This window comes from Pistacia vera, unplaced genomic scaffold (genome assembly GCF_008641045.1).
Source record: "Pistacia vera cultivar Batoury unplaced genomic scaffold, PisVer_v2 Contig269, whole genome shotgun sequence".
In the NCBI taxonomy this organism is placed as follows: domain Eukaryota; kingdom Viridiplantae; phylum Streptophyta; class Magnoliopsida; order Sapindales; family Anacardiaceae; genus Pistacia; species Pistacia vera.
The window spans coordinates 454275-526363 of record NW_022196078.1 but is presented as its reverse complement, the minus strand read 5'-3'; the positions used below and the strand labels follow the sequence as shown (position 1 = coordinate 526363).

General features: G+C 34.6%; 5 pseudogenes; 3 read left to right on the top strand and 2 right to left on the bottom strand.

Moving 5' to 3' along the window:
• Window positions 1–640: 640 nt before the first annotated feature.
• On the bottom strand, window positions 641–1623 carry LOC116133362 (annotated as a pseudogene).
• A 19890-nt stretch (window positions 1624–21513) lies between these two features.
• On the top strand, window positions 21514–22262 carry LOC116133361 (annotated as a pseudogene).
• Window positions 22263–35341: 13079 nt separating this feature from the next.
• LOC116133360 lies at window positions 35342–37068 on the top strand (annotated as a pseudogene).
• Window positions 37069–46574: 9506 nt separating this feature from the next.
• LOC116133359 lies at window positions 46575–52100 on the top strand (annotated as a pseudogene).
• An 8769-nt stretch (window positions 52101–60869) lies between these two features.
• LOC116133358 lies at window positions 60870–67771 on the bottom strand (annotated as a pseudogene).
• Between the last annotated feature and the right edge of the window lie 4318 nt (window positions 67772–72089).

The window sequence follows — 72089 nt, the reverse complement described above, 5'->3', positions numbered from 1 at the left end:
CATTAGAATTAGCCAAAATCATCTAAGAATTGGAAACCCTAGTTTTACAGTAACCGACAATAAACAAGAAATTAGGTGCCAGAGTGAGAGAGGTTTTTTAAGAGGAGACTAAAGTTCAAATGGTTGACGGGAGAATTTCCTCATAAGAATCGAGTACAATATTAACTTTGTGTGGGAAAATAGTTTTTTGAAACTTTTTGGGTGGAAAGTGTCATTAACGCAGACCTTGCTGGGAAAAAGTCGTTTACACATCTTTGAATTCTGGTGAACTTCTGAAGCGGCTCTTGTCATTTCATACATTCCACCATCTTAACAACTTAATGTTGACTACCAGAGGATAATTTCTCATTTTAAAATCAGTTGGAAGTCATTTTCAAGTGCAGACATTTGTATTCTTAACAAAAACTGGTCAAAAGACTTCAACTTAACCAAATGTAAAACAAAGTCGACAAAGTTATTTGGCGTTCGTTTTTGCATGTAACATAGTTTAAGTTCACACTGGAAATTAAATAAGATAATAGTCAGAGCCCACTACGTTGAAGGGAAAGGATTAAAAGTACATCAAACTAATTCAGAATTTGAATCAATTATTAGAACAGAACTGTACTCACATGAAACTAACTAATTTAGCAAAAGCATCCTAAAAGAGCTTGCTTGCAAATTCTTCAGTGGCCTCATATACCATTACTTGAAGAAGATGCTGCAAGAATCCTGAGTTCTGATAAACTCCTTCCCAATTGTAGAGCAACCTTCATTTCTAACAATTCTCCATTTTCTCTTCTCTCAGCATCCCTCTCACCAATAGTTGACTCTATTGTCTCTTCCATAAGCTTAAGAAACCGGCATTGCAGTTACATCTCAAACACCATCCCAACTTGCCCACCGTGCTCAAATGTGTTTATGACACTAGCCATGGCTCCACCAATACTCCTAGCATCACACCCAGTGAACCAAGAGGGCTGCTTTTGCCCACAAAGGGTACCAATGCTGCAGGCCTGTCAACAAAGGACCCGGAAATCGCCAAATTTTGTTCAGTTTCAAAGCTTTGTTACCCAACCTTAAGTAATCATCCAGATCTTTCCTCTTCAAAACCTCAACAATGTTTCTCATTTCTTCTTCCACTTTGAACTCCAACCATTCCCATTTTCTTCCTTCGAGCCATTGCTTTCGCTTTGTTGAGGCCACCACACTGCAGGCTTCCACTGGAAGGGAACTTTTCGATCATTTTGCCTAGTAAAGGAAGAGGGAATGCCTTGTCCAGCGCCAAAACTTTCTCCAAGGCTTCATTCACATCAACAACAGTTGGGTTGCCGAGGGCCACGACTGTTTGAAGTTCTCCGTGAGCTGCTTGAACAATCTAGCCGCATTTCTTTGTTCTTCGAGCGAGATGTTGAATAGTGTTCATCATCCACCACATGCCAGTGGCGCTCCATAAAGATGGTAGAAGAGAGCTTGAGAGCCAAAAATCCTGATCCATTTACACCACTTGTGGCTGCAATTCCTGTCATTAAAGAAGCGGTGAGAGTGTTGCATTAATGGATGATAAAGCAGCTGGTTCCAGTTGTTCCTCTGCTCTCCAATATTCTTATGCATCTCAACTCTGTCAGCTATAGCCTCCGTCATTCTCAGCTTAGAAATCACTCCTGAATCGGGAGCATCCCTCTATCTTGTAGAATTTTTTGTAAAACTGATATTGGGCTGGACTCTTTCTCCAATGAGTATAGTTGGAAGTTTTGGAAGAAAGATGGTTCAAACTCAACCTAAATTCGGGGCACTCATTGTGGCTCTAACGTCTATTCTTCTATGAGAAAAAATGGTGCTTGAAGCTTGAGCGGTCGCCATTTTATCACAATAGTCTCTTTCTAATTTTCTGGTTTTTGGTTCAGGGATTTGTAGTGATTGTTTTGAGGGTTTTGATAAGAGAGCGTGACTGAATTTGGGTTTGAGATATGAATGTTGAGTTGTTGATATTTATACAAACAAGCTGGTGTGTGGTTGACAAGCGAAGCGATAGAAGAGGTAGTTGAAAATTGACAGTTCATGCTAAAACTTGGACCTCTTCAATGTTTCTGCATGAATATTAATTTTCTCAACCAACTTTTTCAAGTCTTGGGGTTTCCTACGTTTTGACTTTCAACAGCCATTCTCGAGTAAACATTGAAACAGCCAACACAATAGTGGGGACGAACCTGCTTTGTCTTGGCTCTACTTCAACGGCCATTGCTCATTTCGGCTAAAAACTTAAATAAATAATTGTTTTGTTCACATCAATTTTATTTAACAATTTGTGGTTTACTCAATTTCTCATGTGGAATACTTTCCATGTACTATATTTATATTTTCTAGATAATGCCTGTATATGCTACCAGTTAAGCATTTGTTTAATGTATTTTAATGTTCCAAGAGATCTCTCAAGTCTTCGTGTCAATCTCAAAAACTCCTGAGATGATCACTAGTTTATGCTTTTGTTTTTACTAAAAAATATATGCCATTTTTTAAGGATATATTTGAGAGTATCCTTTATGTTATCAGAAGTGTAGTCAACAACTGGAATCAGAAAATGTTTTCTGCAAAATAATCTTAAAAACTCTAAATCATCTTAAAGGGGAAATAGATAGAGATCTTTGTTAGCGACTCGTGAGCTCAGCATCTCTTATTTTGAAGATCACTATCTAATCTGTCATAGCAAGTTTAAACATTTTTTCAAGACATTAATTATACATTACTTTCACAGCCAACTGGATATGACAATTAAAGAGTAATGCATGTCAATTTATATATAAAATTGTATATATACTATGTGTACATCACAAGTCAGAATAGTAAGGAATACTACTACTAGGTTACTCTTGACTTCGATTCATCTTAATTGCTAATAGGGGTGATTAATAGAACTTTTACCCGATTGGTAGTTCCAAGGTTTCCTGGGATTACCCGGCTGATAGTTCCAAGATCCCGAGAGAATAGTTGAATGCGTTCAAGTTAGAACTCTTCTCAACTGGTAGTTTCAGGGTCCTGAGAAATTAATTGAGGTGCTGTGTAAACTGGGCTGGACACCCCAGTCATTAAAAAAGGAAAAAAAAAAAAAAAAAAAATAACAAGGAATACATGTCTCCAATTATTTGAACTAACTGCTAAAGCAAATTTGGTGGTTTGCTTCGATTCCTGTGTGTTTAAACTACAAGTTTATTCTTTAAATAGGATTTTTAAATAAACTTCTTTTCTAGGCGTGCGTTTTCTAGGTTCTCAATAGCTTAGGGATACTTAGGAAATACCTAACTGGGGAGGGGTTTTACAGGGTAGTTGAAGGGTAATAATAGATAATAATGAACAATTAATGTGTGTTTTCATTGAAAATTGAAATAGTATTTTTTTTTTTTTAAGGTAAACCTAGTAATTGTCTTTTTTGCAACTCAAACACAAGGATCATTCAGTATATCTGACCTTAATGGCTAAAGGGCTAAATGATAAACGAATATTTTGATAATTTTATTAGTAGATTTCATAGAATTGAATTAATTAGGTGGTGGCAAGTGGTCTCCCACTATATAAACAAGAGTAGAATATTCAGATTTTTTAATATTTTGATGGGTCATATATAAGTCAATTATCATCTAGCACAAGCTAGTACCAACTAGATGTTTAATTATTTATTCATTTATAATTATTATTATTAGATCAATCTCCATGGGTCCATTTGGTTTATTATTTCATATCCTATTCCCACTTCTATTCTCAAAATAACAGTTTGTTTCATTATTTAGGAAATATTATTATAATTTATTCAATTACATTTAGACCCCTCCACCCCCAGAAAAAAGTTTAAAAATTAACAAAAACACCCCCACCCACCCATAGTTGCCAGATTCCGGCAACCAGCATCGGTGGTAGCTAGAATCTATCACAACGACGTACAAACGACCGGAACTGGTTGGTAATTCACCGATCTGGCCTTTTCCGACTAGATCCACAGTGGATTTGGCCGTCGCTAACTGCCAAATCTGGCCTTTTGCGACCGTCGACAGCCAGATCTGGTCGAAAAATGCAAGATTGGTGCACGACCAGCTATATCCAACCGGTATGTGTCGTAATGTCAGATTTCGACCAAATTCTGGTGGTGGTAGCCGGAATCTGGCACTGTGGGTAGGTGGAGGTTTTTTTTGTCATTTTACAGAATTTTTATATATTATGGTGTTTAGTTAAATTAGCAAACCCATGAGGTTTTTTTTCTTAATTTTTTATTTTTACTTCGTAATAATCACCCTACTCAACTACCCAATACTATTTCCAAAATCCTATTTAAAATAACAAACCAAACGGACCCATGACATTCCCACAACACAACCAAAGCCATGATCCATCATCAACGCCTGTTGCTAAGCTTAAAAGCATTTCTCCTTTTCCCTTCTAAGTCATGTTTGTATGAGTTTGGCTACTATAATTAGATATAGTGCGGGGTCTTGTGCTTTCTCATCACATGAATTTATCTCAATTAAAACATGATTGGGAAATTGGGTCTCACACAACACAAGTAACCATCTACTTAATTGAAATGATCTTTTGTTAGGAATGTGAGGTGGTTTTATGTAGAGCAATATGTTTCGAAGATAGTTAAGGAATATACTTTCTGTGTTACGAGTTGGACGATTGTTAACTACCCAAAAAACTAACTTATTAGGTGATAATACTTATTCGTCTTTATACGTTTAAGATCCACCTATGTCTATCCGATGTAGAATGTAATACTTTTCATCTTTATTTTGTATTGAAAATTATTATCCTCTTACTTGTTTGCCCTTTTCTCTAATTGGTCTTGCTAACTGAGATTAACAAGAAGGGGTTTCTTGGCTATTTCTGACACACATCAAGGGGTTTTATAAGCTTCTGAGTTCGAGTCCCCTCAAGCACTAATAAGGGTGACCACTGGAGCTCTTACCTGACCAACAATTCTAAGGTCCCAAAAGATTAGCTGAGGTGCGCGCAGTAAAGGGGTTATCTGTCTATTTGTGAAACATATTGAAGCCCTAAAGTTTTATCAAACTCTAGGGAAGGTTTGGTGAAAATTATCCTTCTATTTTTCAAGTGAGAAATTGGGCTTAATTTAAGGTGAGCAAGTTCTAGGATGGGTTCAACCTCTTTGTAACCCTCCATACTTATGAATAAATTATAGTTGAAAGAAAGAATGGTATGAACAAAACAAAGGGAAAGACAGTAAACCCACCACGATTTTTACATCTATATGCCAACTATTAGGTAGTACCACTTCTATAACTACCGTTACGAAGGACTCGATCGATATGTTCAAGAATAGTCACTTTCATTTCTTTTTTTCCCTCGCAATCAAGTAACTCTGTTAACATTCTGACAAAGGAAGACAGCAACCTAAATTTGACTCGGACAAAATGAAAGATCAGGCCAACTTAAAACCCCACAATATGCTTTTGTTTGATCACATTTGATATAACTTGGATCAAACCCAAGTATATTTTTGACTAGGAATGAATAAAATATGGCACCTTAACATGTTTTATTGGTCTAAAAGATTCACCTTAACTTGTTTGTATATCTTTGAAAGAGTAAACGACTTTTTCCCACCTAAGGTTTGCCTTGATAACAATTTCCCATCTGAAAAGTTTCAAAATATCACTTTCCCACCCAAACTTTGTATTCCGTTAATATCCAAAATACACTTCACTTTCTCAACTGGTGTTTGGCGAGTTATCAAGAACCAGAATAAGAGGGGTTTTGTATAGTGGAGGCCCGTGGATTGAATAGTGGTGATCAATTGAATATTCGTCATTAGAATTAGCCGAAAATCATCTAAGAATTGGAAACCCTAGTTTTACAGTAACCGACAATAAACAAGAAATTAGGTGCCAGAGTGAGAGAGGTTTTTTAGAGAGGAGACTAAAGGTTCAAATGGTAGTGACGGGGAGAATTTTCCTCATAAGAATCGAGTACAAAATATTAACTTTGTGTGGGAAAATAGTTTTTTGAAACTTTTTGGGTGGAAAGTGTCATTAACGCAGACCTTGCGTGGGAAAAAGTCGTTTACACATCTTTGAAATTCTGTGTGAACTTCTGAAGCGGCTCTTGTCATTTCATACATTCCACCATCTTAACAACATTAATGTTGACTACCAGAGGATAATTTCTCATTTTAAAATCAGTAATGGAAGTCATTTTCAAGTGCAGACATTTGTATTCTTAACAAAAAAAAACTGGATCAAAAGACTTCAACTTAACCAAATGTAAAATCAAAGTCGACAAAAGTTATTTGGCGTTCGTTTTTGCATGTAACATAGTTTAAGTTCACACGTGAGAATTAAATAAGATAATAGTCATGAGCCCTACTACGTTGAAGGGAAAGGATTAAAAAGTAACATCAAACTAATTCAGAATTTGAATCAATTAATTATGAACAGAAATGTACATCACATGAAACTAACTAATTTAGCAAAAGCATCCATTAAAAGAGCTTGCTTGCAAATTCTTCAGTGGCCTCAGTACCATTACTTGAAGAAGATGCTGCAAGAATCCTGAGTTCTGATAAACTCCTTCCCAATTGTAGAGCAACCTTCATTTNATCGAAATCAATCATGAAATGAAAACAAATATAATCTGAAGCACAATACTACCAAATGTCCTATAATCGGGCTCATCCAACTAGTCGAGAGCTGATGAGGAGAGTCGTGGAGTCAATCCCGATCTCGCCTATGCCGTAACAGACAACCGGGAGCTTAGCCGCTCATGGTGGTGATGACGGAGGCCGAAACGGTGGAAACGGAGCTAACCATGGCGGAGAGGAGGTAACCGATAGCGATATGATGTGAAGAAGGGGCGAAAACAACCAACGGACAATCTGGAATACGAATAGCCGCTGTTCGTCGGAAAACGTTAATTTTCCGGCGGGTCTCTGGAAAACGGTGGCAGAAATGGGATCCGAAAGTACCGATGGAAAGCTCTGGTGATGGGGAGTTCAGATCAGGTCCTAGAGAGGTGAGAAGTCGCCAGAAATGAGCAGGATCTGGCCTGAAAGATGAAGAGTCGCAGCGGCTAAATCACGGATTTCGGCGGTTTTCGCGATGGCTAAAGCTAGGAAAGTGTAGATCCGGCTGTGGGGAAGGGAGATCGACCCTTGGAGAGCCGAATCGTCGCCGAAAAATGGCCAAAACTGGCCGGGAAGACGAAACGACGCGGTGGAGGGAAGATGAAACATCGCGGCAGCTTCCATGATTCGCGATGGTGGTCCGGGACGATGGGATGATGGTGACCGGTGCACAAGGAAGCCGAAGAGTCATCGGAGGTGAAAGACGAAGGGTCGCCAGAAAACTTTATGGATGGCAGCCTCCCCTGTTCACGCGATCTGCACTTTTCATTTATAGAACACTTTGTAAGATTATTTAGTCCCTGCATAATTAAAAAGTGACAAAATCAGCCCCTTAAAACATGACATTTTACCCCCTAAACAGCATAAATGAGACAAAATCACCCTTAATCCATAAACCACAACATAATATCAACTCATATACTTTCCAAAATCATTCCAAACACGTTAAATTCATAAGAAAAATATTAAGAAGCGATTTTCGTGAATAAATTCATAAATTCTTTAATTGTCTCAATATACTTCAATTTAATCACAAATGAGGTATTTTTATCACCAAAATAGAGTCACTTTCATGACTCTAACACCCGATCACTTAACCATTGCTGTTTTTCCATCAGGGCACAGAGGCTGTTGAAGGCATAATCCTAGACTTTCCCGCATACGGAGAGTTAAAATTGAATGCTAAATCCTTTTCATGGATGAACAATCTAAGATTACTCAAAATCGAAGGTGTAAGCCTTTGCCGACACCTTGAATATCTTTCAGATGAGCTACGTCTTCTCAACTGGCATGGCTACCCCTTGAGATCTTTGCCATCCAATTTTCAACACAACAAACTTTTCGAACTTAACATGTGTTACAGCCACATTAAACAACTTTGGAAAGGAGTAAAGGTAACATTCTCAACTGCATATGTACATCTCTGTTTCGTTGTCTAAAATGTAAGTCAACTTTTCCTGTTTGTTGAAAATGATCTTTTCAAAGTTTTTCTTTTCCTTCTATCAGCATTTGAACCAGTTGAAAATAATTATCCTCAGTCACTCAACATACTTAACTAAGACCCCAGACTTCATTGGTGCCCCAAATCTCGAGAGACTGATTCTTGATGGTTGTACGAGTTTATCTTTTGTTCACCCATCCATTGGACTGCTCAAAAAGCTTATATTATTGAATTTGAAAGACTGCGAACAGCTTAGGAGTCTGAGAGCTAAAATTGAATGGGAATCTCTTGAAGTTCTTATCCTTTCTGGCTGCTCAAAACTCAGCACTGTTCGAGAGATCATTTCCAATACGAAGCATCTCGCAACGCTTAAAGTTCTTGATCTCAATGGCTGCTCAAAACTAGACAAACTGCCGGAGGACTTGGGCCATCTCGCACGTTTGGAAAATCTTGATTTGGGTGCAACTGCTATAAGCCAACTGCCATCTTCTATTGTGCTATTGAAAAACCTCGAACAATTATCTTTTCATGGATGCAAAGGAGAAGCTCGAAAGTCCTGGAGTTCTCTCGCCAGCTGGTTCCCATTGTTCTCTAGAGCAAATCCAGAGTCCGTGGGCTTGAGGTTACCTTCTTCTTTATCAGGTTTATTCTTTTTAAGACACTTGGATCTAGGTGATTGCAATCTCCAGGAAGGTGCAATTCCCTCTGATATTGGCTCCTTACCATTATTACTAAAATTAAATCTGAGCTGGAACAATTTTGTTAGTTTACCACCAAGCATCAGTCAACTCCCTAAGCTTGAAACTCTTTCTATAGACGATTGCCATCGACTTCAAGCCTTGCCAGAGCTTCCAGCAAGTACAAATGGATTATATGCTCGGACTTGCCCATCCTTGGAAATAATATCATCAAGTCCGTCATATATATTCAAATCATCATCACGAATGTTTTATTTTAATAATTGCTTCAAACTGGCTGGAAGTAGAAGAACCAATGGTGTGACAGTCACCTTTTTTAAAAATCTGCTTCATTCGCTGTTAAAAAGTCAAGTTCAGGTAGGGTTATATAAATTAGTTTATTTGTTCGTGTCTTCAGTTTTAGTTTTAATATCTTTAATTATAACCATTAGTTTAATTAATTGTAAAATCAATTAGTAAATGGTAGCTTATTTCCTATACATGATGACATTGACTATGAGTAGGACAATTTGATTGAACAATTTTCATCTTATGATTAATTTATTATTTGATCATAATTGTAACTGTGCCTCTGAAAATAATATTCTGGCTGGCTCATTGCTCTCTCATAGCTTCTGATAAAGCCTCTTCTTTATTCGCAGGGACTTAAATGTGGAATTACACGTTCTGATTTCGAAATTATTTTTCCTGGATCTCAAGTTCCAGACTGGTTCATTCATCAGAGTGAAGGGTCATCAATAAGTATTTCTCAACCAATGCCAACATGTAGCGGACTGGCACTTTGTGCTGCTTTTTCATTACATCATCCAAAGGGTTTCTATCAAGAGCAATGGATGAATCTTCATTGTGATGTAAAAGTGAATGACACTCCTACACATGCTGTTTTGAAAACACTCCTGGACAAACAAAGGACACATACTGTCTCCATGTCAGTCCCTCTACAAACCTTGGCTGGGACAGATCACCTGTGGTTGTTCTACATTTCTAGAAGTTATCTCACCAAAAACGATTTTTTTTATCTAAGTTTGGTTTCTTTCAGGGATGAATCCCATGAAGGGTTTACTATCAAGGTAAAAGAATGTGGGCTCCGTCCAGTATATGATTCTGATATTGAAGAATTCATCAGAGCATCTAATAATCTTAGCAGCAATACTAGTCCTGAGGTTTTGGATCCTGATAGATTAGCAGTAACAAGTACTATCATCAGCGAAGCTGTGATTACTGCTCTGATCAGCAGCCGTATCCAAAAAGATTGAAGTGATACTGTTTGAGTGCTTAAACCTAATGAACAAATAACTCTTGGATTAAACTCTTCACTCCTTTCTGCTGGCCTTTTCTCTAACTTTGACTTGCTATGGTTTTTGTAAGTGCTTGTTCAATATCATTTCTTGTATTTGTTTTTTAGAAAATGAATCCGGAAAATCAAAATATATATTTTTTTTTATGTATTTTAAGCTCACATTGAAATCATTTACAATAAACTAATAAAAATATTAAACAACTAACAACTGTCTTTTGTTCTCAGGAAAAAGATCCCTGACAACAGTAGAATTGAGGGCTTGTTCATTTACTGTTTATTTCTTCCAGCCTGTCGAATTCATTATTACACCATGCTAATTTTACAACAACTTGTTCAATTCTGCTTACTATTGACATTGATTTTACTCTATAACACTCTTAAAGCGATGGCTTTTATCGTTTATATATTGTTTTGTGCAAATTTGTGAGAGATTAGGAGTTTTCAGTTTCAGATTAAGGCTATATAAATTAGGGAAAATATTCAGTTGATCGTCCCTAATTCATCTCTTATGTGAAGTGAAGTTTTGATCATAAACTATGGTAACAAAGCAAAGCAGCTGTGAATGTAAGTCTTTAATCTTCTGCATTTCTCAGTTTAACTAGCTTACAAGTTCTTGATTTGACATCGCTATTGTGCTCATAATAATCTGTTTAATTAGTTTCTCTTCTTGAATGTATATCTAGTATAAAGAAAAGATTTAGCAAAACAGCATGATTTGATCATTGACACGACCCGTCCCAAATTTCCTCATCCCGTAGGATCCGGGCGCTCTCACAAGACTCGGATACCCGAGACGTGTCATGTAGAAAAACTGTGAAACCTGTTAGAAGACCTACTTTTCCTGAATAACATCATAGTATTTTCATTTCCAACATCTCAAAAAAAAAGACATGTATCCTTCTTCGTTTTACAAAAGAAAAGAGTTAAGGAAAATTTGTGGTATCAGATTTTCCACTTATACAACACATTCCAAAACATAAACAAAAGGAAATACATGATAGGAAACATGAGTTTTCTTTTGAAACGAAAGTCCAAAAATGCACTACCACATAAATGTAAAACCCACATGAAACGATGTTGATGCGTGGCACAACCTTGAGCGGTGACTCACTGCTCGACCCGATCTCCCTGTAAACCTGAGGGGGGGAGGAAAACATTTTTTTGAAGAGGGGTGAGCTGAAATACTCAGTGAGTGGGGAAAAATGGGAAGTTTGCAAAACATTCGTCAAATAAAAGTTATGGCGTGCAATGGTCCTTATGAAATACTGAAAACAACATGATATGGTGGTAGCTAATCATCCTGTATGCATGCATAACTCATTTCCAATCGTTCTAAGTATTATAATATGATCAATTAAACTGACAACAATTTCTGAATCCTAGCTCATCACTAAATATTGAAAACTCTTTTATGAGAACTCAAAGAATAGCTGTAAATGCTCATGCTTCTAAAGACAATGTTTTCTATAAATCATGCTACAAACATCAACTGTTTCATATAGCTAATGCAAACTATCCATCATATACTGAAAACTGAAACTATTAACTGATACTGAAAACTGCAGGCTGGTATCTGAAAACTTTAAACCGATATCCTGTTTCAAAACAGTAAACTGATACTGTAGCTTTTACTGTTACTGAAAACTATAAGCTAATATCTTATTTCGAAAACTGGGGCTAATACTGAAGGCTCTCTTAATATTTTGAAAACTCATATTGAGATTATCGCTCATAACTGATACTCAAAACTGAATGTGATTTTGAACATTCTAAAACTGATTATGATATTAATAACAGAAAACCCTCACCGCAACTAGTACCTTGGGGGAAAAATCTCGATACCTGGTGCGCATCCCACACACAGGCAGAGCTGGGAAAAACATCTCAATACCCGGCAAGATCTATCATCGCGCGGGCAGAGCCTGAAGAAAACCATCTCAATACCTGGCGGACAAGCTCAACGCCCAGGCAGAGCACTAAATATCTCAATACGCATGCGCAGAGCCTGAAGACCAAATATCTCAATACCCAGCGGAATCCTGCATCGCGTGGGCAGAGCCTGAAAACTGGGGGATGGGTACTTCGTAGGGTGGTTTTAGCACCATAACATACTCATGCATAATCTCATGTAACATGTAAGTCAATAGCATATTTCGTATGTGCTTATAAATCATACATATATGACATAATATTCAAAAGTCACATATAGGGGTGAAACTGCAATTTTCTAAATATGTTTTAGAAACTAACGGTTTAACTCAGATTGAAAATTAATTCAACATCACATGATCTTAGCATATATCTGATACAAATCATAAGCAAACATAAACTTTTAAAAGTCAAAACTCATATAACACATTATAATTATAATTAAATCCAAGAGCAAAAATAATAATAACAACAACAACAACAACAACAACAATAACAATAATAATAATAATAATAATAATAATAATAATATTTCATATAAGGATAAATCATGCCAACATATGAGATTTCATGGAAAATAGGGGGGTAAAATGCAAGTTTTTAAAACATACTTTCAAAAACTGACGAAAAGCACCCCATTTCCCCTTTTTACCGAGAAGATTTTTGTACCACATCCTGTATATATATAAAACCTCACATGCATAACTCAACACACCATCCAATTAATCAGATCTGTAAGTTTCCAATTTCAACAACACATTAATTCTATATAATATAACACAAGTGCTAACCATTATCCACCCAAATTGACATGTGGTTTTTCAGAGAACACCTATTTCTTTCTTTTGTTAACTGGCATGCACTTAAAGCCATCATATAAGCAGAATACATGAAAACTTAAGAGTATAGGTTGCACGGGTACTTTCAAAGTAAAAAGGAATTTCGGACATTTCAAGTTGTTCCCTCAAACTAAACTTCGTTCAACAACTCAAACTATCTCCACCCATGAAACCAAAAATTCCAGCACTCAACCACAGTCAAACAATTCTCCATAAGGCTCAACGAAGCATGGAAAAAGCAATATTTAGTAAACTTTGCAATTAACTCAGAACTTACATCAAACAATAAAATGGAAAACACAACTTACACATGCAGACATGAATTTAAGCATTTGGATGCAATGTATCTCCATGCATGTAAAATCTTTCATATCATAGAAGCAAAACTCAACAAATCACACATGCACGCTTGAAATATGGAGAAACGGGTTTGATTTTTGCCACTCACAAAAATTTCCAGATTTCATCAAGACATGGTGCTAGAATCGAAACTGGACATGCAGCACTTTAAAGTCAGCTCAGCCGACACATGCAAGACAGATTTAACAAGATATCACACCAAAATTTGGATCAAAACACTATAATAGAAATCAACACTTTACATGCAAACAAGAATTGAGTTTTTAAAAGAGTTTTTTTGGCTGGTCCACTCACTATTCTAGCTCAGCCGAAGCTCCCTGCACTCTCCTCCACTCTTCTCTTCTGATCCTAGCATCAGGAACAACAATGGCGAGTTTTTCTATTGGATTGAATAAGAAATGAGAGATCTACTTCCCAAGCTGCATGCACAAATAACCAGAACTTGGGTTACAGCCAGTCTGCTCTTCTTTTCTCCTCCCACTATTTTTCATTTCATCTCCTCCATTTCTCTCTTACTCTACCATTTTTAGCCGAACCCATTCTTCTCTCTTCTCCTTTTTCTTCTCTTCTTCTTATTTCTTTTTATCCTCTCTTCTATCTTTTCTCTCTTTCTCCTTTCCTTTCTTTCTTCTCTTCTTTCTCTTATCTCTTCTTCTTCTCCCTCTCTCTTCTTCTCTATTTTTTTCTTCCTCTGCTCTCGTTTTCTTCTTCATCCTTTTTCTTCATTTGGGCCCAAAATCAGCCCCTTTTCTTTCTTTTTTATAATTTTAATCTTTCTAAATTTATGCTTCTGCCCCTAGATTACAGGTAATCCCGCTAAACCCCTACCACATCAGCATTTCTTTCAAATAAACCCCCAGATTTTGCCCCTTGTGCCATGCAAACCCAGTAGCTTCCTTATCTTGCAATTTCATTCCCAATAAAACTTTTAAAAACTAACAGAAATCCCCTTCCATAAAAATGAAACCACACAGAATATGTAATATGTATTAGGATTAAAAACGGGGTTTCACAATCATTATTGAGAAAAATTAATCTGAAAAAGAGAAAAAATAATCCATTTTTTATTTATGTGATTTTCGGACTGGAAAAGCACTAATTGATTATATATATGAAAATTTTCAAATGCGGACTGATAATGGTAATTTTGTAATGGGTCACCAGTATTTGTTCCACACTTGGGAGAGATTATTAATAAAATTATTAAGATTTAAAAGAACTGGTAATTAAAATAGTAAAAGACTTTGGTTTGTAGTAACAAAATAAGATTATTATTATTTTGTTATGACCGAGGTGTTCGGACTAATTTACGCGTACCTCAACTACTCTCTAGTGTCTATTGAGTACCTTACAAACCCAATGTTTCAAGATATCAAGGTTCGAACCTAAGAAGTCAAACAGTTAAGTCAACCCCTTAGGGTTAAGATTTTATTATTCGTGTTGTGGATTTACGGTTAAAAGAATATGAATGACATTTTCTTTTGTTCTTTTTTACCACAGCTTAGTGCACCTTTCTCTTAATGCAAACACAGTTTTTTTTTTTTTTTTTTTTTTTTTAATGTTTTTGATAAAAAGTTTCTTGTTTCCTAGCTCAAAAAAATAAAAAAATAAAGATTAGAACATACCTTTGGAGACATTGCATGTATGACAATTTCATATAATTAAAGTCATGGTTGTACCAGTATATATATATAACACCTCCTTGTCCGTTGAATTTTAGGTCATAACCAATTCGGAAACAATGACTTTAAATGCCAATAACATTACATCCCTATGCTTCGATTATATTCCAATTACTCGGAGCTTTTGGAAACTTAAAGCTCTTGAATTGTTTAACTTAGATGACAAATCGGTTGCATTTCAATTTACTTTCCTTCAAAGATTATACCATATGGAAACACTCCGTCTATTTGGTAATACTTTAAAAAGTCTATTCCCATATGAAGGACATCTATGGAAACAAGATTTCCAAGTGGACACATTTCTTTAAAATCTCCAAACTTTGGAAGTACGGAGTTGTCACTATTTGACAAATTTAATGTCATCCTCAACAACATCCTTCAAATTTTGGAAGTAATCCCGTGCAATGTATTAGCATCTAGCGTACATATTTTCATGCTTAGCAATAAGAACTCTTGTCCATCTCACAACAATCACAATAAGAGAATGTAACTAAGGTAATAGCAAATGAGGTAGACCGAACAAAAGAAGAGATTGTTTTCAATGAATTAAAAATTTTGTAGCTTCGTCGATTATTAAGTCTCAGATGCTTTTGCTCGACCAATTATGATTTCAAATTCCCATGCTTCGAACAAGTAAATTATAAGGCAATGCCCACAATTGAAGATCTTTTCTGAGAGAGGTCTAAGCACACCAAAATTATATAGGGTGCAACCATCACATAACATTGAATATTTTTGGAATGAGGAACGCAATTCCCCTATTGAACATATATTTACAAATATGGTATTTACTCATTCACAAAATCATTTTATTTCCTTTCACACAATTGCTATATATATCACTATATATTTTTTAATAGATAATGTTGCTAATATAAACTATGAGTATCATTATGCATGCTATTATATTGTATTTGTAATGGAGTAAGAATACAACAAAAATGTCACGATTGCAAGAGCCATTATCTTCCTACACTAGGATTTGCGGCGGAGCTAGAAAATTATTTTTAGGGTTCAAAGTGTAATGTTTAATGAATGAGGGAGACCAAAGTCAAAGAATTTTATTTAGGAGATTACATTTAGAGTAATGCTATATTTACACCACTCTTTTACGTCATTTTCATTATATCATAATATGACATATGTCACAATTACACAAATTCTATTATAATATTAAAATTTTAAAATAATTAAAAATTTGTGTGGTTGTGGCATATACCACATCATGATCTAATGAATATGATGTAAAAGAGTGGTATAAACATAGTATTACTCTTACATTTAAGGGGGGATGTGAAGTTCTCAAACGTCTATTCATGCAAGAACCCATGATCTCTCCAGGACTATTGCTAGTTGTAGGATATTTTTTACTAAGCTGATTTCAAAGAATTATTTTGTGAAATGAAAATGAGGAATGAGATTTTGTATTCCATAGTCTAAGAACTCATTCAATATCATATTAAGAACAGACAAATATTTTTTGAACTTGGGTACGCTTTTAATTTTTTTTCCAGAATATTTTTATGAATTTTGCTTATTTAATTTTATTATGAATTTAATATAATTTTATGATTTTTTTTGTTTGTATTTTTAAGATTTTTTTTTTTTATTTATTTCAGGTTTTCTTTTGAATTTTTTAAATTTCAATTTTTAGGATAATACTGGGTGTGTTTGTTTTAGTATTTTGGATATGATTTTTGATATTTTTAGAGTTGGGTGGGAATAACAAGTTAGGATTTGAAAATTAACAAAAACATCCCTCTAGGTTTGCTAATTTACTAAACACCCCAATATATAAAAATATTGTAAAATGACAAAAACACCCCCACCCACAGTTGCCAGATTCCGGCCACCACCGTCGGAATCTGGCATTACGACGCACCACCGGTTGGATCTGGCCATTCGTGTGCCGGTATGACCTTTTTCAGTCAAATTCATCACGGATCTGGCCAGAAAAGGCCAGATCTAAGACCATTTTTGGTCGTTAGTGACGACCAAAGATATAGCCGTCATTGACGACCAACTACGACCAGATCTTTAGCCGTGGATCTGGTCAAAAGATGATAGATCGGCACACTACCTACAGATCCAGTCAGTAGTGTGCTATTATACTAGATTATAATCACTTTTCGGCAGTGGTGGCTGAAATCTGACAATGTGGATAGATGGAGGTGTTTTTGTTAATTTTTAAACTTTCTTCTGAGAGTGTTTACTTAAATTAATAAACTTAAGGGATTTAAAAATAGTTAAAGAAAATATAATAGTGTTTGAGGATAATGAAACAAACAGTTATTTTGAGAATAGGATTAGAAATAAAATAAGAAATAATGAAAAAAATGGACCAGTACTGTTTTTTAAGAATCAATATCACTTAAAAGGTAGTTTCAATTGAAAAAATTAATGCCAGTGGAACCTATGGGCCCTAAGTTTGGCCCAAACCTTAGGATTTACATATAATTTACCGATTAAATTGGACTTGTTCCATTCATTATCCCTGTAGTTTTCAAATGAATAATACTTTGGGTACTAATGAATGGGTACTAATTTGTGTACTAACTAAAGCATAGTACTCGTACTATACGCATAGTAAGGATACTATGCCTTAATTAATACACAGATTAGTACCCATAGCATTACTCTTTTCAAATTGCAGCCAGTCCCTGTGTTATCTGAAGTATCCAACAGTCTCTCCAACCATTGCTTTTTTCCGTTAAAACTAAAAAAATTTGTTCTTTTTTGACTTATTATTAGGATTTTTTTTTAACATTTTAGAAAACCTTTTTAAAAAAAAAAAAAAAATAGTCACAATACTATCATGTAGTGATCAAAATCAGTCTAAAGTTAGTTTTAACGGTAAAAACTGATGACAGGGGAAGTAGTTGGATATTTTGAATAACACAAGAACTAACTATTAGTTCAAAAACTATAGAGGTACTGGGTAGTATTAGTCAAGCTGCCTTTTATAATACCTTCATGAACTTTACCATCATCACAAGGACTATAAACGAGCCGAGCCGGCTCAACTCTACTCGGTTAGAGCTCGTTTGGAGTTCGACTCGGTTATTATCGAGTCAACTCGGCTTGAACTCGATTTGTTAATAGAGTCGAGTTTGAACACAGTAAAGCTCGGCTCGTGGGCTCGCGAGCCTGATCTGACTTGAGTAAATACTGTACACTTATATGGGTGCTTTGGTGATTTTTTAAACTATGAGATATTAAACTGACATTTTTCAATAATAAACTTTGAAAAATAAAATAGGAGTGAGTGTTTGGCAATGCGCACCACATACTGACATACGCATACTCTCCCCTCTCCTTTTAATGCTTTCAGTCACTTCTCTTTTCTTTCAACTCAACCATGTCTTCTTGCTTTCAATCACTTCTCTTCTCTCTTACCTCAACCACGTCTTCTTCTTCAACCTTTCTTCTTCTTCTACTCTTCTTCATTTTACTTCTCTCTTCTTCTTCAACCTTTCTTCTTCTTCTTCTCTTCTTCATTTTACTTCTCTCTTCTTCTTTCTTTTTCACTTTCAGTTAAGCAACATTTTTTGGGCTTAACGAGCTCTTCTCTCCTTTTAATGACTTAAACGAGCTCGATATCAGGCTCACGAGCTGGCTCGAGCTCGCTTCAAACTTGACTGAGCTCGAGTTCGAGCCTCAATTCTGAGGCTCGTCAGGCTCGAGCTCGACATTGTAATAAACGAGCCAAGCTCGATAAGTCAAAAGCTCAGCTCGACTCGTTTACAGTCCTAAATTCACCACCTATGACACCTCCACTAACTTTACCAGGGCAGATGCATTACTAGTTGGCCTACCCTCAAATTTAAAAAAAAAAATATTAATATATACAATTTTTGGATTTTGGTCCAGAAATATTAATGAAAAGAAATATTAATGTGCAATTATTTTTTATTCTAACAGAAATTTTTGGATCCACCCTGACTTTATTAGTTACCAATTTACTTTCTCATGAACAACTAATTCTTGGAATTAAACTCTTCAATCCTACTGACTTTTTCTCTAGCTTTGACTTGCTATGGTTTCATCCCTAGATATTATATAGAGTCCGTCTAACTGACCATTTCTGAAAATCTAGAGGTGGTTTCTTAAGTAACTCTCTCAACAAGGAATATAAATGTATAATTCTGAAACATATGGGGTTCACATGTAATTTTAAAAGGTAAGATGTGACGCATTGCTTCCTGCGGCTGCGACGTGTTTCCCGCTCTTTTAAGTTTAAATACAACTTTTTAAAATTTTCCGCTTTAATTTCTCATTATCTCATATTTCTCTAGTCGTGGAGTGTGACACTTCATTTTCCATTTCTTGATTTGAACTAATTGTTTTCGCCATATTTTCTTCACCAGTTTCCAAACTCAACAAACAGAGGTTCTTCAAGTCGCCAGAGAGAGTATGTTTTTATTTATTTATTTTTTTTGTAATTAATCTGTTTTTCTTCAGCAGTTTGTGCTTTGTTTGTGTCATAAGATTTATATACGAGAATTAATTAAAAATTAACTACCTAATGCGCTATAAAATCATTCTAGCCTGAATTGTTTTTTTTTTTTTTTTCAAAAAGTTGACCGGCGCTGTAGCCCAGGGTCAATCTGTATCTAGTTTCCGCCTGGGTTGAAGAGAAAATAATTTACCTACAATTTAGAATGTAGAGTACTTTATAAATTTTCCGTTAGCAAATTGTTGATCGAACACGGACGTTTTGTGTGCTCTGTGTTTTTTTTTTCCACCTGCTAACTAAGAATAAATAGATAATAATAAATACCAAATATTACTCCTAGTTATATATTATGTATTTTCATTTATTGGCATAATGATTCACAGCTCAACAGCTTAAATATGTTAGTAGATTTCGACTGTACATACTGTTTTGCATATAATGTTTCTTGCTAAGAAGTAAAAAATCATAGTTGGTCCTCATATGCGGACGTAATCTTGTTAGATGGCGTGTAAACGGTTTACAGTGTGGTAAACACTAAAAGACAGAAATTTAATCAAATTTTTCATATTCAGCACTGTAAATTTTTGTTTTTGTAGAATTTATTATTGGAGTCAAACATGTGGAAGTCCGCAACTGAGACTTTTTGGGTAGAATCAATCGCATTCTTGATAACTCAAGTTATGAACATTAAAGAATCTCTATTTTGATACCATAATCAAAGGTCCAAAACTGGAAGCAGGATACAGACTCTCTTCGGGTAGTGTGCCTGATAGGCTTAATTTGAAGATGGGGTGATAATTAAAATAAAACATTTACGGAAAACCAGAAAAGTTAAGGTGGTTAAATTTAACTTCTTCTTTGAAAAGAAAACATTTAATCTTCAATGTGTTCTCCTTTTCCATATTATGATTTTGTTAGCTTAATGGTTATAATTCTTGCCTCTTTTCCTGGGTCCATGAGAATTGTTTGATCATTTATATTCTTCAGGTGTAGTTTATTTATCTGCAATAGCTTAGCACAAGCAAGTTGGCGTGGCTTCCACAAGTATGCTATTGAAATACCATCAAACCTTCCTACTAATTCTACCTTGCTTGAAAGGAAATGACGTCTTCTTGAGTTTTAGAGAAAAGACACGCGCAAAAACTTCACTGGTCATTTATATTCTGCATTGGATCAGAAAGGAATATTTACCTTTAAAGATAACCATAGACTTGAAAGGGAAAGGTAATATTATTGGAACTCTTTAAAGCAATTGAAGAATCAAGGTTTGCACTCGTTGTTTTTTTCAGAAAACTATGCATTTTCAACGTGGTGCCTGGATGAACTCGTGAAGATTTGGGAATGCATGAAAGTGATGGTCAGATAGTTCTGCCAGTTTTCTACAATGTCATCCATCCGATGTCAGAAATCAAACAGGAAGTTTTGAGAAAGCTTTTGCAGAACATAACAAAATTTTAGGGAAGATGTGGAAAAGGTGCAAAGGTGGAGGGTTGCCATGACAAAGATTGCCAATCTCTCCGTGGCATTTGCAGACAGGTAACACTAATAGTTATCTTTCCAATCTGTTTTCTTTTACATTTCAATCTGAATTCACAAATACTCATATTGAGATAAATTAATACTGAGAGTATCCTTGCGAATGTACATCTTAGTTCAAATAGCAATGTTATAATCTATTAGTATTAACAGTATGCCCATTACACATTATAGGTGGTATAAGTTCAACACTTAATATAGTGTATATGCTTGGGGCAGATCCAAGATTAAAATTTAAGGGGATGAAAATTATTTTATGGAATGTTGTTGGCCATCTAAGATTTGTCTGTATTATGTTAAAACTTGAAAATTCGTTTCAAAATAAATAGCCAGTGCAGAGATCTTTTATCACTGTTCTGATGGCTCGAAGGAAGCTTCTCAAACTAACAAAATTCGTTACTTGGATTGTTAGTAGTTCATTTCAACTTATTTTGATTCAATATTATGACAGCTATTGAATTGATATTCAATTCCAAGTAAAGAAAATTATATATTGGCTTAAGATTTCTTTACCTATTTGTAGCTCATGCTAACTTTCCATGTATTTGATTTTTTTCTTCCTTCATTTGCAGGGAAGAATCAAAAATTATTAAGGGCATTGTTGACGAATATCATGTAAATTGGGTCCTACATTTTTAAATACAAATGGCAATCTGGTCGGAATGGAGTCACGAATGAAGCAAATGGATCCATTACTCGGTATGGTTTGAATGATGTTCGCATGTTAGGGATTTGCGGAATGGGGGATAGGTAAGACACTCTTGCAAGATCTGTTTTTGACAAGATCTCTTATCAATTTGATGGTAGTAGCTTTCTGCCAAGGTGAGAGAAGTTTCCATGACACAAGATCTGGTCGCCCTACAGCAACAACTATTTCACAAATCTTGATAGAAAACATAAAACATATGGGATGTTTACGGAGGAAGTATTGAGATAAGGAGAAGGTTACGGCATAAAAGGGTTTTGTTATTCTTGATGATGTAGATCAATTAGAACAATTACAAGCATTAGCTGAATGCATGATTGGTTTGGTTTGGGAAGTAGAGTCATCATTACAACTAGAGATAAACATTTGCTAGTTAGCCATGGCGTGGATAATGTGCATATGGTTGATGAATTAAGTCATGAGGAAGCCCTTCAGCTCTTTTGCTGGAAAGCCTTTAGAAAAGGTCATCCTACCGATGGTTATTTAGAGCTCTCATTGCAAATGGTCAGTTATAATGCTGGCCTTCCATTAGCTCTTGAAGTTTTGGGATCATTTTTGTTTGGCAGAAGCAAAGCTGAGTGGAAAGACGCATTGGATAGATTGAAAAAGTTCCTGACAGAACAATTTTTGATAACTGAGAGTAAGTTACGATGGGCTGCAGGAACTAGAGAAGAAAATATTTCTGGATGTTGCTTGTTTCTTTAAAGGGAGGGACAAAGATGAAATAAGAGAAATACTAGACAGTTGTGATTTTCACCCAGATATTGGAATTAGCGTTTTGATTGATAAATGTATTATAACTCTTTCAAACAACTCATTGTGTATGCATGATTTGATACAGTATATGGGTAGGGAAATTGTTCGCCAAGAGTGCCCAGAAAACCTGGGCAGCGTAGGTTGTGGCTTTCTGATGATATTCACGTTTATTGACAAAAAATGAGGTATGCAGTTCTGAGAGATTGCAAACTTGAAACATCATTATGTCATATACTGTGCAATATATAGATACATTCATATAGATAGGATTGAAGTTTTATTTTTTTTCACCCGATCACTTAACGATTGCTCTTTTTCCATCAGGGCACAGAGGCTGTTAAGGCATAATCCTTGATTTTCCCGCATACAAAAGTTAAAATTGAATGCTAAATCCTTTTCAAGGATGAACAGTCTAAGATGCTGAAATCAAAGATGCAAGCCTTTGCCAAAGCCTTCAATATCTTTCAGATGAGCTACGTCTTCTGAATTGGCATGGCTACCCCTTAAGATCTTTGCCATCCAATTTTCAACACACACAAACTTTTCGAACTTAACATGTGTTACAGCCACATTAAACAACTTTGGAAAGGAGTAGAGGTAACATTCTCAATTGCATCTCTGTTTCTTTGTCTAATATGTAACTCAACTTTTCTTGTTTGTTGAAACTGATCTTTTCTAATTTAGTTTTTATTTTCCTTCTATCACATTTGAACCAATTGACTATTATTAACCTCAGTCACATCACATACTTAACTGAGACCCCAGACTTCACTGGGCCTCAAATCTTAAGAGACTGATTTTGATGGTTGTACAAGTTTATCTTTTGTTCACCCATCCATTGGACTCCTCAAAAAGCTTATATACTGAACTAAAGACTGCAAACAGCTTAGGAGTCTCAGAGCTAAAATTGAATGGGAATCTCTTGAAGTTCTTATCCTTTCTGGCTGCTCAAAACTAGGCAAACTGCCAGAGGACTTGGGGCGTGCGGTAAGTTTGAAAACTTGATTTAGGTGGAACTGCTATAAGCCAACCACCATTTTCTATTGTGCTATTGAAAAACCTCGAGCAGTTATCTTTTCATGGATGCAAAGGAGAACCTCGAAAGTTCTGGAGTTCTCTTTCCACTTGTTCCGATTATTCTCTAGAGCAAATCCAGAGTCATGGCTTGAGGTTACCTTCTTTATCAGGTTTATGCTCTTTAAGACACTTGGATCAGGTAATTGCAATCTCCAGGAAGGTGCAATTCCCTCTGATATGGCTTCTTACCCATTATAAGAATTAAATCTGCCGAAACAATTTTGTTTGTTACTCCAAGCATCAGTCAACTCCCTAAGCTTAAAACTCTTTCTATAATTATTGCCGTCGACTTCAAGCCTTGCCAGAGCTTCCAGCAAGTACAGGTAGATTATATGCTCAGAGTTGCACATCCTTGAAATAATATCATCAAGTCCATCACTATATTCAACCAAGATCACGAAAGTTTTATTTAAAAAATTGCTTCAAACTGGCTGGAGTAAGAAGAACAATGGTGTGACAGTCACCTTTTTAAAAATATGCTTCTTTCGCTGTAAAAAGTGAGTTCAGGTATGGCTAATAAATATTAATTTATTTATTTGTGACTTCAGTTTTAGTTTTGATATCTTTAATTATAACCATTATTTTAATTAATTGTAAAATCATATGAAGAATAAATTAGTAAATGGTAGCTTATTGCCTATGCATGATGACATTAACCATGAGTAGGACGATTTGATGGAACAGTTTTCATGTAATTATTATTATAAAATGTAACTGTGCCTCGGAAAATATCTCTGGCTCTCTCGTCACTCTCATATAGCTTCTGATAATGCCTCTTCTTTATTCACAGGGACTAGTTACCACGTCCTGAATTCGAAATTGTTGTTCCTGGATCTGAAGTTCCAGACTGGTTCATTATCGGAGTGAAGGATCATCAATAAATTCTCAGCCATTGCTAACGTGTAGGGACTGGCATTTTGTGCTGTCTTTTCGGGTGCATGATCTAAAGGACTATGGATGAAACTTGATTGTGACGCACAGTGACTATCAATCCTGCACATGCTGTTTCCAAACCACCTGGACACAAAACAGGGACATCGTATTCTCTCCATGACATTCCTTCTAAATTCCTTGGCTGGGAAAGATCACCTCTGGTTGTTCTACATTTCTAGAAGTTGTCTCACAGACAACGATTTACTACAAGTTTCTTTTGGAGATAAAACCAATAAAGGCATTACTACGAAGGTAAAAACGTGTGGGCTCCATCCAGTATATGATTCTGACATTGAAAAATTCATCAAAGCATCCAATAGTCTTAGTAGCAATACTAGTCCTGAGGTTTTGGCTCCTGATTGATTAGCAGTAACAAGTACTGTCATCAAGCGAAGCCCTGATTACAGCCCTGATCAGCAGCCGTATCCAAAAAGATTGAAGTGATACTGTTTGAGTGCTTAAACCTTATGAACAAATAACTCTTGGAATTAAACTCTTCACTCCATCCTGCTGGCCCTTTGACTTGCTATGGTTTTTGTAAGTGCTTGTTCCATATCATTTCTTGTATTTGTTTTTTAGAGAATGAATCCAGCAAATTAAAATATTTTTTTATGTATTTTAAGCTCACATTAAAATCATTTACAATAAACTAATAAAAATATCAAACAACTCAAAACTGTCTTTTGTTTTCGGGAAAATGATCCCTGACAAGTGACAACAGTAGAATTGAGGGCTTGTTCATTTCTTCGAGCCTGTTGAATTCATTATTACACTATGCTAATGCTACAACAGTTTGTTCAACACTGTTGGCTTTTCCACGTTTTTTATTGTTTTATTATATGGCTATGCAATTAGTTTATTCAGTAAACGAATCTTGTTAAGATTGAGATAATGCTATAGAAGCACTTTTTGTTTCCGAGCAATGAAACGACAGATGTAGTTAGCTAGATCAGAATCATGGGAACAAAATATGCGTACTTTATTTATCAACTATCTCTTTTCTATTTCTTGACTGTACATGCCTTGCAGGAGTGGATGTAGAGTAAGTTGAGGCCCTCTCAAATTTTTTCAAAAAAAATTTGACAATTTCAACTAGAAAAATAGATAGAATATGAATGTTATATGCAATTAGTTTTTATTTTGATTTACTCTAATAAAAATTTCTGGATCCGCCAATGATATCTTTTATGGTAATTTATGTGGTTGACTCTTCAATATATAGATCAAAGGAATCATGTTTTTCCTTGTAAGATTGTGCTTTTATTTCAACGACACACAAGTAAGATCAATAAGCTCGTCGGAGTGGAGACAGGCTTTGAGGATGAAGTTTATGAAATGTAGAGCCTCAAATCCCATGAAAGGTTTGTAGATGGTAATGCAAGTGATGGAGATTTGACAATTCCAGCTAAAGAAGCATTTTAGGCAAAAAAAAAAAAATAAAAAAAATGTTATCCTTACAAAAACAGTAATTATTTATGGAGTTATTTTCCAACAATTATTCCAAAAAACTAATTGAAACGATGCAAATTTGATGTTGTTGGCTTTGAAGATTACCTGAGACATTGAGGCAACATGCATGCGAACGTACAACATGTGTTTGTTGTTCAATTTATTAATGTTTTAGAAGGGGTTTATTTCAATGTTTTTAAAACCGATTCGGATAATGACCAGGTCAAGGAGTCGGGTCTTGGGTCGAGTGGTCCAACTAATCCAACTGGCTGGTCGTACCGGTGATAGCGCATCATTAATTTATTATCCCCCATCACTCTCTTTCCACGGTAAAGATGTAAATTAAATTCACCCTTACCCAACACCCACCCACACTCAATAACTTTATCTTCAAGACTTCAACTTCACCCAACCCTAGTAAATCTAATTTAATTTAATTTTCTTATTTTTGACATTAATTATAAATTTTAACATGAACATATTTAGTAACATGTTTGCAAACACCCTACACTCTACCCCTACGCTTCTTCTCTCTGTCTTTTCTCTATTTACCTTCTTTCTTCCCTCTCTCTCTTTCTCCCTTAACCTGAAATAGAGGAAGCAGAATCACTAGAGAAGTTTTAATGTCCACAACGGATCACCTCTTCTAAAAACCTTCTCTTTTTTCTTTCTCTTCAAGTTTTCAACTTTCTTTATTATTTTTTCTCTATACCCAGTAGATGTTCACCTTTTTTCTCTAAAGATTTCAAATGTTTTATGATTAACATAAAAAATTCACCAAAAAAATTACCAAAAACATAAGAAATTTTAAAGCAACTAAAAATCACCAAAAAAATTAAAAAATTAAGAAACTTTTTGAACTTGGTTGGCTTTTAATTATATGAATTTTGCTTCTTTATTTTTATTATGAATTTAATATAGTTTTATGATTTTATTTTGTTGGTATTTTAAATTTTTTTTTTTTTTTGAAATTTCAGGTTTTTCTTTTGAATTTTTAAAATTTCAATTATAATGATAATATTGTTTTTTAATAATCAAGATTCAAAATAGATCAAAAGTTAGTTCCAATTGTAAAAGCTAATGCCAGCGGAACCTATGGGCCCTAAGTTTGGCCCAAACCTTAGGATTTAAATATAATTACCTATTAAATTGGGCTTACACAATCCAGTACCCCTGTAGTTTTGAAATTTGCAGCTAGTCCCTGTGTTATCCGAATCTTCTAACTATCTCTCTAGAAACTAAACTTTTGACCTGTTTTGACTTATGAAATGATCAAATTACCCCTAAAAACAACTTACTATGAAATTAAGAAAAATATCTAAATTTTCCAAAAAAAATAATTGAACATAAAATATTCAATAACTTTGCCTAAAAAACAAGAAAATTTTAAAACAATTAAGAAAACAAAAAATAAATTTAAGAAATTCTTTAAACTTAGTAGTTTTTCTTTTTTTCAATATTTTTTATGATTTTTACTTCTTTAAAGAATTTCATTGAATTTTAAGATTGTTTAGTATTTTTAGGAATTTTTTTTGAAAATTTTAGGATTTTTTTTATTATTTTTAAAAATATTTAAAGACAATGCTATCATGTAGTGATCAAAATGGGTCACAAGTTTTGGTTTTTTATATGTAGTTTTCAACTTGTTTCATTAATGCATTTATCATATGATATTGTGGAAAAATATTAAAATAGACTTGTGCGTTGAATCTTTTCAGTCTTTTCAGTCTAGCTTTTATATGGGTGTTATTAGGCTCTTCTTAAAATAAAATAAACAAAATAAAATCCAGGAATTAAAAAAAAAAAAAAAAAAAGCTTCTTGGAATAAAGGGCAAAAAGAAAACGTACTTTCTCAAAACTCCAAAGTATTCTAGAGATTGGTAATCAAACTCTAATTGGTTATATGTGTGTGTTTGTTGAAATGGTCTCTTTATTGAACAACCATGCATATACTTTTCATATTGCCTTTCATCACCATTTTTTTTTTTTTTTATGACGAGAGTGTTCGGGTCAACTTACGTGTATCGCAACTAATCTCATAAGACTCTGAAACTACTAGTCAGATAAGACTCCAATGGCCACCCCTAATCGTTGTTAGCTTTCATCACTTTTCATATTGCCTTTTATCACTTTTTATATCAATAGATTTCAAAGATAGGTAACCGTTCTTGCATTTATCACCAATTTTTATTAGAGCCACACATTTGAAACGAAACAAATCATTTCAGTCATAAACTCTTCTTGCTAGGGTTGAGCATGAGTAGCAGGTAGAATCGGAACCTATGGGTAGAACCAAAACCGGACCCGGAACCGATACTATGCGGGTAGCTTCTGCTTCCATTTTTTTGGAACTGACATTGTGTGGTTCTAGTTTTGGTTCCTACATGTGGAGGAACCGAAACCTAGAAAAAAGAACCTGCAACAGGTACTTGGCTTAGAACTTGCTTGGAACCTGCAGCAGGTACCCTGTTTTGGAACTGAGTTGAAATGAAATATTTGTGAAAAATGGAGGCTCTATCGTAATTTTATATATAAAAGAATTTAAAATGGAAAAAGTTAAATTTTTACAATAACCTAATTAAATAAATATACAATTATACTTATTACATATAAACTACACCATATAAAAAAATTTAATATATTATAATATATTGATATATATTAAAGTTTTGATTAATTAAGTATATAATTAGAATTAGGACCGATTAAAAGTGTTTTAATGTTATTAGAAGAATTATTTTTGAATAAAATAGAATATTTGATTAAATAATAATATAATATTTAGTTATTTACTTCAATTATCAAGTTCCAAGTATATTATTACATTATAGTTAAATGATTACTTAATTAATTATAAGTTTATAACATTACATTAATAATTTAGTACATTACTTAATTAAATAATTAGAAATTTAATTAATTATAACATTATATTATAGATTTATAGTATAATTACTTAATTAATTATAATATTACATTATAAACAAATGATTACTTAATTAATTATAACATTCCATTATAAACATTAGTGCAATACATAATGAAATTATTAAAAATTTAATGAATTATAATACTCCCTCTGTTTCTTTATAAATGTCGTTTTGAGGGTATTAACTTCTTTTCAAAATAAATGACGTTGTCTTTTCTCTTCCAATGTTTCTTTTACCCATATCTCCATTCTCTACTTTGCCCCTCATCTTCTCTCTCTACTTTTTTCTATGGCCCACATCTCCTTTCTTTTTTAATATTTCACACATATGTGTAGCGGGAAAAACAAAATTTTCCCACCTGCAATATTAGAGGAAAAAGTCAATTTGAAGAGAGATAAAATTGATTCATTAAAAACTGTGCAAAAACTTAAAACGACAATTATATAGAAACAGATAGAGTATCATATTAAAGATTTATAGTATGATTACTTAATTTATTATAACATTAAATTATAGTACGATCACATAATTAATTATAATATTACATAATTAAATTATTACTTAATTAATTATGACATTATATTATAAATATTAGTAATTTATTATATTAGCACAATACTTAATTAAATGATTAGAAATTTAATTAATTATAATATTACATTATAAATTTGTAGTATGATTACTTAATTAATTATAACATTACATTATAAACAAATAATTACTTAATTAATTATAACATTCTATTACAAACATTAGTACAATACTTAATTAAATGATTAGAAATTTAATTAATTAAAACATTACATTATAATTAAATAATTACTAAATTAATTATAACATCACATTATAGATTTATACTATGATTACTTAATTAATCATAATATTTCATTATAAAAATTAGTATAATATTTAATTAAATGATTAGAAATTTAATTAATTACAATATTAAATTATAGATTTATAGTATGATTGTTTAATTAATTGTTTGTGTTTTGGGTTTGATTGAGGAATTTTATGTGAATTGTGATGAATTGATTGGATTCAAGTGTTGCCTAAAGATTAGAAGATTTATGAGTCACATTGGACATAAATGAATGAGTAATCAAATTTTGTTAGAGGTGTAATTGTAAACTTTTAAGGTATTTTTGTCATTTTTTAAACTAATAGAGGGTAATTTTTTTTTACAGGGTACTTAGAAAAGGAACCGGAACCTGCATTTTAGGCTTCAGTTTCTTGAATTTAAGAACCTGCACTATGCAGTTTCGGTTCCCCCGAAAAATGCAAGGTACCTGAAATCGCTCAACCCTACTTCTTTCTATTTTTTTAGAATGGTTTTTAATAATTTCAAGGATTTTTTCTTTACAATAATCTTAGGGTTTTATAATTATGGAGATAATACTTTTCATTATTACAAGTGTGATTCAAATTTTAAGTTGTCTTACTCTGATTGTATATTGTATATAAATAATTTATTTTAGGGGTTTTTACTCAACGCCCTAAGATTTAATCAGATAACAAAGGTCCCTCGAGATTTCAAAAATAACAAAAAAAAAAAAAATCCAAAGTTAGTTAACCATTAGAGATCATAACATGATATGTGAATGCACATTTATTTAATTGTCTCTCTCTCTATCATTTATTTTAACACTAAAAGATTAACAATAGGGGGATTTATGTTATTTCTATACGATAGGGATATTATTGTTATTTGATTATACCTAAGGGGTTGTTATTAACCCTTTATTTTAATTAAAAAATAATTAGTATAAAATAATGGAAGTATTTTGATAATTAATATTTCATAAACAGCTTTTGATTTTCAAAAGTCACATAAACCTACTTATTGAATTCATTTATATGGATTATTTCATATTCAAATTTTAATATAACCTCTTTTTAAATTAGTTTAGCAAATGCTTTTTGAATTACAACTTAAGAAATAATTGACCGGAGATAAACTACAATAGATCCAAACTAAGCTCAATCATTTTGGTCATCCTCAAAATGCCTTAGTCTTTTGATATAAAAGTTTTATTAAAGGTGTTCATGTTACGATTTGCACCAATGAGAAGTACATAGTATCTATAATTGAATATATGCAGGAGTTTATATAAAACCGTTATTTTGATGTTGGATTAATAGATGAATAAGAAATCAAGCAATGGTACAAAAAGAAGATTTTTAAAGTAGTTACAATGCTTGGTGCAAAGCCTACGTCCACTATTCTTGTATTGTTTTCTAGTAGAAGTATTGTTAACAAAGTATTAGTAAAAAAATTTGGTCCCTAATTTGAGTAAAAAGTAAGCTTATATACTTTTACAATGACAAACTTGTAAATAAGTTAACCTAAAAAGAATTACACATAACGTGAATCCATGCTTTAAGAATTTATCGTACAACAGAAAGTACTATTTTAATTTGTTGTTGTGAGTTTGTAACATAAAAAGTAATATAGGGACTCTTGTTTATTTTATTATATTTCTTTTTTTCTCTCCATTTCATTTAATTCTTCCTTTTTATTAATGAAAAGGGGTAGCCGGTCACCAAAATTTGGTGAATGTTTGTATTTTCTTCTGGGATGGTTTCATATATTCTTCCTTTTATAAATCAACTTGTAATAAAGACTTAGGCGTTAACTCAAAGTAAGTCTTTCTTCTTTTGCCATCCAACTCTTCAATCTCTCCTGGCATTGATGAAAATGGAAATTGAGTTAATTAATAGTCACAATTATGCTTAAATTATGTTGGATAATATCTTCAAACTCTAAAATTTTAAAATAACAAAGAAAATTTGTAATTTATACAAAACAATAGTACTTTATAAGGAAAATTTAAATATAATTCAAAACCCATATTTATAGTGTTATATGTGGTGAGTCAAAGTTGGTCCAATTGTTATGCAAAGAAAAATAATATGATACAACATAACAAAATGAAAATTTGTAACAAAGACTGCACTTTTTATTTTACATATGTTTATAATTCCAGTATTAAATCTATAATACCCCGTATTTTTTGGGGATTTTATTAAATTTTATTTCATGATTTTTGTGGGTTCGAAGTGCAAGAAATCAAAAGTTTTGAGGGGTAGAGGTATAGTCGAAACAATTGAGGTTTAGAGTAAAATTGGCCAGATATTTGTTTGAACAGTGATCGTTCAAATGAAAGAAGAAAAAGCCGTGAGATTAATTTGTATATCTTTGGTACCTTTGATTATCTATAATTAATCTACTCCTTGTAGTATACAAAATTACACAATTATCTTTGAAAAAAAAATTATTCAAAATTAAGAAATATATCTTAAGATTTCGAAATTTTTTATTTTAACATCAAAATTCAAAAAAAAAAAAATATATATATATATATATATACCTAAAACATAGGAAACATACAAAATTACCTAAAGCAACTAAAAAACACACCAAAAAAAAAAATTACGATACTTTTTGAACTTGGTAGGCTTTTAATTATTTTAAAAAGATATTTTTATGAATTTTGATTCTTTATTTTATTATTAATTTAATAAGATTTTATGATTCTTTTTGTTGGTATTTTTAAGAATAAAAATCGTTTAAGAGTTAGTTTCAATCGAAAAAACTAATGCCAGTGGAACCTATGGGCACTAAGTGTGGCCCAAACCTCACGGATTTAAATTGATTTACCTATTAAATTGGACATATACCATCCAGTACGCTATAGTTTGCAAAACTTCAACTAGTCCTTGTGCTATCCGAATTATCTAACTACGTCTCCAGCCGTTAGTTTTTTCCGTTAAAACTACTTTTTGACCTGTTTTGACTTTTGAAATGACCAAATTATCTTAAAATAAGTTACCATGAAATTAAGAAAAACATCTAAATTTTTCAAAAAAATAATAATTTAATATTCAATAAAATTTCCTGAAACATAAGAAAAATTTAAAACAATTAAGCAAGCAAAAAAAAAAAATTTTAAATTCTTCTAAATGGGTAGTTTTTTTTTTTTCCAAAATTTTTTTTACGATTTTTTCTTTTTTAAAGAATTTAATTGAATTATAAGATTTTTCGGTACTTTTAAGAATTTTTTTTTTTGAAAATTTTAGTATTTTCTTTTAAATTTTTGATAAACTTATTTTTAAGGGCAATAATGGCCAAAATGGGTCAAAATTTAGTTTTAACGGTAAAAATTAACGGCAGGGGGAAGTAGTTGGACATTGCGGATAAGTTTAAAAACTACAGGTATAACATTGGGAGTATCAGTCTTATTAAACGTGAAAAACTGTTCACAGTCAAGACTGAAGACGCGTTTTATGTTGCCTCCACGAACTTTATCATCACTAACTTGAAGCATTCTATGATACTTCCACGAAGCATTCTATGGGACCTCCGCGAACTTTACTTTCTCATTGTCATGAATCAAAATCACTCCGTGTATGGTTTTAGTCTTCCTTATTGAAATGATGCAAGAAACGAAGGCTCTACAAATTGTAACTGTAGTCTTCGATACTTCTGTATTTCTTGGGAGGAAATATTGCGAAATCTCCATTGCTTCTTCTTCAGCAATAACGCAATTGCTGATTTTTCTGATTATTTTCTTCATGTCTGACTCACTTTCATTCTCATTTTTCTCGGAAATTTGTTGTGTTGTTTGTGTTTAGGTTGAGCTGACAAATCACCAACAGATTCTGATATTGACGAATTCATCAGAGCATCCATAATCTTATTAGCTGTACTAGTTCTGAGGTTTTGCATCCTGATAGATTAGCATAAAAGTACTATCTCAAGCGAAGCTGTGATTACTACTTCATTGATCACCAGCCGTATCCAAAAAGATTGAGCCATACCGTTTGAGTTGTTAAACCCATGAACAAATAATTCTTGGACTCGCATGGTTTTTGTAGGTGCTTGTTCCATATTACTTCTTGTATTTGTTTTTTAGAAAAATGACCAGTACAAATTTTTTTATGTTAATTCTGAAACATACGGGCTCCAAAGGTAATTTTAAGGGTGATATATAATATATATATATATATATATATTATATATATATATATATATATATATATATATATTATATATATAATATATATATATTTCTCTTGAAAGTCTTGACTTGAAACTATGATTTCGCCATTTTTTCTCAGCAGTTTCCAAATTCAACAAACAGAGGTTCTTCAAGTCGCCAGAACAAGTATGTTTTTATTTATTTATTTTTGTAATTAATCTGTTTTCTTCGGCAGTTTGTCTTTGTTCGTGCATAAAATTAATATGAGAATGCTATTTTTGAAGGGCGAAACCAAGAATTTCTTTTCGGGGAGAGCTGCAAAATTGTTTTAAATATTATCTAATTATATTATTCATTTGACTAAACCTTAATATTGATTCAAGAAATATTATATTAATGAAAGATAGATTACCGATTATTGGGAATGTTTAGAGAAATGTGTTTTAATTGATTCGAATAAATTGGGGATATGTTATATAAATTACAAATTACCCTCCTTTTTAAATATTAATATTATATTATTTTTGAATAATTCTATTTCCCTACATTTCAGATTTTGCTAAAATACCCCAACATAAAAAAGTTTAAAACTTAACAAAACATCTCAAGCCACTATCGGGCGCCTACCACCACCGCATAGCGACGATAGTGAGATCTAACCATGAAATGACGGCCATCTCACGGCCAAATATCTGGCCTTTCACGGCCACATATCTAGCCGTAAAAGACTAGATCTGATTGTTTCTGCCATGATTTATGCTCATAGTCGGAAATAGCCTTAGCGACGCACAACCAGCCAGATAAGTGGCTGTGAGCCATTTCGTCTGCTGTCAGGGTGGTTGCCGACAACTGGCAGTGTTGGCTAGATTCGGCCACCACCCTTGGTAATTTTTTTAAATTCCAAGGGTATTTAAGTCCTAAACTTTATAATAAAGATAATATAGTCAATTGGTATTTTTATAAATTGTTTTTAAAACAAGGCATTATGTCTTAAAATTTTATTAGTAAGTAAATTATAACAAAAATAGATTATCAAATAATCTTAAAATAAAGGTTCTAATTACCTCGTATATTATCATCAGTAATTACTATTGGTATTTAAGATTATCAGAATCTTATATTACTTGATAACCAATATAATAATTAAATAATATAAATATATTATCTCTCAATAATCTTATATAACCCTCAACCAAATATACCTATTTTTTAAAATGTTTGAAAACCGGAAGCGATACAAAGAATTTTGACGTCAATAATATAAGAATTTAGATACTATAAATCAAAACTGGAAGCAAGGATACAAGACTCTCTTCGGAGTAGTGGTCCTGATCGGCTTGATTTGAAGATGGAGTGATAATTAAATAAAACAGAAAGGCATTCTATGATACATCCACGAACTTTACTTTTTCATATATAAATCAAATCACTCTGTATATGTCTTCTTCTAAGTTTAATTATTGAAATATCATAACAAGTTTCGCCATCTGTGATTGCAAGAAACGAAGGCTCTTCATGTTGTAGGTGTTGAATACTTTTGTATTCTTGAGAGGATAATGCGATTGCTTTTTCTTCAGCAATAACGCACTTCTAAAGTTCTTCAACTTTTAATTTTCTGTTCTGCAGGTTTTGTTAATCTGTGTCCAATAGTTTTGTAATGGCTTCCCAAGTATGCAAAGCAAATAGCATCTGGATGGAATATGATGTGTTCTTGATTTTTCAGAGGAGAAGATACACGCAAAAACTCCACTGGTCATTTGTATTCTGCGTTGGATCAGAAAGGAATTTCACATTCAAAGATAACCACAGACTTGAAAGAGGAAAGGTAATATCGTCAGAACTCTTTAAGCAATTGAAGAATCTAGTTTTGCACTCGTTGTTTTTTCAGAAAAATGCTTCTTCGCCATGGTGCTTGGATGAATTAGCGAAGATTTTGGAATGCATGAAAGCAATGGGTCAGATAGTTTTGCCAGTTTTTCTACAATGTCACTCCATCCGACGTTGAAAACAGTCAGGACTTTGAAAAGCTTTTCGGGATCACGAAAAAATTTCAGGAAGATTTGGAAAAGGTGCAAAGTTGGAGGGTTGCCATGACAAAGATTGCTATACTTCTGGATGGCATTTGGGCGATGGGTAACGCCCAATACTCGTTTCAAAATAGACAACCAATGCAGAGATCTTTGGCTTGAAGGAAAGCTTCTCAACTATTAATCGCATAGCAATTCATGAATAGAGAGCAAGGCCAATTTCAAGGCTCTAAAACAATTAACTACTTGGAAATGTAGCTGTTAGTAAATTCAAAAATAGTATTTTTTACTGTTGGTTTTACTTTATACTGTAGTTTCTCGCTCACGTTACTTGGATTGTTAGTAGTTCATTTCACTTATTTTGATTCAATATTTTGACATCTATTGGAATTGATATCATTCCAATTAAAGAAATTATATATTGGCTTAAGTTTTTTTTGCCTATTTGTAGCTCATGCTAACTTCCACGTGTTTGATTTTTTTCTTCCAAATTTGTAGGGAAGAATCAAAATTTATTCAAGGCATTGTTGACGAAATATCAAACAAATTCAGTTCTACGTTTTTAAATACAAATGGCAATCTGGTCGGAATGGAGTCACGAATGAAGCAAATGGGTCCATTACTAGGTATAGGCTTGAATGATGTTCGAATGTTAGGGATTTGTGGAATGGGTGGAATAGATAAGAAACTCTTGCAAGATCTGTTTTTGATAAGATCTCTGATCAATTTATGGTAGTAGCTTTCTTGCCGATATTAGAGAGTTTCTATAACACGAGGTCTGCTCCGTTTACAGAAACAGCTTATTTCTGAAATCTTCACGGGAAGAAACATAAACATATGCAATGTTCACAATGGATCTAAGAGATAATGAGAAGGTTACGGCATAAAAGGGTTCTTGTCATACTTGACGATGTAAGATCAAATAGAACAATTAAAAGCTTAGCTGGAATGCATGATTGGTTTGGGTTGGAAGTAGAATCATCATTACAACCAGAAATCGACATTTGCTTGTTAGCCATGGCGTGGATAATGTGCATATGGTCAATGGGTTAATCCTGGGAAGCTCTTAAGTTGTTTTGTTGGAAAGCCTTTAGAATTGTCATCCTACTATGATTTTGTGGAGCTTTCTCAGCAAATGGTCGATTATGCTGATGGCCTTCCATTGGCCCTGGAAGTTCTGGGATCCTTCTTGTTTGGTAGAAGTAAAGCTGAGTGGAAAGGTGCATTGGATAGATTGAAAGAAGTTCCTGACGAAAGAATTTTTGAAATACTTAAATACTATGATGGACTACAAGAACTGGAGAAGAAAATATTTCTAGATGTTGCTTGTTTCTTTGAGGAAGGGACAATGAAGTAAGACAAATACTGGACAGTTGTGATTTTTACCCAGACATTGGAATTAGTTTTCTAATTGATAATGTTCATTTTCTTTCAATCAACAAATTGCGTATGCATGACTTAATGAAATGTATGTGTAGGGAAATTGTTCGCCAACAGGGTCCCCAAAACCAGGCCAACGTAGTAGGTTATGGCTCTCTGATGATGTTTATCGTGTATTGACAAAAAATAGGTATGCGATTTTGAAGAAACCATAAACTTGAAACCATATCATACAATTTTACATGCGTATATAGACAATGTCAGATATAGTATTGAAGTTATTATCTCCACCTGATTGCATCATTATGCTCTTTCTTCTCAGGGGACAGAGCTGTTGAAGGCATAATTCTGGACTTTCCTGCATACGAAGAGTTAAAATTGAATGCTAAATCCTTTTCAGCATGAGGAATCTAAGATTACTCAAAATTAAAGATGCAAGCCTTTGCCAAAGCCTTGAATATTTTCAGATGAGTTCGTCTTCTTAATTGGCTGCTGCCCCTTAACATCCTTGCCATCCGTTTTCAACCCAACAAACTTTTCGAACTTAACATGTGTTACAGCCACATTAAACAACTTTGGGAAGGAGTAAAGGTAACATTCTCAATTGCATATGTACTTCTGTTTCTTTGTCTAAAATGTACTCAACTTTGCGGTTTGTCGAAACCGATCTTTTCTAATTAAGTTTTGTTTTCCTTCTATCAGCATTTGAAACAGTTGAAATAATACCTCAGTCACTCAAAATACTAACTGGGCCCCAGACTTCACTGGTGCCCCAAATCTTGAGAAACTGATTCTGATGGTTTACGAGTTTATCTTTTCTTCACCCGTCCTTGGTCCTCAGAAAGCTTATTATTGAATCTAAGACTGCAAACAGCTGAGTCTCAAGCTCAAATTGAGTGTGAATCTGTTGGTTCTATCCTTTCTGGCTGCTCAAAACTGAATGATTTAAGGGATCTTTGCAAATGCAAAGCATCTGTTGCTGCTTCTTTTAGATGGAACAGCCATAAAGAACTACCTCCTCACCACATCTACTAGCTTAACGTTAGATTTGAGAATTGCGAAACCCTATTACTCTTCCCAACAGCATTTGTGATTTGAGGTCTCTTAAAGTTCTTAATATCAATGGCTGCTCAAAACTACAATCTGCCAGATGACTTGGGACATCGGCAAGTTTGAAAATCTTGATTTAGGTGGAATTGCTATAAGAGAACTACCTTCTCAATCCAACATCTCACTAGGCTTATAACGTTAGGTTTGAGGATTGCAGAAACCTTATTAGTCTTACCAACAGCATCTGTGATTTGAGGTCTCTAAAGTTCTCAATATCAGTGGCTGCTCAAAACTACACAAACTGCCGATAACTTGGGGCATCTTGTAAGTTTGGAAAATCTTGATTTAGGTGGAACTGCTAACCAACCACCATCGTCTATTGTGCTATTGACAAACTTCCAACAATTATCTTTAATGGATGCAAAGGAGAACCTCGAAAGTCCGGAGTTCTCTCCTCAGCTTGTTCCGTTGTTCTCTAGAGAAAATCCAGAGTCCGTAGGCTTGAGGTTACCTTCTTTTTTATCAGGTTTATGCTCTTTAAGACACTTGGATCTAGGTGATTGCAATCTCCAGGAAGGTGCAATTCCCTCTGATATGGCTCCTTACCATCATTATTAAAATTAAATCTGAGCAGGAACAATTTTGTTAGTTTACCTTCAAGCATCATCAACTGCCTAAGCTTGAAACTCTTTTATAGAGTATTGCGATCGACTTCAAGCCTTGCCAGAGCTTCCACAAGTACAGGTAGATTATTTGCTCAGAATTCACATCCTTGGAAATAATATCATCAAGTCCACTATATTCAAATCAAAATCACGAAATTTTACTTAAATAATTGCTTCAAACTGGCTGGAAGTAGAAGAAGCAGTGGTGTGACAGTCAGTTTTTAAAAAGTATGCTTCATTCGCTGTTAAAAGTCATTTCAGTATGGTTCAATTTATTTATTTGTGACTTCAGTTTTAGTTTTGATATCTTTAATTATAACCATTATTTTAATTAACTGTAAAATCATATAAAAATCTTAGTAAATGGTAGCTTATTGCCTATACAGATGACTTCGACTATGAGTAGGACAATTTGATTGAACAATTTCATGTTATTATTTGGATCATAAGTGAAAATATATTCTGGCTCACTCATTGCTCTCTCATAGCTTCTGAATGCCTCTTCTTTATTCACAGCGACTTAATATGGAGTTATGCGTTCTGAGTTCGAAATTATTGTTCCTGGATCTCAAGTTCCAGACTGGTTCTTTGATTATTATAGTGAAGGGTCATCATTAAGAATTGTCAACGATGGTAAGATGTAGGGACTGGCACTTTGTGCTGCTTTTCAGTACACAATCCAAAGGATTTCTATCCATACAAACGGATGCAACTTGGTTGTACCGTACAAACGGATATCACTCATACCCATGCTGTTTCCTGTACACCCTTAGCACACCAAGACTTGTTTTTCCTCCATGTCAGTCCCTCTAATTCCTTGCTGGACAGATCACCTCTGGTTTTCTACATTTCTTTAAGTCTCTCGCCAGCAATGATATATTTTATCTAAGGGTGTTTCTTTTCGAGATAAAACCGATGAAAGCGTAAAGGTAAAAGAATGTGGGCTCCGTCCAGTAATGATTCTGATTCTGATATTGAAGAACTCATCGGAGCATCCAATAATCTTAGCCCAATACTAGTCGTGAGGTTTTGAATCCTGATAGATTAACAGTAACAAGTAGTATCATCAAGCGAAGCCGTGATTGCTGCCCTGATCAGCAGCCATATCCAAAAAGATTGAAGTGATACTGTTTGAGTGCTTAAACCTCATGAACAAATAACTCTTGGAATTAAACTCTTCACTCCTTCCTGCTGGCCTTTTCTCTACCTTTGACTTGCTATGGTTTTTGTAATTGCTTGTTCCGTATCATTTCTTGTATTTGTTTTGTCGAAAGTGAATCCAGAAAATTAAAATATTTCTTATGTATTCTAAGCTGACGTTAAAATCATTTACATTAAACTAATAAAAATATCAAACAATTCAAAACTGTCTTTGGTTTTCGGAAAAATGATCCTTGACAACAGTAGAACTGAGGGCTTGTTCATTTACTATTCATTTCTTCGAGCCTATCGAATTCATTATTACACCATGCTAATGCTACAACAATTTGTTCAATTCTGCTGGCTTTTCCACGTTTTGATTGTTTCAGTATAAGGCTATGCAATTAGTTCATTCAGTAAATGAATCTAGGTAGGTTTGGGACAATGCTGTAGAAACACTTTCAGTTTCCGAGCAATGAAACGACAGATGCATATGGATCCCGTCACTCCCCTAAATTCTGTTGCATAGATGTAGTTACTGTTAGCTAGATCAGAATTATGGGAGCAAATTAAAAAAAGTATTGCTGTGAGATGTATCAGAATATGCGTACTTTATCCATCAACTATTTTTTTTCTACTGTTTTGACTGTACATATCTTGTGTTGTAATTTTTGTGGCTGACTCTTCAATATATAGATCAAATGAATAATGCCTTTCCCAGTAAGATTGTGCTTTTATTTCAACGACACACAGTCATGATCAATAAGCTCGTTTGTTCTGGCATCTGCATTTCCAGGTAAAAGTGTTACGACTGAAATGCTTCAGTCATATTCCCTGTAAAAATATTTGAAAGGTTAAGGTTCTCCCTCCAATTAATAATAATATTTTAGACGGATAAGACTAATATTTTACCATGCATTTAAAAAAAAAAAATGTTAAAAATGAAATCCCAACCATCCAAAAACTTTGATCTAATGATCAAAAGCTACTTCTGATGTGAAAGTAATTGATAGCTAGTGACCCCAATCTTGTGCAATTGATGCTAACTTATCTGGAGTTGCATTTGAGGAGCTAAGTGATTATGGACTTTCTTAAATATATTCATAAAATCTCTGAATCAGCACTTGATATATAACTGTAATGCTTTTACTTTCTCCAGGTTGGTTGTAGATTGTATTGATAATATGACATTACTTGAAAATGAGCATTTGGAAATAAAGTCTAAGAGGACCTGAAAATTACAACAGCATTTATTCACATAGCTTCATTTTTGCTACTTTCTTTTTCTTTCTCTTTTTAACGTGAATTTGCAATTCTCTCTAAGTTGTACCTCACAACATTTGCATTTCGCAAATTAAACGATTAAGCACGATGCATCTTTTTCAGGATTTTACTATGGATCTGACCCTCTATATGAATATTCTTAGATGTTTCTACGATGGATTGACCCTGTACATGAACATTCTCCAATGAATTTATGATAGATCCGACCCTATATGGACATTCACACATGCTGACATCTGTCATTCCACTCTCAAGATAATGAATTTCTTAAAAAAATAAAAAAAGTGCACAAAAACAGTAAACACAAATGTATAAACTCTCCCTGTAAATAGTTCAGCATTACTTTATTTAAAATATTGCGAACCAAATCTCCGTAACCATCCTATTAAATTGAAAGCTGCAATAAGTGCCACGGTAACCTTTCCATTACGTAATTAGTTTACATTCTCATAGCAGCCACTGCAACATGTAAGAGAATTGAAGATGCCTCAAGAACATTTGCAAATGGCACATCTACAGAAATAACTTCAGTCTCATTATTGTTTTCTACAAACTTAAATTTTAAAACCATGCCTACAAAAATATGCATCGAAGCATGCCAGAAAGGTTGAATCAGATCGCAGCAAAGATATACAATTTCTGAATGAGATATATGTGACCATTAGCGATAGACAGAACACAAGAAATATAAAAGAAAAAGTTAAGAGAAATGAAATCTTATTATATGTTGAAAATTTATAACAATTTCTATAATTTTCTCATCCTATCGAGGTTTGCCAAAGTAAAGTACGGCATATCTACAACATGAACCAACACCAAACTTACCAGATCTGAATATACAAAGGTTTGTCTAACTGTGCAATTTCCTGAACAAGGAACTGAACGAGGTTTGTAAGCTAAAAATAGTCTTCCTCGAGAAAACAAATCAAATTTCAGTATGACAAAAACCAAAGAAAAACTAATATGGATATGACCACATATATGTTTCCACTGGACACTCAACATGAACAGGCTCAGCATAAGATTAAGAAATGCAATACCCACTAACCATTTTTCACATCTCATTTCCTCGTTTTATCAAGAACTTCGATATATCTTTTTGGAATGCCAAATTGTTCGACTAGATGTTTTGCAAGATCATCAATCACACCACCTTGAATAAGAACCTCATGCCCTTTTTTACCTGGAAAAGACAATTTTAACCCAACAAAAGTGTAAATGAGCACATAAACGAGATTAAGTCATAAGTTTCAAAACAATGGCATCAACAACATACAAGAAGCTTAGAAAGATTGATGGTTATCATCTTTCCATTGATCAAACCAGCTTATTTATTAGTGAAAACAGTGAGAAAAACAAACAGAAGAAGCATGTGTATCAGTGTAAAGGGAAAATACAATAAGACAAGATCTAGCATTTCTTTAGCGTTTTCATTGTCACAAGAAAGGGTATTCTGACCATTTTCCTAAGAGATCTAGCATTTCTTTATGGGCAATACTACACTTACAACCTAATCTCACAAACTCTCTCTCACAACCCCGACATGGCAGCTCGCAATTAGTTAGCTTGCAATGGGTCTTGTCTACCCAATTACAAATTGTCACGTCAGAGTTGTGAGAGAAAGTTTGTGAAATAAAGTTGTGAGCCAATCTTTATTGCTTCTTTATTATGAGTAAAAAAGTGAAAAATGAATTAGAGTAGAGAGGACGTAATAGAGAAAAAAGAAAAAAAATCATAATTCTTATTCTAATCTCTCTCTAGAATGTATTTCTATTCCAGTCTGTCCTTCCCCTGCATGTCATGTCCGCTGTCCAGAAATCAGATTAATAAACAATAAATGCAACAGCGGGAGCAACTGGAAACGACTGTTCAACACCAGTGAGGGGGAGCTTTTATCAGACTGTTAAGTCAGAGCTTCCTAAAAGTTGTGTTTTTTCACCTGTTCTATCCTGTCATGTAGCAGAGTTGAGATGGTCAAATGAACTTTTGATATGTGGCAAAGATGATTAATTATCCCAAAGATAAACGGATCCTAATCCACTCCCAAAACATATAAATATGGCCTCAAAACTTTTTTAATAAGAAACTAAGTATAATCGCATTCGTAAAAGATTTACAAATGGATGAACAAGAAATGGCATAAAGTGTTTCACATCTTTAGTTACAATTTGGAATCTGAAAAGCTCAAAAACAATCAAAATCTAGACCCAACTGATTAAGACATTCCAAAAAATTCCTAAAAGACAGCAACAAGCAAAGAACCCCAGTACAGAATCATTGCCATCTCCCAATTGTGAGATGAATAAAGAAAAAGTTGCACATCTTTAATTCCCAGGAAATGGAAGCCCTGAGAGAAGCCTAATACTTGGCCAAGCTCCATAAATACTAGACTTCTCCCCATTATATGTTTAAAACTCTACTGACTCCATTTTCAATTTTATACTTTTCTATTTCAGTATACTGGATGGGAGAATTTAAAAGACATGTATACTCTCTTGAATATTGGCTTACACCACTTGGCCTTTCTTTTAAAGTATGTTCCTCCGTCTTTTTTTTGGGGACTCCCTCAGAAAGCTTAATTATTGAATCTGAAGGGACTGCAAACAGCTTAGGAGTCTCAGAGCTCAAATTGAGTGTGAATCTGTTGAGGTTCTTATCCTTTCGGCTGCTCAAAACTGAATGATGTTCAAGGGATCTTTGCAAATGCAAAGCATCTGTTGCTGCTCTTTTAGATGGAACAGCCATAAAGAAATACCTTCCTCAATCCAACACTCACTAGGCTTATAACGTTAGATTTGAGGAATTGCAGAAACCCTATTACTCTTCCCAACAGCATTTGTGATTTGAGGTCTCTTAAAGTTCTTAATATCAATGGTGCTCAAAACTAGACAATCTGCCAGATGACTTGGGACATCTGGCAAGTTTGGAAATCTTGATTTAGGTGGAATTGTATAAGAGAAATACCTTCCTCAACCAACATCTCACTGGCTTATAACGTTAGGTTGAGGATTGCAGAAACCTTATTAGTCTTACCAAAGCATCTGTGATTTGAGGTCTCTTAAAGTTCTCAATATCAGTGGCTGCTCAAAACTACACAAACTGCCGGATAACTTGGGGCATCTTGTAAGTTTGGAAAATCTTGATTTAGGTGGAACTGCTATAAGCCAACCACATGTCTATTGTGATATGACAAAATTCCAACAATTATCTTTTAATGGATGCAAAGGAGAACCTCGAAAGTCCTGGAGTTCTCTCCTCAGCTTGTTCCCGTTGTTCTTAGAGAAATCCAGAGTCAGTGCGTGAGGTTACCTTCTTTTTATCAGGTTTATGCTCTTTAAGACACTTGGATCTAGGTGATTGCAATCTCCAGGAAGGTGCAATTCCCTCTGATATTGGCTCCTACCATCATTATTAAAATTAAATCTGAGCAGGAACAATTTTGTTAGTTTACTCAAGCATCAGTCAACTGCCTAAGCTTGAAAACTCTTTTTATAGAGTATTGCGATCGACTTCAAGCCTTGCCAGAGCTTCCAGCAAGTACAGGTAGATTATTTGTCAGAATTGCATCCTTGGAAATAATATCATCAAGTCCACATATATTCAAATCAAAATCACGAAATTTTTACTTAAATAATTGCTTCAAACTGGCTGGAAGTAGAAGAAGCAGTGGTGTGACAGTCAGTTTTTATAAAAGTATGCTTCATTCGCTGTTAAAAAGTCAATTTCAGGTATGGTTCAATTTATTATTTGTGACTTCAGTTTTAGTTTTGATATCTTTAATTATAACCATTATTTTAATTAACTGTAAAATCATTGAAAAATCAATTAGTAAATGGTAGCTTATTGCTATACATGATGACTTCGACTATGAGTAGGACAATTTGATTGAACAATTTTTCAGTTATATATTGGATCATAAGTGAAAATAATATTCTGGCTCCTCATTGCTCTCTCATAGCTTCTGATAATGCCTCTTCTTTTCACAGCGACTTAATATGGATTATGCGTTCTGAGTTCGAAATATTGTTCCTGGATCTCAAGTTCAGACTGGTTCTTTGATTATTATAGTGAAGGGTCATCATTAAGAATTGGTCAACGAATGGTAAGATGTAGGGACTGGCACTTGTTGCTGCTTTTCAGTACACAATCCAAAGGATTTCTATCCATACAAAACGGATGCAACTTGGTTGTACCGTACAACAAGGATATCACTCATACCCATGCTGTTTCCTGTACACCCTGTAGCACACCAAAGACTTGTTTTTCCTCCATGTCAGTCCCTCTAAATTCCTTGGTGGGACAGATCACTTGGTTGTTCTACATTTCTTTAAGTCATCCGCCAGCAATGATATATTTTATCTAAGGGATGTTTCTTTTCGAGATAAAACCGATGAAAGCGTAAAGGTAAAAGAATGTGGGCTCCGTCCAGTATATGATTCTGATCTGATATTGAAGACTCATCGGAGCATCCAATAATCTTAGCAAAAACAGTCGGAGGTTTTGAATCCTGATAGATTACAGTAAAAAGTAGTATCCTCAAGCGAAGCCGTGATTGCTGCCCTGATCAGCAGCCATATCCAAAAGATTGAAGTGATACTGTTTGAGTGCTTAAACCTCATGAACAAATAACTCTTGGAATTAAAATCTTCCACTCTTCCTGCTGGCCTTTCTCTACCTTTGACTTGCTATGGTTTTTGTAATTGCTTGTTCCGATACATTTCTTGTATTTGTTTTGTCGAAAGTGAATCCAGAAAATAAAATATTTCTTATGATTCTAAGCTGACGTTAAAATCATTTACATTAAACTAATAAAATATCAAACAATTCAAAACTGTCTTTGGTTTTCGGAAAAATGATCCTTGACAACAGTAGAACTGAGGGCTTGTTCATTTACTATTCATTTCTTCGAGCCTATCGAATTCATTATCACCATGCTAATGCTACACAATTGTTCAATTTGTTGGCTTTTCCACGTTTGATTGTTTCAGTATACGGCTATGCAATTAGTTTATTCAGTAAATGAATCTTGGTAGGTTTGGGACAATGCTGTAGAAACACTTTAGTTTCCGAGCAATGAAACGACAGATGCATATGGATCCCGTCACTCCCCTAAATTCTGTTGCATAGATGTAGTACTGTTAGCTGATCAGAATATGGGAGCAAATAAAAAAGTATTGCTGCGAGATGTATCAGAATATGCGTACTTTATCCATCAACTATTTTTTACACTTTTTTGATGTACATATCTTGTGTTGTAATTTTTGTGGCTGACTCTTCAATATATAGATCAAATGAATAATGCCTTCCCAGTAGAATGGCTTGTTTTATTTCACGACACACAGTCATGATCAATAAGCTCGTTTGTTTGGCATCTGCATTTCCAGGTAAAAGTGTTACGATGAAATGCTTCAGTCATATTCCCTGTAAAAATATTTGAAAGGTTAAGGTTCTCCCTCCAATTAATATAATATTTTAGACGGATAAGGCTAATATTTACCATGCATTTAAAAAAAAAAAATGTTAAAAATGAAATCCCAACCATCCAAAAACTTTGATCTAATGATCAAAAGTCTTCTGATGTGAAAGTAATTGATAGCTAGTGACCCCAATCTTGTGCATTGATGCTAACTATTGGAGTTGCATTTGAGGAGCTAAGTGATTATGGATTTCTTAAATATATTCATAAAATCTCGAATCAGCACTTGATATAACTGTAATGCTTTTACTTCTCCAGGTTGGTTGTAGATTGTATGATAATAGACATCACTGAAAATCATATTTGGAAATAAAGTCAGAGGACCTGAAAATTACAACAGTATTTATTCACATAGCTCATTTTTGCTACTTCCTTTTTCTTTCTCTTTTTAATGTGAATTTGCAATTCTTTCTAAGTTGACCACAGACTTGAAAGAGGAAAGGTAATATCGTCAGAACTCTTTAAAGCAATTGAAGAATCTAGGTTTGCACTCGTTGTTTTTTCAGAAAATTATGCTTCTTCGACATGGTGCTTGGATGAATTAGCGAAGATTTTGGAATGCATGAAAGCAATGGGTCAGATAGTTTTGCCAGTTTTTCTACAATGTCACTCCATCCGACGTTAGAAAACAGTCAGGAAGCTTTGAGAAAGCTTTTCGGGATCACGAAAAGAATTTCAGGGAAGATTTGGAAAAGGTGCAAAGTTGGAGGGTTGCCATGACAAAGATTGCTAATATCTCTGGATGGCATTTGGGCGATGGGTAACGCCAATACTCGTTTCAAAATAGACAACCAATGCAGAGATCTTTGGCTTGAAGGAAAGCTTCTCAAACTAATTAATCGCATAGCTAATTCATGAATAGAGAGCAAGGCCAATTTCAAGGGCATCTAAAACAATTATACATACTTGGAAATGTAGCTGTTAAGTAAATTCAAAAATAGTATTTTTATACTGTTGGTTTTTACTTTATACTGTTAGTTTCTCGCTCACGTTACTTGGATTGTTAGTAGTTCATTTCAACTTATTTTGATTCAATATTTTGACATCTATTGGAATTGATATTCAATTCCAATTAAAAGAAAATTATATATTGGCTTAAGTATTTTTTTGCCTATTTGTAGCTCATGCTAACCTTCCACGTGTTTGATTTTTTCTTCCTAAATTTGTAGGGAAGAATCAAAATTTATTCAAGGCATTGTTGACGAAATATCAAACAAATTCAGTTCTACGTTTTTAAATACAAATGGCAATCTGGTCGGAATGGAGTCACGAATGAAGCAAATGGGTCCATTACTAGGTATAGGCTTGAATGATGTTCGAATGTTAGGGATTTGTGGAATGGGTGGAATAGATAAGACAACTCTTGCAAGATCTGTTTTTGATAAGATCTCTGATCAATTTGATGGTAGTAGCTTTCTTGCCGATATTAGAGAAGTTTCTATAACACGAGGTCTGCTCCGTTTACAGAAACAGCTTATTTCTGAAATCTTCACGGGAAGAAACATAAACATATGCAATGTTCACAATGGATCTAAAGAGATAATGAGAAGGTTACGGCATAAAAGGGTTCTTGTCATACTTGACGATGTAGATCAAATAGAACAATTAAAAGCATTAGCTGGAATGCATGATTGGTTTGGGTTGGGAAGTAGAATCATCATTACAACCAGAAATCGACATTTGCTTGTTAGCCATGGCGTGGATAATGTGCATATGGTCAATGGGTTAAATCCTGGGGAAGCTCTTAAGTTGTTTTGTTGGAAAGCCTTTAGAAATTGTCATCCTACTAATGATTATTTGGAGCTTTCTCAGCAAATGGTCGATTATGCTGATGGCCTTCCATTGGCCCTGGAAGTTCTGGGATCCTTCTTGTTTGGTAGAAGTAAAGCAGAGTGGAAAGGTGCATTGGATAGATTGAAAGAAGTTCCTGACGAAAGAATTTTTGAAATACTTAAAATAAGCTATGATGGACTACAAGAACTGGAGAAGAAAATATTTCTAGATGTTGCTTGTTTCTTTGAAGGAAGGGACAAAGATGAAGTAAGACAAATACTGGACAGTTGTGATTTTTACCCAGAAATTGGAATTAGTGTTCTAATTGATAAATGTATCATCTCTCTTTCAATCAACAAATTGCATATGCATGACTTAATAATATGTATGAGTAGGGAAATTGTTCGCCAACAGGGTCCCACAAAACCAGGCCAACGTAGTAGGTTATGGCTCTCTGATGATGTTTATCGTGTATTGACAAAAAATGAGGTATGCGATTTTGAAGAAACCATAAACTTAAAACCGTATCATATCAATTTTACATGTAGTATATAGACAATGTCAGATAATAGTATTGAAGTTTATTATCTCCACCTGATTGCATCATTATGCTCTTTCTTCATCAGGGGACAGAGGCTGTTGAAGGCATAATTCTGGACTTTCCTGCATACGAAGAGTTAAAATTGAATGCTAAATCCTTTTCAGGCATGAGGAAACTAAGATTACTCAAAATTAAAGATGTAAGCCTTTGCCAAAGCCTTGAATATCTTTCAGATGAGTTACGTCTTCTTAATTGGCATGGCTGCCCCTTAACATCTTTGCCATCCAGTTTTCAACCCAACAAACTTTTCGAACTTAACATGTGTTACAGCCACATTAAACAACTTTGGGAAGGAGTAAAGGTAACATTCTCAATTGCATATGTACATCTCTGTTTCTTTGTCTAAAATGTAACTCAACCTTTGCAGTTTGTCGAAACCGATCTTTTCTAATTAAGTTTTTGTTTTCCTTCTATCAGCATTTGAAACAGTTGAAAATAATTATCCTCAGTCACTCAAAATACTTAACTGGGACCCCAGACTTCACTGGTGCCCCAAATCTTGAGAAACTGATTCTTGATGGTTGTACGAGTTTATCTTTTCTTCACCCGTCCGTTGGACTCCTCAGAAAGCTTATATTATTGAATCTGAAGGACTGCAAACAGCTTAGGAGTCTCAGAGCTCAAATTGAGTGTGAATCTGTTGAGGTTCTTATCCTTTCTGGCTGCTCAAAACTGAATGATGTTCAAGGGATCTTTGCAAATGCAAAGCATCTGTTGCTGCTTCTTTTAGATGGAACAGCCATAAAAGAACTACCTTCCTCAATCCAACATCTCACTAGGCTTATAACGTTAGGTTTGAGGAATTGCAGAAACCTTATTAGTCTTCCCAACAGCATCTGTGATTTGAGGTCTCTTAAAGTTCTCAATATCAGTGGCTGCTCAAAACTACACGAACTGCCAGATAACTTGGGGCATCTGGTAAGTTTGGAAAATCTTGATTTAGGTGGAACTTCTATAAGCCAACCACCATCGTCTATTGTGCTATTGACAAACCTCCAACAATTATCTTTTAATGGGTGCAAAGGATAACCTCGAAAGTCCTGGAGTTCTCTCCTCAGCTTGTTTCCGTTGTTCTCTAGAGAAAATCCAGAGTCCGTAGGCTTGAGGTTACCTTCTTTTTTATCAGGTTTATGCTCTTTAAGACACTTGGATCTAGGTGATTGCAATCTCCAGGAAGGTGCAATTCCCTCTGATATTGGCTCCTTACCATCATTATTAAAATTAAATCTGAGCAGGAACAATTTTGTTAGTTTACCTTCAAGCATCAGTCAACTGCCTAAGCTTGAAACTCTTTTTATAGAGTATTGCGATCGACTTCAAGCCTTGCCAGAGCTTCCAGCAAGTACAGGTAGATTATTTGCTCAGAATTGCACATCCTTGGAAATAATATCATCAAGTCCACATATATTCAAATCAAAATCACGAAATTTTTACTTAAATAATTGCTTCAAACTGGCTGGAAGTAGAAGAAGCAGTGGTGTGACAGTCAGTTTTTATAAAAGTATGCTTCATTCGCTGTTAAAAAGTCAATTTCAGGTATGGTTCAATTTATTTATTTGTGACTTCAGTTTTAGTTTTGATATCTTTAATTATAACCATTATTTTAATTAACTGTAAAATCATATGAAAAATCAATTAGTAAATGGTAGCTTATTGCCTATACATGATGACTTAGACTATGAGTAGGACAATTTGATTGAACAATTTTCATGTTATTATTATTGGATCATAAGTGAAAATAATATTCTGGCTCGCTCATTGCTCTCTCATAGCTTCTGATAATGCCTCTTCTTTATTCACAGCGACTTAATATTGGAGTTATGCGTTCTGAGTTCGAAATTATTGTTCCTGGATCTCAAGTTCCAGACTGGTTCTTTGATTATTATAGTGAAGGGTCATCATTAAGAATTGGTCAACGAATGGTAAGATGTAGGGGACTGGCACTTTGTGCTGCCTTTTCAGTACACAATCCAAAGGATTTCTATCCATACAAATGGATGCAACTTGGTTGTACCGTACAAACGGATATCACTCATACCCATGCTGTTTCCTGTACACCCTGTAGCACACCAAAGACTTGTTTTTCCTCCATGTCAGTCCCTCTAAATTCCTTGGCTGGGACAGATCACCTCTGGTTGTTCTACATTTCTTTAAGTCATCTCGCCAGCAATGATATATTTTATCTAAGGGATGTTTCTTTTCGAGATAAAACCGATGAAAGCGTAAAGGTAAAAGAATGTGGGCTCCGTCCAGTATATGATTCTGATTCTGATATTGAAGAACTCATCGGAGCATCCAATAATCTTAGCAACAATACTAGTCGTGAGGTTTTGAATCCTGATAGATTAACAGTAACAAGTAGTATCATCAAGCGAAGCCGTGATTGCTGCCCTGATCAGCAGCCATATCCAAAAAGATTGAAGTGATACTGTTTGAGTGCTTAAACCTCATGAACAAATAACTCTTGGAATTAAACTCTTCACTCCTTCCTGCTGGCCTTTTCTCTACCTTTGACTTGCTATGGTTTTTGTAATTGCTTGTTCCGTATCATTTCTTGTATTTGTTTTGTCGAAAGTGAATCCAGAAAATTAAAATATTTCTTATGTATTCTAAGCTGACGTTAAAATCATTTACATTAAACTAATAAAAATATCAAACAATTCAAAACTGTCTTTGGTTTTCGGAAAAATGATCCTTGACAACAGTAGAACTGAGGGCTTGTTCATTTACTATTCATTTCTTCGAGCCTATCGAATTCATTATTACACCATGCTAATGCTACAACAATTTGTTCAATTCTGTTGGCTTTTCCACGTTTTGATTGTTTCAGTATAAGGCTATGCAATTAGTTAATTCAGTAAATGAATCTAGGTAGGTTTGGGACAATGCTGTAGAAACACTTTAAGTTTCCGAGCAATGAAACGACAGATGCATATGGATCCCGTCACTCCCCTAAATTCTGTTGCATAGATGTAGTTACTGTTAGCTAGATCAGAATTATGGGAGCAAATTAAAAAAAGTATTGCTGTGAGATGTATCAGAATANATTTTTAATCTTTCTAAATTTATGCTTCTGCCCCTAGATTACAGGTAATCCCGCTAAACCCCTACCACATCAGCTTTTCTTTCAAATAAACCTCCAGATTTTGCCCCTTGTTACATGCAAACCCAGCAGCTTCCTTTTCTTGCAAATTTCATTCCCAATAAAACTTTTAAAAACTAACAGACATCCCTTTTCATAAAAATAAAATCACACAGAATATTTAATATGTATTAGGATTAAAAACGGGGTTTCACAAAGACTGTGAATATTAGAGAGAATATTTTAAGAAGTTAATAGACGTATGGTTGATATTATTGTGCATGGACAACATATATAAGATTCACTAACAGAGACATTATTATTTAAATCCAGTATCAGTTATATATGCTTCCCATCTCTCTTTTATTTGTTTCAACCCTTTCTGATAATGGAGATGACTAAATTATTTGACCTCATGCGTGCATATAGATGGCTTGTACTACCAAATGATGACGAGCTTAGACTATCCTATCGGGACAGGACGAGCGTCTGACGAGCTCTAGGCAGTTTGACACCCTGAGGATAGACCGTGGGTGGGACTTTGATATTGACGCCTCAAGGATAGACTGTGGAAGAGATTTTGCGATGGGATGTCATATCATGACACCCCGAGGATAGATTGTGGGTCAAGTATGGCTATTCCAAGATGATTTCGACCATCCCGAGGATAGACCATGGCTGGTGCCACCCCGAGGATAGATTGTGGGTGGCCTAGTGGATTGTCTTTATTAGGGACGTATACGTTAGAGTTGTAGTCCATGTCCCCTAGGTACTGGTATGGTAGTGGTGAGTATGAGTATATATATGGATTGGTGGTTGTGTGACATTCATCAAGCTTTTACATGAAATATATTTTCCCTTACCAGTATTTTCTTTATAAATATATTATCCACTCACTGGGCTTCCCAGCTCACTGTTTTATGTTTTCTCCCCATAGGGTTTACCACACGGTTTGTGCGGAGCTACTTGTATGCTCTAAGTTGGCCTACGGATGCATGTGCTACCTCATGATGTGTGCTCATTTAGTGTACTCTGATACTATGTTTTGTAACTAACTTTCTACATTTACGTTTCCAGAGACTCTTTGTACGTGCATGGATAACTGTTTTACTTAACTTATGTATAATAAACGGATTTTATGAATGATTTTGTGATTTATTCACCTTCCTCTCGGGTTCTCGGTCCCTCGGAGCGCCCGGATCCAATGGGATAGGGACTACCCAGGAGGGGGCGTGACACCATGTGTCGATCAACTCATATGGGTATTCAACTTTATATATATATTTTTTTTCATTTTTTTAATTTCAAATAATAATAATAACTTTTTCTACTCTATAAACCCTTGTCATTCTTCAGTCTTCAGTTCACATTACAACTCCCCTTCTAAAAACAATGACAGCTCAAAACTCTTCAGTCTTCAGTTCACATTACAACTCCCCTTCTAAAAACAATGACAACTCAAAACTTGCCATTACCTTCACCTAGCTGCCTATCAATTCATTATTTTCCCTCACTTTCCTTCCCTTTCTTCTCATTATTTTCAGTAAAAATCTGCCTCCGTGATCTTCCTTCCCTCTGTTAGTCAGATGGCTTCTTTTCATTTTAACAACGTGAAAGCTGAGAAAGCCGAAGCTATGAGTTGGCACAATCGCCAGAAAAAGTTGATAAGTTTTCGTTTCCTTCTAGAAGTTGTCGCGGCTTTGGCTTTGCTCTCATGGTCCTCTTATACTTACATCCCCGTCCGGCCCTGAGATGCGCCAAATGATTTTTCTCAGCCAACCCCTCGTTGTTTTTGATCGGTCTGTGTTCGTTTTAATGATATCAACCTGCTCATACTGCTTATCTTTGTTTCCTCTTCCCAAACGCCGGAAAAAACAGATTTTTACGAGTACGTCAACCTCACCACCACGTCTCTCGCTGGAAGCGTTCCCGCGGCCGAACAATCTACAGAGCTGAAAGAAACAACTGTATCTGACAAAGAAATCGTTTGTGGATAATGCGGTGAACTCTCAAGTCATAAAATGTTGTTCCGAATTTTTCTGTTAGCTGTGACGGACTCTGGACGAAGGAAAAGCAGTTGCATTTCTCCAGTTCGGTGTAGTACGGTTGATGCGGGATTGAGTCGAAGAGGCTGCCAGAAGAGTCGGTCGAGTGCTATGGATGATTTGAGCATTGAAGAGTTTAGGCTGGACAATAGAAACTTTTAATTCTTCCAAGAAGATAAACTTTAATTCGAGAGAACCCTCTTGGTCTTATGCTATAAGATAATTAAAAAATACAGTGATATAATCCCGGTTGCGAATGAATTAAAAATCTATCCTTTTTTTCTTGGTTAATTTTGTGCATATTTTGATTTCATTAATTGATGTTTTGTTTGGTAGAACTGCCTGTTATGTTGATTGAGTGAGTTAAAAAGAGATGAGTTCAATGTCTCATGCACGTAGGTTTACTTACTTGATATTAAGATTCTGTTTCTTGGTCCTGAATATATTATGAATTTTTTACTAACATATTGCGGGATTTTAGGCACCACAGGCACTAAATAATATACACTACATGACGAATCGGTAGCTTTTTGGATTTTTACTGGCTTTGTCAAAACAAAGTGGGTTGTTTTGAGAACTTTATTACTATATCTTTTAGGGCATAGAAAGATATTATTTATACAAATGGCAAGCCAGGCAAGGATAGCTCTGCCAATTCTTCTTTTTCCTTGGGTGGACCTAATTTAAGAGAAAGAAATCCAGAATGTGGTTAAGGGAATGTTACTAAACAACTTGCCTTGTTGTGGGGGCTTGGCCCTCTATTTTGTATTTATAGAATAGTTTGTCTAAATGTTGAGCAATATACTTCATACTTGACCATCATGATCAGAATCGTCCATTTGATTTAGCTGTCTGTCATGGTCAAGGGAGGAGATATTCAACTTCTAGTGGCTCTGTTCATAAAAAAAAAAAAAAAACACCCAGACATTTCTTGTTTCTATGTTATGTGCCTTTTTTAACAGTTGATTTTGGTTTAAAATTTTAATTTTTAGAGGGTCCAGATTTTAGAGAGTAAATTACATTGGGTTGGTGACAGTTAAAGAGGACAAAAATCAAGTATAAAAAGAATGCAACCGGTGAAGTCAACATTGTATTCAGTAGACTAAGTTTTAGAACGTTCAGTATGTGTTCCGATAAACCTTATCCAAATGAAACTTTTGCAACCGGTGAAGTCAACATCGTATTCAGTAGACTAAGTTTTAGAAAGTTCAATATGTGTTCCGACAAACCTTATCCAAATGAAACTTTTGTCTCCGAACCCCACAATTAACGGTTAACAAATAATATATTAATTGAAAATGTTGGAGTTGGACCTAACTCCTCACTTAAAAGGCCTTATTGAGTGAGAGGATTATCCCCTCTTATAAACCCATTGCCTTGAGTGTGCCTAGTCGATATGGGATCTCCAACAGAAAAACCTAATCAAACAAATGATGCCATAGCCTAAAGCCGACACTGCCTCATCACATTTTTAAAAACAGGATGAACAGGGGAAATGGGTACCAAACTACCAACAATGTGACAGTGAAGTTAATGATGAATTGATAGGAGAGCTTCCTTCAATAATTTTGGAACAATGTTATCTATTTATCTACTTGCTCTTAAAAATATCTTTAACATAATACAGAACATATTTTTCCTCAGTTATTTTGGCCCTGTTATGTAGTGTTAACATTAATTTAGTATAGCAATTCTTAATTTATTCGTTTCTACTTTAAAAAACAAAAAATATAAATAATTGATTAGTTCTACAGTAACAAGAGATCTAGTAGTCTCCGAAAATTAATAAGTTATTGCAATTAGAAGTGCCTGAATCCTAGTTAGTAAATATGGGTATGACAAAAAAAGAGTACGAAAATTTTACAGTATGATACGACGAATAGAGAAAAATACATTTGTAAAAATTCGGTCATAAAATTCAGCTACGAAAAAAATACGATACAGATATATACGGGTTTAATACGGTACATTGTCAATAATATTTTTTTAAAAATACGGTAATATTAATCTGATTTTAGCACTTTTTATAATCATTGAATTAATCCTACTTTATAATCATTGAATTAATCCTACTTTATTTTTCCTCATAGGTGTATGATTTATATCTTTTTGAATTATAATATTTCAATATGTAAAAAATTATATCATTTGATTCGTAATTAATTACTACAAATGTTGTAGACGTGGACCACTTACCAAACAAAACAAACAATTTTATTTGTCATTAAGTAGAAGAAGAAGAGACATAGCATGGGTACTACCTTAGTGGTTGAAGAAGAAGAGAGGAAGAGGGCGCCAAAAAAGAGACAGCCTAAAACGATGTTGTTTTAGGTGAAGTTTGACAAGGTTTTAAAACCCGACCTGGGGGCAACCCGGCCAAGCCACCGGGTCACAAGTTTGACGGGTTGGTCCGACTGGTGGGTCAGACAGTGATGTCATCTTGCTGATGTCTGCAAAAAAAAAAAAAATTTTAAATACATATTTTAATTTTTAACAGTGATAATTGATAATAAAAAATTCCCAATAACAAATATATCCCGACCCCACACTGCAGAACTGATTTTCAAGTGACATACTGTCATGAGGTCATGTGACTTGCCCAAAATTAGAGAATGTTCTTGCCAAAATTTGAGACCTTTCTGGAAAAAAAAAAAGATATAGAGGCAATGACGCATTTCAATTATATTCATCTTTAAAGAATAACTTTCAAAATAATTTTTGTTTTTTTTAATTATTTTCAACATATTTCAAATAGAGCACAAGAAAATGTTTTACTTCTAATTTGTTGAGATTTGGAACAAAACTGCATTTTTGTTTACTACATTCATAAGCATAGTCTACTTCCTTGCTCACTTCTCTTGTCACAAAAACTATTGACATGTATACACTATTTACAATTTTTTTTTTTTTTTTTGGATAAACCTGGTAATTATAGAAAAGAATAAAAGAATTTCCACCTAAAATGTGACTCTCCTTTACAGCCAGGAGCCTTTGTACAAGCCCAAGAGACAACGCTACACAAAAGAATCAAGAGCAACTAAGGATATACCATCTTTATACAATAAAAAATAAAAAATAAAAAAACTGCTATACACTAGACCGCAAGAACTTGTCCAGAAAACAGCAGCTCTGCCCAACCAGCAAAAGCGCTCTCGGAAACAGTAAAAAATTCCAGCTTCCTGTGACTGACCAAATCTGCACAAGCTGCAAAAATGCAGTCCCTTTTTGCACACTGCTTGCCCACTTCTTCAAATTCAAATTCAAATCAAACACATCACAACATTAAACCACTGCAGTGCAATAAAAACAATGAAATCCAAATCAAACACACACACACACACATACATACATTAACCAACTTCTTTAATAACAAGCCCATTCTCGCAGCAAACAATCTCAAACCCTAAACCCACTTCTTCAATATCAAGCCTCCATCTCTATCTACTCCAGTCCCTCCCATGGCCCCATTCTCACAGCGAACAATTTCAAACCCAAAAGGACCAAAACCAACTTCTTCAAAATCAACGGTTCAACTCTCCATCTCTATCTACTCCCATGCAACAAGCCAACAACCCAATAAAAACAATGATAATAATGTCAGTAAAAACAGGGTGTGAAAATGCACACTGCAGTCCATTTTTGCACCCTTCAATTCTCAAACACAACCAATCTCACACCAAACAATCACCTCTCCAATATTAAGTTTCAAACTCATTTCTTTAATATCAAACAATCTCTATGACTCCATCTTAAACAATCTCACAACAAACAAAAGTTAAAAAGAACAATAACAATAACAAGTTAACAACAATGAAGTACACATACCTTGTGGGAGCTGCCAAAGATCGAAGATCAAAGAAGAAGAAGCTATCAAAGCCGAAGCTAGAAGATCGGAGATTCAGAAGTCGTCCAAGCCCCGAAGATTGAAGATTGGTTGAAGATTTTGATAATTGAAATTGGAATCAAAGAACCCAAGATTGAAGAAGCTGGTTTCGTTGTTTGGTAATGGTTTTTTTATTTTTCCTTTTCGTGTTGGGCTTTGTCGAATGAAATTGGGGAAGGGAGAAAAGGGTTTTAATTTTATTATTTTAATTATTTCTTTTATATTATACTGTAACAGACCAACTTTATACCGGTTGGACGAGTGGTTCGTCACAAAGAACCGGTCCAACCGCGGTCTGAAGAGGGTCAATTGTTGATTCCAATTTTTTATGTGAACTGACCCAGTCTGGTCACCGGTTCCTGTCGAGTTGGTTCAACCGGTCGAGCCGGACTGAGTTTTAAAACCATGGAGTTTGGCTCATTAAATAACAAACTTTTATTTTAAAAAATACGGTCGAATTATACGGAAATTATACAATTGAGGCATATAATTCGGCTATGCTTATAAAATACGAGAATTCACGTATAAAACGCGAATTTACTAACTAGGCCGTGAATAACCCAACTCAGAATCGTTACTTTATTAAACTGGAGCTGTCCAACTAATTTGTGAAGGAATTGCTTAATGAAATCAGTTGATCAGAAGACAACTAAAGCAAGGCGTTAAAATTTCTTAGCATAAAAGTAACAGCGCCATCTATAACATTGCCAAAAGCAGTCGAAGCAAGTTTTTACAACAACACGCGTCAAACAAGTAATGAAAATTGAAAACCTACTGCATTATAAAAAGCAGAAAGGCCAAAGAGGATAAGGAAATAGACAAACTCAGTATGCATAATTTGGATTGATCAAAGCTTTGGCCTGTGAAGCAATCTCAATACCCTTCTCATCTCTCATTTTTCTTCTCTGCTCTTGTGTCACAAGAGCACTCATCAAATCAGCCAATGTCATGGCTTTAGTATCTCTTGAATCTTCAAGAGATTAAATCTTTGATTCAAATTTCTCCGACAAATTGACCAAGATTTTCTCTACAATCTTAAATTTCTCTGGCAAACTCATCAGGACTTTCTCTACAATCCTAAACTTCTCCGACAAACTCATTAGGACTTTCTCTACAATCTTAAATTTCTCTGACAAACTCATCAGGACTTTCTCTACAATTCTAAATTTCTCCGACAAACTCACCAGGACTTTCTTTATAATCCTTTCTTCAGAAAGATCTTATCCCAAGATCCTTATTTCGTTCACAAGCTTCGTCAACCAATCTGAATACATCGATACACTTTCTGTCTCTTTCATTTTCATATTTTCAAGCTGCCTTTTCTAGTGATGGCAATGGGTCAGGCCGGGACCAGGTACCCCTTGGCCCAGGCCCAAGCCTGACCTCATAACAAAGGCCCAAGCCCGACCTGAGCCCGTCATGGGTATCACAAGTAAAGCCCAAGCCCGGCCCGACAGGCTTTTTGTAACCTTAGGCCCGACCATTTTTATAATGTGAATTTTTAAATATTAATAAAGTTCAATTTTTTTATATTTTTAATTCTATAAACAATTTTTAAATATTAATTTATTTTTTAATACTCACCAAATATATAAATAACTTTCAACAAAGTGAATCCATCCATCCATATAGGGTTTAGGAAAAATGAGTATATATATGTAGGATAATCTTGTAATTAAATATATAGTATAAGAATAATTTAGTATAATTAATACTAAAATTCTCGTATCCAAAGTCGGGCCTTAAAATCAGGCCTAGGCCCAAGCCCAAGCCTGCGAACATCGGGTAAAGCCCAACCTTTTCGGGACAGGTCAGGTACCTAGAAATATCGGGCTCATTGCCATCTCTAGCCTTTTCAAAGTAATAATCTTCATGTTCCGTGTTTTTCTCGAATCCTCTATATTCCACTTGCAACTTTTCCCATATTTCCTTGGCGGTAGTGCAGGCCACATTCTTTACAAAGATTGAATCTGAAACGGCAGAATCAAGTAAGATAGGGCCCTTAATCTTTTCCTGCTTTCTACTTTATACAATTGTAATTGCGCGACTGTTGGATCCTCTAGCTCTTTGGGAAAATCTCCTCCTGTCTCAGTGACATTTCACAAATCTGCAGCTTGTAAAAAACCTTTCATTTTCACTACCCAAATAGAAAGCAGGAAAAGATTAAGCCACTACACAATTCAAGCTTTCTTCTACCCTTTCTTTCTCTCTAGTGTATCCTCACAAATCTAAATAACAAACACTTCCACAGATCCCTTAAGTAAACTTTGCTCTGATATCAATTGTTGGAAATCGGAAGAGTGAAAAATAAAATCTAGACTTGAAAAAAAATGAATGCTTGTGAACGGAAGAAAGAAAACTTTTATTTCAATATAAAATTCATATAATCTCCACATTACATACAATGTTAATTCCCTTATTTATAAGCGAGCAAAAGGATTAAATTACATAACCATCTTAACTGTTCTCAGACATTAGTTAAGACAAGTTTAAATATAACTTAACAATAACCGAAAATTGATAGCGAATTTGATTAGAACTAAAAAACTAAAGATCACACAATGCATGCTGCAGCGAACTTTNAATCAGTTGATCAGAAGACAACTAAAGCAAGGCGTTAAAATTTCTTAGCATAAAAGTAACAGCGCCATCTATAACATTGCCAAAAGCAGTTGAAGCAAGTTTTTACAACAACACGCGTCAAACAAGTAATGAAAATTGAAAACCTACTGCATTATAAAAAGCAGAAAGGCCAAAGAGGATAAGGAAATAGACAAACTCAGTATGCATAATTTGGATTGATCAAAGCTTTGGCCTGTGAAGCAATCTCAATACCCTTCTCATCTCTCATTTTTCTTCTCTGCTCTTGTGTCACAAGAGCACTCATCAAATCAGCCAATGTCATGGCTTTAGTATCTCTTGAATCTTCAAGAGATTAAATCTTTGATTCAAATTTCTCCGACAAATTGACCAAGATTTTCTCTACAATCTTAAATTTCTCTGGCAAACTCATCAGGACTTTCTCTACAATCCTAAACTTCTCCGACAAACTCATTAGGACTTTCTCTACAATCTTAAATTTCTCTGACAAACTCATCAGGACTTTCTCTACAATTCTAAATTTCTCCGACAAACTCACCAGGACTTTCTTTATAATCCTTTCTTCAGAAAGATCTTATCCCAAGATCCTTATTTCGTTCACAAGCTTCGTCAACCAATCTGAATACATCGATACACTTTCTGTCTCTTTCATTTTCATATTTTCAAGCTGCCTTTTCTAGTGATGGCAATGGGTCAGGCCGGGACCAGGTACCCCTTGGCCCAGGCCCAAGCCTGACCTCATAACAAAGGCCCAAGCCCGACCTGAGCCCGTCATGGGTATCACAAGTAAAGCCCAAGCCCGGCCCGACAGGCTTTTTGTAACCTTAGGCCCGACCATTTTTATAATGTGAATTTTTAAATATTAATAAAGTTCAATTTTTTTATATTTTTAATTCTATAAACAATTTTTAAATATTAATTTATTTTTTAATACTCACCAAATATATAAATAACTTTCAACAAAGTGAATCCATCCATCCATATAGGGTTTGGGAAAAATGAGTATATATATGTAGGATAATCTTGTAATTAAATATATAGTATAAGAATAATTTAGTATAATTAATACTAAAATTCTCGTATCCAAAGTCGGGCCTTAAAATCAGGCCTAGGCCCAAGCCCAAGCCTGCGAACATCGGGTAAAGCCCAACCTTTTCGGGACAGGTCAGGTACCTAGAAATATCGGGCTCATTGCCATCTCTAGCCTTTTCAAAGTAATAATCTTCATGTTCCGTGTTTTTCTCGAATCCTCTATATTCCACTTGCAACTTTTCCCATATTTCCTTGGCGGTAGTGCAGGCCACATTCTTTACAAAGATTGAATCTGAAACGGCAGAATCAAGTAAGATAGGGCCCTTAATCTTTTCCTGCTTTCTACTTTATACAATTGTAATTGCGCGACTGTTGGATCCTCTAGCTCTTTGGGAAAATCTCCTCCTGTCTCAGTGACATTTCACAAATCTGCAGCTTGTAAAAAACCTTTCATTTTCACTACCCAAATAGAAAGCAGGAAAAGATTAAGCCACTACACAATTCAAGCTTTCTTCTACCCTTTCTTTCTCTCTAGTGTATCCTCACAAATCTAAATAACAAACACTTCCACAGATCCCTTAAGTAAACTTTGCTCTGATATCAATTGTTGGAAATCGGAAGAGTGAAAAATAAAATCTAGACTTGAAAAAAAATGAATGCTTGTGAACTGAAGAAAGAAAACTTTTATTTCAATATAAAATTCATATAATCTCCACATTACATACAATGTTAATTCCCTTATTTATAAGCGAGCAAAAGGATTAAATTACATAACCATCTTAACTGTTCTCAGACATTAGTTAAGACAAGTTTAAATATAACTTAACAATAACCGAAAATTGATAGCGAATTTGATTAGAACTAAAAAACTAAAGATCACACAATGCATGCTGCAGCGAACTTTTCTATTGTCGCGGCGATGGGTTCCCTGATCTGAATTCAGAGAACTTCTTCACGCTCGCCGCGGCATTCTTTTCTAACGCTGCGACAAGCATTCATTCTACCAAAATGTTTTCATGTTTTTAACAATATAAAGCAGAAAGGCCAATGAGGATAAAGGAAAAATGAAAAAGTAGGATGTGTGGCAGATACCTAACTTTGACCCTATATTATGATTGGCAATTATTTGTATTAAATTGGGGTTTAATATTCGTATAAGGTAGGGATTTTGATCCAAAATTTTGGCTGTGGTTGAGGAGACATTAGCTTTCAAAGATCAAGGCTGAAGGTGAAGGGGTTGGCATTGTGATCAAACATGCTGCCTTCCAAGAAAACAATAACATGTTTCTACTGGACATAGATTTCTTCTTATCATTTCTGTTTTAGATTTTATTCTAATTAAGTTTTGTCATTAATTTCTTCTTATCATTTCTGTTTTAGATTTTATTCTAATTAAGTTTTGTCATTAAACAGATACCATACACTTGCTGAAACTGTAATGAATTTCAATAGGGAATCTTGTGTAGTTTTCAACACAGGAAAAGATTAATATTACATTTTCTTAATTACTACTATTGTCTTATACTTGCAATGATAAATTTAAAATCAGGTAGAGCCAAACCAAATACATAATAATTCTAAAAAAAAAATACCCGACTACTTTTGACCTTGGCCTTTACCATTTATACATATCACTCTTCCAGACCAAACTCAATATAATGACTGGTAAGAATTAGGTAAAACCCTGCCTAATCCCAGCCTTAACTACCCAATAATCTATGCACTGAAGATCCTTAATTGTCAATCATCCCTTTTGAGTGGCTTAAACCAACAAAATCCTTTTGAATTCCATATATTTGAAAGGCGCTGTGGAATTTTGTTTATACAGCCGTTTAATTTATCATAATATGTGTCACCTGTATTGGACAACCACTCTTTAATCTTGAAAAAAGTGTAAATACATGTTTTCTCACACAATTTTCTTCTAGCGAGCATCATATTAATGTAAAATGGTGCATACATATGGTCTGACATTAAGTGTGTTTAAGACCACCTGGCTTTCACCCAGGTACTTGACCATCCATGTGATTGCACTTGCTGTCGTATCTTCACCTGCCAATTATATTTGCCAAGAATAGTTAACAGGAATTTAGTTATTTTACACAACACTAAGGCAACAACATTATTCCTCTAAATCTTTGACATAAGCTGACGTGCAATTATCATGGTAAAAATGTTTTCTGTATATCTGCATCTGTTAGTCTCAGGGTTTCATCAACCTCTGTCAAAAGGTACTGTAGAAAATCTTCGCGATTGGCTTCTAAGCCTCTTCTCCTTAAGAGTAATCATTTTCTCCAATGTCCTGTTAGAGTCATGAAAGTGACTCTATTTTGGTGATAAAAATACCTCATGTGTGATTAAATTGAAGTATATTGAGATAATTAAAGAATTTATAAATTTATTCAAGAAAATCGCTTCCAAATAATTTTCTTATGAATTTAACGTGTTTGGAATGATTTTGGAAAGTATATGAGTTGATATTAGGTTGTGGTTTATGGATTAAGGATGATTTTGTCTCATTTATGCTGTTTAGGGGGTAAAATGTCATGTTTTAAGGGGCTGATTTTGTCACNAATGGTGCATACATATGGTCTGACATTAAGTGTGTTTAAGACCACCTGATTTTCACCCAGGTGACCATCCATGTGATTGCACTTGCTGTCGTATCTTCACCTGCCAATTATATTTACCAAGAATAGTTAACAGGAATTTAGTTATTTTACACTACACTAAGGCAACAACATTATTCCTATAAATCTTTGACATAAGCTGACGTGCAATTATCATGGTCAAAATGTTTTCTGTATATCTGCATCTGTTAGTCTCAGGATTTCATCAACCTCTGTCAAAAGGTACTGTAGAAAATCTTCACGATTGGCTTCTCTTCTCCTTAAGAGTAATCATTTTCTCCAATGTCCCCATGATTCTTTTTCACGCTTGAATCTCTGTTTTTAAAACTGGACTGGACCAGCTGGTCGGATTGGGACCCAGCAGCTTCTCCAGTCCGGTTCAGGTCTTAAAGAGGTTTTTTTTGTAATATTTCAAAATTATAAGGGTTAACTATTTTATAAGGGTGTTTTGGATAAATGTCAACAATTTAGGGATTGATCTGTAATTTTTTGGGATTTTTTGAAATAAATAAAAATTGTAGGGACTAATTTAAACTTTTTTAGAGGAATTTTTGTAATATATTAAAATTTAAAGGATTAATATGTAATTCTAAAAAAATAAAATTAATCGGTCCAACTGGTTGGACCTGTTGACCCGTGATTCGGGCAACAAAACGGGTTACTTTCCTGTCCAGGTTTTAAAACAACGGCCTGAATAATTATTTAAACCCCTATGACCAGCCCAATTATGATTGGGGTACAGCTTATGTGTAAGTAGTGGGTTTAGTAAATACCTTAAGGCCTTTGTAGAATCTGGTCCGGGGTAACTTCAGAGGGAATGCTAGCATCACTTCATAAACGTATGCTACATCCTTCTCCAGCGTCTCTAGTTCTTCTCCACTCCCTATATTAGTCAACATTTTGCACATTGCTCTAACGGGGCATTTGGTTGGGGGTAATATAGGATTATTGTAGTTATATCATCTTATATTACCTAATTATCACATTTGGTTGTCAAGCAATATAACATTCTGATAATTTCAAATACCAATAATAGATATTATTGGTAATATTTGAGGTAATTTGATTTCCTCCATTTTCTGAGATATTGTAAGATTACTAAGGTAATCTTTTTTTTTTTTGTTACAATTATATCCCTTATTAATAAAATTTTAGGACAATAATGCCCTTATTTTTAAATTTATTTACATAAATTTTGCTTTTACTATTTCACCCCAATTAATTAACTTTTTAGACAAAATTACCCTTGAATTCAAAACAAATTGCAGCCCACCCAAGCCACCTCCCCACCCACCTGCTGCACACTTCGGGCTGGAAATGGTCGTCGTGCATCGATATGGCCATTTGGGCCAGAGATTTGGCATCAACGGCCATATTGATGGCCATTAACGACCACGTCGACGGCCAAATCTAACCATCAATGGCTAGATCGATGACCATTAACGGCCACATTGACAGCCAAATCTCTGGCCAGAAATGGCCATACGACGCACGGAGGCCATTTCCTGCCTTCTTGCGTCGTTAGGTTGCCAGCGGTGGTTGCCGGGGGTGGCTAGGTTGGTGGAGGTGCTTTGTTGATTTTCTAAACTTTTAACATGGGTCGGAGGCCTCAGCCAGTCGGCCTAAATAGTCTTTAATTTATGTTTAGTTAAATAGGCCTTTGGAGTTTCATTCAGAACCACCACTATGCCTCTATGTTCCCAAGCTTGAAGAGTTCCCATGATCAGTTCATCAAACTGTTTGATAAACAAAGATATAGAACTTGACGAGAACAAGTTAGTCAAACGACTACGAATCAATTCATGTTGTTGGGGAGAAGCACATACCAGGCTTTGATCAGGGTCATCTCAAGAACATTTATGACCCTAGGTAATAATTACTTTGGGGCCTTCTAATAATATAAGCATATATTTAAAAAAATATTTCAAATTTATTTTCTTGCCTTTTGAGATGCAAAATCACTAGGAGAAGTGGACGGCGATCGACAGACCAACTGGGTCAGGTTGGTGGGGGGTTTTAAAGAGCAGATGTTGGAGAAACAATGGGTGATGAAATAAGTAATTTCCAATGCCTGGATTGGCTAGAAAATGCTTGAGAAGTCGCAACCCAAAAGGTTTCGATGGCCGGCGATTTGATGGAGTAAACATATGAGGTATGATATGGATTTTGGTGAAAGGGTTGAGGGGAGGAAGATGGTGGTGTCAGGGAAGGCCAATAACTTCGGGTACATGTTGAAAAGGTTGAAAATGGCTGTCGTGCACGATGGAGTTGGGTTATGAGATTTGTAAAAAATCGGTCAAATCGAAGGCTATCAAGGCTGGAAAAACACTTGAGAAAATGATAAACTGATGATTCCAGTCAATTTTGATGAGAAAATTGACGGGAATCAACTCCAAACGGTTGGTGGTGAAAGAGGGGTGGAGATAATTTATGTGAATGTCAAAATTTGGGATGGAATTGGGGTTGAGTAATTTGAGACATGTAAATGACTATTTTAGTCTTTTATTGTTAAAAGAAATTTAATTTGTTAATTTAGGGATGTAAATTGGAATATATAAAACTAGAGGTACAAACTTACTATTTTATCAAACTTTGGGTTGGAATATATGTAAAAAATTTATGATAAATTTTGGTCTTTTTGGCTTTTTTTTTTTTTTCTCTTTAGCCTGGATAAAAAATCATACACCATTTTTATTTTTGTAATAGATTAAAAAATTATAAAAAATTTGGGCTCCTATTTTTGGGAGCCCTGAGCAGGTGCCTCACCTGCCTACCCCTTGAGCCGGGCCTGGCTTTGATCCCCCACAAGTTTAAGCAATTGACCTTATGTATCCCTTCGTGAATTTCCCCAGATCATTGTTTAGGATCACCTTTGCTGACTCAGTGCTTGAAATAAATCCATTAGTCTTCCCAAATATGTTCGTCTTAAAACAATTCCCATACCTGTCCAATTAGATTCAAGCAGCTCAATTATGTTAAGTGCATTACTTTATAATTATTTTACATTTAATACGAAAGATTCTTTTACCTAATACGACGAACTCGATCAAAGTCATAGAAGCCTTTGCCACTATTAATAGCTGCCATGAACTGCATGGTCTCTCCGATCAACGGTAACCCTTGACTGCCTGGGCCGGTAATTCTATATTACGGTAGCGCAGAATCAAGATTATCAAGCTTCCAACAAGAAGCACTAGGTAGAAACAGAGGCAAGGATATTCGTGAAGCGTAAGGAGATGCATTTTTTGATTTACTGAACCAATTTGCGTAATTGAACTTATAAACAGAGGCAACAAATGATTAAAGGAAAAGACACGTGTACGGTTTAGAAAACGATGCTGGTATTTTGGGCTACAGGGCCTCTTCATCATATGGAATTTGAAAGAATGTTTCCCACTTGCCTTTCCTCAGTGGGCATCAACGGTTAAACGACTCAACTCATTGGTTTCCCTGAATACGTCACCCGTTCTATTAGTGACTTCCAATTCCATTGGCTATCTTTCTTCTTCGAATTTTAAAATAGCTCCACACTCGTATGCAATCGTTTGAACTTTGAAATTAGGATTTCAATGGCAAGACTGACACGACCCGCCTCGACCCTCCCTATCCCATAAGCTTCGGGCGCACATATGAGACTCGGGCGGCCGAGACGTGCCGTGTGGGAATCTAAAAATCTGTATTCTAAATACGTTTTTCATAAAAACATTCGCTTGGACTCGTTTTGAAAGCATAAACACATAAGTTTTATATATATATATACACATTTGAAAATCTGAAAGCTAACTTGTACGTTAATAAAATCCAAAAATTGATGGTATCAGATATTCATATCTTTTATAATCAACACAGGAGATAAACATAAGGATAAAGCCAATGATGTTCTTTTTCACGCTTGAATCTCTGTTTTTGAAACTGGACCGGACCAGCTGGTCGGATTGGGACCCAGCAGCTTCTCCAGTCTGGTTCAGCTCTTAGAGAGGTTTTTTTGTAATATTTCAAAATTATAAGGGTTAACTTGTAATTGTATAAGGGTGTTTTGGATATATGTCAAAAATGTAGGGATTAATTGGTAATTTTTGGGGTATTTTTGAAATAAATAAAAATTGCAGGGACTAATTTAAACTTTTTTAGAAGAATTTTTGTAATATATTAAAATTTAAATGATTAATATGTAATTCTAAAAAAAAAAATTGATCGGTCCAACCGGTTGGATCAGTTGACCCGTGACTCGGGCAACAAAACAGGTTGTTTTCCTGTCCGGGTTTTAAAACAATGGCCTGAATAATCATTTAAACCCCTATGACTAGCCCAATTATGATTGGGGTACAGCTTATGTGTAAGTAGTGGGTTTAGTAAATACCTTAAGGCCTTTGTAGAATCTGGTCCAGGGTAACTTCAGAGGGAATGCTAGCATCACTTCGTAAACGTATGCTACATCCTTATCCAGCGTCTCTAGTTCTTCTCCACTCCATATATTAGTCAACATTTTGCACATTGCTCTAAGGGGGCATTTGATTAAGGGTAATATAGGATTACTGAGGTTATGTCATCTTATATTACTTGATTATCACGTTTGATTGTCAAGCAATATAAGATTCTGGAAATCTTCAAATACCAATAATAGATATTGTTAGTAATATTTGAGGTAATTTGATTTCTTCCATTTTCTGAGGTATTGTAAGATTATTAGGGTAATTTTTTTTTATTACAATTATATTCCTTATTAATAAAATTTTAGGACAATAATGCCCTTATTTTTAAATTTATTTACATAAATGTTGCTTTTACTATTTTACCCCAATTAATTAACTTTTTAGATAAAATTACCCTTGAATTCAAAACAAATTGCAGCTCACCCAAGCCACCTCCCCACCCACCTACTGCCTTCGGAAGGTGCACACGGCAGGCCAGAAATGGTCGTCGTGCATCAATATGGCCATTCCGGCTAGAGATTTGGCCATCAACGACCATATCGATAGCTATTAACGACCATGTCGACGGCCAAATCTGACCGTCAATGGCCAGATCGATGACCGTTAACGACCACATTGACAGCCAGATCTGTCACGATCTAGCCATTTCTAGCCAGATCTCTAACCAGAAATGGCCATACGACGCACGGAGGCTATTTTCTGCCTTATGTGCGTCTTTAGGTTGCCAGCGGTGGTTGCCGGGGGTGGCTCGGTTGGTGGGGGTGCTTTGTTTTTCTAAATTTTTATTATGGGATTGTTTTTGCTAAGTTTTTAAATGCAAGGGGTAATAATAATCCAAATAATAATCAATATTAAAAAATAATATAATAATAATATTTAATTAGAGGACAAAATTCATTAATTTAAATAACATACCAACCAATTTATTCCTCCCAACTAAACATATTAATGAAACATATCCACTAATTTATTCCAACTAACCAAACATATTTTCTTAAAGATTCTTAGTAATCCTTTTATGAATCAAATGCACCCTAAAAGTTATCTGCATTAATTTTAATACAAAAATCAATAAACGCAAACTTTGATCTGGTTTACCAAATAGTATTAGACCTAAAGGGGCCTAGGCCTCGACATGGGTCGGGGGCCTCAGCCAGTCGGCCTAAATAGTCTTTAATTTATGTTTAGTTAAACAAGCCTTTGGAGCTTCATTCAGAACCACCACTATGCCTCTATGTTCCCAAGCTCGAAAAGTTCCCATGATCGGTTCATCAAACTGTTTGATAAACAAAGATATAGAACTTGACGAGAACAAGTTAGTCAAACGACTACGAATCAATTTATGTTTTTGCGGAGAAGCACATAACAGGCTTTGAATAGTTCAGCAATTGACCTTATGTATCCCTTCGTAAATTTCCCCAGATCATTGTTTAGGATCACCTTCGCTGACTCAGTGCTTGAAACAAATACATTAGTCTTCCCAAATATGTTCGTCTTAAAACAATTCCCATACCTGTTCAATTAGATTCAAGCAGCTCAATTATGTTAAGTGCATTACTTTATAATTATTTTACATTTAATACGAAAGATTCTTTTACCTAATACGACGAACTCGAACAAAGTCATAGAAGCCTTTGCCACTATTAATAGCTGCCATGAACTGCATGGTCTCTCCGATCAACGGTAACCCTTGACTGCCTGGGCCGGTAGTTCTATATTACGGTAGCGCAGAATCAAGATTATCAAGCTTCCAACAAGAAGCACCAGGTAGAAACAGAGGCAAGGATATTCGTGAAGCGTAAGGAGATGCATTTTTGATTTACTGAACTAATTTGCGTAATTGAACTTATAAACAGAGGCGACAAATGATTAAAGAAAAAGACACGTGTACGGTTTAGAAAACGATGCTGGTATTTTGGGCTACAGGGTCTCTTCATCATATGGCATTTGAAAGAATATTTCCCACTAGCCTTTCCTCAGTGGGCATCAACGGTTAAACGACTCAACTCATTGGTTTCCCTGAATACGTCACTCGTTCTATTAGTGACTTCCAATTCCATTGGCTATCTTTCTTCTTCGAATTTTAAAATAGCTCCACACTCGTATGCAATCGTTTGAACTTTGAAATTAGGATTTCAATGGCAAGACTGTGAATATTAGAGAGAATATTTTAAGAAGTTAATAGACGTATGGTTGATATTATTGTGCATGGACAACATANGATTTCATCAAGACATGGTGCTAGAATCGAAACTGGACATGCAGCACTTTAAAGTCAGCTCAGCCGACACATGCAAGGCAGATTTAACAAGATATCACACCAAAATTTGGATCAAACACTATAATAGAAATCAACACTTTACATGCAAACAGGAATTGAGTTTTTAAAAGAGTTTTTGGCTGGTCCACTCACCATTTTGAGGCTAAGCCGAAAGTGCAAAGACAACCTCAAGATTCCCCTTCCTCCACACCTAACGCCCAAAAGACAAGAAATTAATCTAAGCCAAGGTCTAAATTTAAGAAAGGGGGAAGAGATCCATCGATCCAATCACATGCATGCTTACTAAAAGACAAAAACAAACCACCTCTCTCAATTTTTGTTTTTCCCTTCTTCCTTCTTCTTCTTTTTCTTCTCTTCCTCTCTCACTCTATCACTCTTTCTTTTCTTCTCTCTCTCTTCCTTTCTCTTTTTCTTTTCTTTCTCTCGGTTTTTCTTCTCTCATCTTTCTTCTTCTTCATTTTTGGGCCAAAATCAGCCCCTTCTCTTTCTTTTTCATATTTTTAATCTTTCTAAATTTATGCTTTTGCCCCTAGATTACAGGTAATCCCGCTAAACCCCTACCACATCATTTTCTTTCAAATAAACCTCCAGATTTTGCCCCTTGTTACATGCAAACCCAGCAGCTTCCTTTTCTTGCAAATTTCATTCCCAATAAAACTTTTAAAAACTAACAGAAATCCCCTTCCATAAAAATAAAATCACACAGAATATGTAATATGTATTAGGATTAAAAACGGGGTTTCACAAGGTTTGACTTTAGGTTATCTTAGTTCATAAAAGTTGAGGATCGTATCTGCTGTACGATATTATTGATCCAAGATCTCAAGAAATGCAACCCATTATCGAAAATATTAAGATATGTTCAAGCCATGATAACTGTAATGACCAACATTAACCCCAGATTAAAATATCTTTTGAGACTTTTGAATCTTTGATTCTAAATTTACCATATGTTCAATACAAATCAATACACTTCTTGTTCTAATAGTCTAGTTTTAAATTTACTACCTTATACGACAAAT